At 37.7% G+C, this 72089-nt stretch overlaps 1 protein-coding gene across 1 annotated transcript; it reads left to right on the top strand.

The window, feature by feature from the left end:
- The first annotated feature begins 48152 nt into the window (after positions 1 to 48152).
- Positions 48153 to 52996, top strand: TMEM17 (transmembrane protein 17). Its single transcript, XM_087716797.1, has 4 exons — positions 48153 to 48363; positions 49321 to 49424; positions 49709 to 49822; positions 52127 to 52996. The coding sequence occupies exons 1-4, from the start codon at positions 48255 to 48257 to the stop codon at positions 52478 to 52480; spliced, it is 681 nt and encodes a 226-aa protein (XP_087572923.1). The 5' UTR covers positions 48153 to 48254; the 3' UTR covers positions 52481 to 52996.
- Positions 52997 to 72089: the final 19093 nt, after the last annotated feature.

Genomic DNA, 72089 nt, shown 5'->3' with positions numbered 1-72089 from the left:
TCCCCCCCAAAATTAAACCTTGTTTAACTTTCTTAGTATGTGGGTTGGTAGTCCATAGCGGTTATACCTGTGAAAGCTACAAATGGCATTAAAAAAAGAAAGAAATATAAAGGCTTTTTTGAATCTCTGTAATAAACAACTGGTTTATTTGTACTTGTGTTTGAAGTTGTTACTTCCTATTTTTTTTAAAAAGTCTCCCAAAATAGATTCTTATTTTTTCTGAAGTTTGGATGACAGCTAAGGATTGATATGGACTACCACCTTATTTATTTTAGTGGCTGTATGATTAAAAAAAAGCAAGGGAACATGAGCTTGTTTAAATTTCCCATTGTTCTCTACAGGAGGAATAGGAACTGCAACAAGGAATGCTATAGAATCTCTTGTATAGCAACTTCACCAGCACCCGCACCAGCAGTGAGTGCTTACTGCTTTACCTAGAAGTAATGCAGGCTGTCAGTGATGGTGGCTGCTCTTGTTCCAACTCCACCATCATTGACGGCCTGCATTACTTCTAGGGCTGGTTAATAAAAGCCTTAGACATATTTTCTATGTGGCCTTAGGCTTCGGTCTTTAAAGGATTATATGAAATATTTAGCCAAGACTTAGAACATTTAGCAGTACTGCATGGGAAAACACCAAATTGGGTTTGCTTTTGGGAGAAAACACTTGGAGATGGAACGAAGAGGCTATATTATTTAGTTTATATGCTTGGGAGGGGCTCAATTAAAATTATATGTAGAGAAAAGTGTAATAATGGGGGAGTAACCTGTCTGATAGGAAGAAGAGTGGTAAGATACTTGGAGCCCATCTCCCTGCCTGATTATTTCCTCACCCAAATAAATTATGGTAGTCTAACTGGCTTAGACATTAGCCTATGGGTTCTATTGCTAAATAACAATGAATAATAGAACAAGGAATAATAAGAACTCTCTCACACCAGATTTGACAGATTATTAAAAGATTGTGAGAATGCCATTGCTTGGTGCAAAAGGATGTCATCAAGTACTGTTCACTGGGAACAGCCTTCCAAAGTCACAGGGGCTGTCCCTGAATAACCACATCACTGAGGTGGGAGAACACCCAGAGCTCCAAAAATGCCTTTAGTGTTAGGATACTCCAAAGTGACAATTGTTTACTCAAACAGGCTTCCTGGCTGGGATTTAAGCATATTTCTTAGAAAATTCTAGTCAACAGTATTTTATCCAGAATGCCCTACATGTAATGATTCCAATAACCCTCCAATCCTTTGCCAACATCATTTTCATGTGGACATCTGCAGACATGTGTACAGCTGCATCAACATCAGCCTCCCTCCCACCAATTCTGATGAATGCAGGGCTGCCTGCAGGGAGCTCATGTCGTTGGAATGGTATCAGTGGGAGGTGGGATTTGACCAGAACACTCACAAGGTGAACATTCCATATTGAATCATACCCCACTTGCCTCTTTGCTCTACTGGTGTTCAGTAAACAACTCAAAAAAATTTACATCATATTTTTATATCAGCGCTATATGATGTAAAAGTGTAATAAAATTAAAAGAATATACTGTTTTAGTATACTGTTTTACCAGTCATCATTAATATATCTTTTGTATCTTCCTGGATGGATAAAGGAAGCTAGCTGGTATCTTTGGGCCAGTCACTCTCAGCCAAACCCACCTCTCAGGGTGGTTGTTGTGGAGAAAATAGGAGGAGGAAGGATATTACGTATATATGAATTGTTTATAAAATTAATAAATGTGGAATAAAAATGTAGATATGTTAATAAGGTACTGAATTGTCTATAATCTGGCTTCACTTTCTCTATTAACTATGGAAATCTTAATAGGACCAATTTAGCTATTGCTTCCCTGTTCAAACATGCCATCTTAAATTGTGCATTAGAAGTGCACATTTATTTATATTTGCTTTAAAAATAATTAAACTGTACAAATGGGGCTTCCACTGTAAAGTTTCAGCCAGCCATATGGGATAGGTCTTATGGGAAAAGCAATCTCTTTTTAATTTTGTTTGTTCTATTTTGTTTTGTAAAACAAACACCTCAGCAACCATTCTAGACCCATTTTTGTTCACTTCTGATTATGATAGTATCTACTTTTTTGAGGGGGAGTGTCAGTGAAGAAGTGGGATACGGTTCCACCACAAAAGCGCGTAGGACAAAATCGCGCTCGACAAAAGCGCGCTGTGACGTCATCACAGCGCGACGAAAAAGATCGAAAAAATGTAAAAATAAAGCTAAAACCTTCCCCTAACCCCCCCAAACCTAACCCTAAACCTAACCCTAACCCTAACTCTTAACCTAACCCTAAACCTAACCCTAAACCTAACCGTTAAAGTAACGAAAAACGTAACGCTAACCCTTATCCTAACGCTAACGCTAACGCTAACGCTCTAAAGCTAACCCTAACCCTTACCCTTACCCTTACCCTAACCCTAACCCTAACCCTTACCTTTATGTGAATCGGCTTGCTTTAATTTTTATTAATTTTTATTTGAATTTTTCGATCTTTTTCGTCGCGCTGTGATGACGTCAAAGGCGCGATTTTGTCGATCGCGCTTTTGCCGTCCGCGCTTTTGACGGGTCACGGTGGGATACTTCTGCCATTTTCAAGACTTCCCCAAATCTTGTGCTTAAATAGTAAATTTTGAATAATGAGTTTGCTATTAATAAGCACTTCAAAAAGAGAACAGGCTTTATCATCACGATTTATGTAAATGCCCACCATTTGCTTAGTTAAAAACCAGCTGGACCTTCAAATTGTTTTATTTGTTCAATATTCTCTTTCCTTGTTAATCTTTTTTTCCGCCCAGAAGAAAATAAATCTGCAGTTTTCCAATATTCTGGATATTGTATTTCAGAGCTTTTCCTGTGTGGTCTTACCAGACTTTTACTTTAGTACTATTATGGTCTCCTATTACAATCTGTAGCACAAATCAGTTTAAGAATTATGTTTTCCTTTAGTAAATAGTGAAATTAGTGGCAACTTGATTTTGACTGCCTTTCAAGAAGAAGGACTTCCTTGTTTGATTAAAGAAAAGGAAAACAAACAAACTAACTAAAACAACCAACCGCCAAAGCTGGCCTTTCCAACCTAGCAGTTTCAGGATGTTTTAGAACAGCAACTGGCACAATTTCCAGCATTTGAGGAGACAGCTTGGGAGAGACTAAGCCAAAGTTTCAAATTTCCAGGCTCTTTGTGCAGACTTCTGCCACTTTTTATGGAGAGATCTTACCTTTACAAAGATTTGATAAGTAAAAAAATATAGCCTTAAAAAGGAGGAGAATCAAGTACTCCCTTTTTCTTTCTCCTTTTCCTTCTTCCTGCCCTTTAGGAGGCATGCAGAAATCTAACAGTTAGGAAGAAAACATGGAATCCTCTTCAAATAGCAGCCATACATTTTATTGCACTTGTACTTAACCCCATAAACTCAGTCTCTGTAAGAATTGTGTCACTTACAGAATGGGAAAACTCTGCTCACATGATAACTTGTTGGGAGATGGCTCAAGGGCAAACTTATTCTCTCAACACTATAAAAAGGTAAAGGTTCCCTTCGCACATATGTGTTAGTCATTCCTGACTCTAGGGGGCGGTGCTCAACTCCATTTCAAAGCCAAAAAGCCAGCGCTGTCTGAAGACATCTCCGTGGTCATGTGGCCGGCATAATTAAATGCTGAAGGCACACAGAATGCTGTTACCTTCCCACTAAAGTGGTCCCTATTTTTCTACTTGCATTTTTACATGTTTTTGAACTGCTAGGTTGGCAGAAGCTGGGACAAGTAATGGGAGCTCACTCCGTTATGTGGCACTAGGGATTCGAACCGCCAAACTGCTGACCTTTCTGATTGACAAGCTCAGGATCTTAGCCAGTGAGCCACCGCATCCCTATACCTCAACACTCTATGATTCTGCTAATCCTGAAGCCTTTGTAAGCCATATTGAAGGGTTGGGAATAGTTGCATAGAATACTTTTGTCTGATGTGACATGATATCACTGCTGCCTTTGAGGACTCCAGAGATTCCACCTTATATTCATGCTGTTCAACATCCACCTCAAGCTACTAGAGGTTTGGCTATGCAAATGGATAATCCTCCATTTGGATCTTTTATTTTCACTTCAAATTAAGGATATGGTAAGTGTATCACTGCTAGCTGTCTGTTTGGTACCCATGAGAGACTGAATGGGTTAAACAAACTTTTAATCCTGATAAAATAGAGTTGTTCTTGAATAAATGTGCTAGAACAAATGTCTCAGGTTTAAGTGTGCTAACCTTCTTGGAGAGATTGCACTATTTTAAAACATCACACTCACGGTGTGGTGATTGTCTTTGCTGAGACCTGCTTACCAGATAATTGCAAATAATATTATTGAAAAAGAATGCTTTTATACTATGTGACTTGCCATCATTTTTGTCATATCCAATTGAGTTCTTGATACATTCAGATTGCATGATTATTATACACTCAGAAAGGGTTTTCCATTAAAATAACTACAGAAATTGCAATTGCTAGAAAATGGAATGGATACTATAGCGTTGGAACTGTTTAACTGTGTTGCTTCTAATTTGTTTTTGGATTGCATTCAAAGTACATCTGTTAACCTTTTAAAAAGGCTTGCATACTAGATAGCTTCCCCACCCCAATGATCCAGTCATGATCCATAAATCTTAGGATACTAGATAGAAGCCAGAATATTAGAGCCTTCTATTTGGATATACCCAAATTCTGAAATGTTCTGCCAAGAAAGATCCTCCAGTTCATTGAAGCCACACCAGAGGGTTCAGTACCTTGGTCCCCACCTAATGTTTTTCCTTCCATTCCATCAGCCAGAAATAAGGAATTTGAGGAGCTGGCCAATAAAAACCTGTTCTTTAAAAGTTTTAACAAACTGCAAACTTCATTTGAGCATCAATTATTTCTTATGTAATCCTATTGTTTATTACTAGAGTTACCATAGCTCAGCTGTAAGACTTATTTTCTTTAACTCTAGAGGCATATAAATTTTAGTTCTTTGCTATTAAGTAGTGGCCATCTATATTTTTGCAGTAAAGGTATGGTACCACTATAATTAATCTGGATTTTTAAGACTGATGCACAAGAAAGAGGTGAAAGTTACTGCTGATTTTCTTGTTTGTTTCCTTTTATGTAAGAAGGTGCAACTTTCAAAATAAATACAATACATTCTCAGTTTCATGGAAGTAGGCATCAGTATATTCACTGAAATTATACTCTAGTATGGTAAAATATATAGTACAGAGCTGGAGTAACATTGCTTTAGTTCATTCTTGAAAGGAAAAAAGGGGGCATTATGATTTGTACTCTCCAAAGGATTCATAAGCAAGTTGCTGAAAGAACAGATAAATAAGTCTTTGAAATCATAACAAATCTATTCAGGCAGAAAGAATATTTTATTGTTTCTACATAACAAATGTAGAACACTAAATAGGTGTTTGGTTGGTAGAAATCAAATTACTCATTCTAAAATTCAGTAGAATTAATTTAACCATCCCATATATTAATATAAGGAAGATTTTAAAAATGTTGAACAGTAAAATGCAAAGCAACTCTTAAAGGAGTGATGCTAATCCTTAATGTTTCTTATAATCAAAATTAATAAATATTAATGTAATTATGAGAAATGGCAAATGCCAATTGTCCTATTTTACCACGAGTTATTTACTTTTTTATGCATTTATCACTATGGCATAAAAGTACTTGCAATTTAAACATTACAGTGAATCATGATCATTGAGTTAGTATAAGTTTTATAGTCATTTGCTTAAAACCATTGAACATATTGCTATTATTCAATAAAAGTTGGAAGAATACAGTTGTTCTTCAGAGTTGATGAAACATAGCAAATGCACCAATTTTTGTTCGTAATATAACATGCTTTTGTTAAATAACACTTTGTAAACTTAGATAACATTTCCAAAAGATCAGATGCTGTTCAATTTTGCAAGCATTTCTAAAAATTTAATAATAAAGATGAAGTCTTGAAGTTATAGTGTTTATGGGTGAGGTAAACACAGTTCTGTGTTAATCCAATTTGACAATTGGAAGTTCAACTGAACCAAATACTCAAAGCATCCCTCAACATATAGGACTATCCAATTGATAAGCTAATAAACAGCACTATCTACTACTGGTACTCTGGCACAGTACATTGTGTACAGCTGGAGGAGAACAGTATTACAGTGATACTGTACCTGAAATGTCACAGAAGAAACTATTAAATGCAGTACATGCATAAGGAAGGCAATGTATTGTATCTCCCTATACAGAACAAAGTATTGCAAATTTACAACTATATGCTATTACAGTAAAGACACATATTTGTGTTACATCGTGTATATAAATAAGTTTAAATGGTTTTTATTTTTATAAAATTGTAATTTTACCAATACATCTCATGTAGATAGTTTTTAAATACATCTCATGTAGATAGTTTTTAAATTATCAACAATAAATGATCATTCATTTGCATATTGAAATAGTCTTTGTAAATTAGTGCTTCACATAATGGATTGGCATTTTAATTATTAGTGACCTAATGCACTGAATTATATCAATTATGAATAAAGCTTTTTGATAGTATTATAGATTGTATAAATAGACTGATATGCAGTAACATTTCGACTATGATTATTATGATTATTAAAACACTCTACAATATTTACTACTGCAAGACAACATTCCACAATTCTTTTTATCATGCTAAATACCTCAAACCATGTAAATTGCAATATGAGCCATTCTGAACTGTTGCCAATTGAGATAACACAGAAGCCTTAAAGCCTTAAATAGTAATAAACAAATGAATGTTAGTTAACGTTATACCAAAATCTATTTTGCAATTTCTGAAAGTTTGTCTTCTCCTATGAAAGAGATATGCAAATATTTAGCTCATTGTTATTGGATGAATTACAATTTAAGTCATGTGTCAGTCACTGTAATATCATGGCAGGTAGACATAGAGCTGACTACATACTGAGGCTTTTTTATTAATAAATAAAAATATGGAAAGATATGGAAAGAAAATATTAAATTTGAGTTATTTAACTCACTTTTCAGACATGAAGACAGCTGTAGAAGAACATTACATAAATAAAATTTGAGAAAGGAACAAAATGCAGCAGAAATTGAAAAGATTCTTAAGATTAACGAAGGACGGGATAACTTTAACAGAATCTTGGACTAGGTAAAGTAAAATTAAAAACTGTCTGTAGTGTTTTAAATATTAAATCTCTTTAATACTGTTTATAAAGGGCAAAGCATAAGCACTATTAGGATTTTATAAACAAATGAAAGAATAAAACCAAAGAATGCAGATGATATTTGCCAAACCTTCAAGTGTCAGTACTGTGACATTAACAGTGTATTTAATTTTGCTCTGGATTTACATGCAAAACCTGAAGAATATGATGTGCTTTTAGAGCTATGATATATAGGGAGTAACTTCTGGCATTTTTTTCTTATTCTAGGGTGTGTCTTCACCAACATGATCAGGTTCAACAGCTGCTTCAGACAGGCAATCATTTATTTGAATTCTGTTCAGACTTTATGTCAGGGCTAGGCAAGTAAACTTTTGTGTGTGGGTGGGGGCGGGGGAGAGAATTTGGAGAACATGTCAGAACTGGGCAGTGGTAGTGGTGGTATAGGGAAGATGATGAATTCACAATATTAGTCAGCACCAGTCACAAAATACCTTTTACTAAACAATCAATTGGTGAAAATGTTCTCTCCTTTTCAAGGTCCCCCAAATGCTCTTTACCACATTGCTGTTTCATGGGGTAAGTACAGTTTGCCAAAGCAAAGGCTACGATCATTTTTTTTCCTGAGAATGATGCCTATATATGGAGGTTAAATCATGAATAAAAATGATTTAGAGGGTGGGACTTTGCTTTGCAAAATACTAGTTTCTAATTTCTGTAAAATGTTAATTAGGTGAATCAGGAAGTCTTGATAATGCCAAGGGAGATATCCACAAACCCAAAGTTTGCCTACATCTGATAAATAAATATATTTGTAAATCAGTTCCCATGGATCTTTCCTTGTTTATTCTAATGAATAACTTTTTGCACTGATCCTGAATTTTATTTGGCCCTTGAAATTGGTTGCCTTTTGTCTTTGGTTCCCACAGCATGCAACAGCACCTACCTGCCTCAGCTGATTTCTGAAATGCTCAATAGGTTCAGGTATGTTTAATAAATAGATAGGAGGTCACCAGAAACACTCAAGGCTATAGACTAAAGCATGATTAAACCTCATCAAAGTCAATATGATTTTTTTCTGACTATACATGTATAGGATAGTTGTTGGAAATTTTCCCAATTCATTACTACCAGTATATAGCTGTAGAATGTACACCAAGATAGTATTGGAAGGTAAGTGTTTAACATCATGGGCCATGCAAGCCAAGATTGCTCCAATAATAGTAGGACTACAGCAGGGGAAAAAACCCAAATATGTCTGAAAGAACAGTGTTTGGAGATATTGATGCATTGCACAGATTCTAATGACATTCCAAAAAAAGGTTTAAAATATGATCTCAAACTTTAGGGAGATAAAATTATAATTTTCCCTGATACAAAAGATATTAACTGGAAAAAAAGAGAAAAATATGGGTATAAGATATGTTTACCAGCTTATTATTTGGAACATATATTATTTACAAGTATGGGAAAGATTGAAATTGTGTATCAGTTCCATTGAATCACATTAATTAGAACGGTCTTCAAATTTTACACCAGCACAACTACTGCTTTGAATTGTTGTAAATGCAGTGACTAAAATCTGTTATGGAAAAAAACAATTTGACAGATGGGGACATAGGTTAACATAAACTATAACATTAAACTATCCAATGTATTGAGAACAGATTAAGCATTATCAAAATTAGAAAAGAAGTACCGTGTTTCCCTGAAAATAAGAGTGTCTTATTTTTTTTTGACCCCGAAATAAACGCTTGTCCTTATTTTCGGGGAGGTCTTATTATTTTTGAAGTGAAGGAGACAGCGAGCATGGTCATCTCATGGCTGCTGCTATGTTGCAATATTTTTGGGGAGGGCTTATTTTCAGGGGAGGACTTATTTTAGTGCATGCGCTCAAAAGCCCAACTGGGCTTATTATCTGGGGAGGTCTTATTTTCAGGGAAACAGGGTAGGTTACTGGCCAAACTCATACAAAGTGGAAAATTAAACCAGCAATTTAGATTTGTCCATAAAACAAGATTTGCTAAACCCACTTTTTGTATCTTTTGCAAAGGTGGAATAATGTACAAAGATACCAATACCAGCAAACTAGATAGGAGTTTGACAGTGCCTCTCCTTAGATAGATCAAGATTGGTATATGTCTCGTCCTGAAATAGAGAAACACAGGCTGGGTTTACATATTACACTAAATCACATAGTGCAATTATGACATTTATTCAATAAACTAAGCCATGACTTAAGATGTTATGAGAACCAGATTACTGAAGCATTTTATTCAGTTATTATAAGGAGATCCTATTTGCATGTCAATTGCATAATGCCATGCATTGAACCTTGTAAAACACATGACCTATCCACATAAGTACAGGTAGTCCTCAACTACCTGTGTTTCCCCAAAAATAAGACAGGGTCCCTTGGCCTTATTTTTGGGGAGGTCTTATTATTTTTGAGGTGCAGGAAGAGGCGAGCGTGATCACCTCTTGGCTGCTGCTGTGTTGCAAAATTTTGGGGGAGGGCTTATTTTCAAGAGAGGGCTTATTTTAGCACATACGTTCAAAAGCCTGATTGGGCTTATTATCCGGGGATAATACTATATATCATTATATAAAATATAATTATTTTTGGGGAAACAGGGTTACAATAGTTTGTTTAGTGACTGATCAAAGTTAACAATGGCACTGAAAAAAGTGACATATGACTGTTTTTCACACTTACGACTGTTGAAGCCTCCCTATGGCTAGGTGTCCTGACCCCCTCTTCCATTCAGTAACGAAAGCCGAGACAAGCGTAAAATGGAATGTTCTTTAATTAGCAAGTCCAGACTCTCGGTGGCTGAAAGCCAAATAAACAAACCGATAAGGACTTTGGCAGCAAGTCCGAGAAACCTTGGCAGCAATGCAAACAAACTTTGGCAGCAATCCAGCCTGCCAAGTTCATTTCTCTTTAGTCCCAAACGTTGACTTCTGCAAGAAGGGCGTGGCACAAGCAGTCTCTTTTATAGTCTGGAGAGGAGCTTAATGACCATCAGCTGAAGGTAATTACCTCCTGTAATTACGTAGTTGTTCTTGACGCCGAGTAGCCCTTCGACGGCTTGCATCCCGGAACAACTCACAGTTGGTTTCTGGATCATCTCTCTCTTGTCTCCTCCCCACTGATTGAAGGCTCAGGCGCCACCTGGTGGCCAACCAGTCTCTCTGCACCCTGCTCGGAGTCGGAACCCTGTCCAGGGTCCTCCACATCCTCCAGGGCCGACTCATAGGGCCCCTCACTGTCGGAGTCTGGTGGCAGCTCCAACGGTTCCTGCCGGGCCACAACAGCCAGGTGATCAAAATTCAGACAATTAAAATGAGAGAACTAGCTGACATGCCTGGCAAGGCTATTATACAAAGTGTCTAATTGGTGCTTTCCCAATATGTTGTAAATATAATTCTTAAACTTCCCAAGTCAACATGAAGGCTGGGAAATGCAGACATTGTCCTGTCTATACATCTGGAAAGCATTGCATAGGAATGTCAATAGTAGGAGTTTATAGCACTACTGACTTTCTGCTCACAGAATAAGATGAGAGCATGGTTGCTATGCTCATAGTCTCAGGACTGCTAAATCCCAGCAAATTAATTATTGACCATATAGTACTGCTGAAAATCAGCAATGACAGTATTTGTAAAAATAAAGTCTCCAGAGTAAAAGCATGAAGAATGGCTGACTCGCTTCTCATAACATCTAGGCGGGATTAGAGAAAATCTGAGATCTTCTCTTTTTAATTTTCAGCATTATTATATTTGGTACAAATGAAATATAAGCCAGTGCTGTGTCCATAAGAATAAATTTGAAAAGGAATCTCACGAGACTAGACAAAGAGTTCTGCAGTGATTTTATGGTATTCTTATACTTTTGGTCTAATAATGTATTTACTGTGTATTCTATTTTAGCTGACACAGAAAAAGTAAGATATGAAATATAAGCTATCAATTTTCCAGGCCATAAAATGTGCAATAAGTAATTTATGGCATGTTGTTAATTAGGAGATGTAATGCCCTAATTTATATTTTGTTCCTGACTTTTAAAAATAGGCGGAACAATAGTTTTGTATAAAAACTGCCAGGAAAACATTATGCACATTTCAGTCAATGCATACACAGTAGCTCAAGAGCTAATGCGTATGAAAGCTGTTGGCTGCATTATTATTAACTTTAGAGTGATTAGCATGCATCATTTTATAAAAACAGAAGGGCCACTTCAGTCTGTTCCTTTTGCATAAGAACCATATCAGTTATGGCTTCCTGCTTGCAGACCACCTGGCATTATTATTGCCTTTTGGCGCCAAGCTGAAATTCTGTCCCTCCCCATGATATATCATATTTTAAGTGTGGCTAGATAATACATTGTATTTGGATGGTTGTTTTGAATCCCCACAACTTATGCTGTATTCTATTGTGTTCACAACAGAGAACACATTGCCGATTAATTTTCTAGCAGCATTTATATATCCTAAAATGTCTACTTCTTTAATAAACATTCTAAGAGTCACAGATTATTCCAGGGTTGGTAACCTAGATAGTCTTGATCTATCTGGAGAGCAATGCCAAATATAAAATGCTACATTACCAGCTTTCCTGCCATGAGGAGCATAGCTACTTTCAGCACTACTTTGACCTCTTATCAATTGACCCCCCAAATAATGTCATCCTAGAATTTTCTTGTATTTAGCATTCTATATATGCTGAGTACTTATTTTTTTAAAAAATAACTGAATAATTTGATAAAAAGGTTAACAAAGCAATAAGGAAGGAACAAGCTGACTTTATATAAGGTTACTCAACTTACTCAACTGCTATCTGGCCAGTTGCCCCTACACTGTTTGGCAGATAAATATTCCAGTTCCCTTCAAGATGATCTTGTCCTATCTTCATTGATCTTTTGATTCAATTCCCCATGAGGTTATGAAGGAAATTAGTAGCTTGCACAATAGTGTTATGCAATTGATAATGATGCTCCATGAGAATTATTCATGTATGTGAAATGCACTTGACATTCTCACTCCAAAGGGGTTAAGAGGGCTACATTCTGGCTTCTCTAATGTTTGTGTCAACAGCATTATTCTGGCAGTTGCAAAGTGTGAATTCCACTCTCCAATTCTGGCCCATAACAACAGTTTCTATTCTCTTATATGTTGATGACCACCATAATATTACGGGTAATCCAAATAAGACTTTGATGAAAGTGCTAGTAAGATGCCAATGGAAAATATTGAACATTGCATAATACATAACACACACACATATATATATATATAACAACAAGAGCAAAAGAAAAAAAAGCCATCAATTCCGTAATCAAATTGGCAGCTTATAAGAGCAATAACTATTTCTCTGCAGCAATCCAATTATTTAAAGTTGAAGTATTAACTCTTGTTCTATATTGAGCACACTTTTGCACTTATAAGAATTTAATTCTTTTGGAAGCAATCCAGTCTAAATTTATGAGAACCATGCTCCATGTTTCTCAATCAGTAGCAAATGTATTTATTTAACTAGAACTTAATTACTTGTTTGTTGAAGCACATATGACTCTCTATGTATGAATCAATGGATGAAGTAATTGTTTGAGGAACTCCTTGGCACAGCTTATCTTGCTTTATAGATACCATTTCTCTTCAAAGAAGTGCATGACCTCTGACTGTCCATTGACCATGAACTTTCAACTCATACTTTAGTTATCCTGGGCACAGATAAAGCTGTGGCAGAGATTAAGCAGACAGGACTTGATTAGATGTCTATGGAGATTCATATAGGTCATGGTATCCCAATTGTGAGAGAGTCAGAGCTGAAGAAGCTTTTTGGATGAGAAGCAAAACATCTTCAAAGAAAAACAAGAAAGTCCAGTTGCCTCTTGATTTGATCAACAAAAGGAAAGATTAAAATTATATATATGTATGTGTATGTGTATGTGTATGTGTATGTGTATGTGTATGTGTCTATGTCTATATGTCTATATGTCTATATGTCTATATGTCTATATGTCTATATGTCTATATGTCTATGTCTGTCTGTCTGTCTGTCTGTATGTATGTATGTATGTATGTATGTATGTATGTATGTTTTCGTAGATTTTCACAGATGGTCTTGTATTCGGGTCTTTTCCCGTGTAAGATTGAGATTGTCTTGGCAACGTTTCAGCGAGGTCTCACTTGCCATCTTCAGGCTGGGTTTTGGCTTAAAGTGGGATTGGAGCTGCCGTCTTTCTATAAATCTTGGTGGGTGGGTGTGGAGTGCTGGCTTTGTTTCAGTAAGTGAAATGATTGGTTGTGTGGTTGTATCATGATTGGTAGATTGGTGCTGATTGATGCTGGCTGTGTATCTATTGTTGTTTTGTGTTGTAACGGCCTGGGTGGTGGGTGGTGCTCGTTTGTTGACTAGGGCTGGTTTCCAGATGTCAGTTAGGCGGGAGGTATCGTCACATTTATTCATGTTGTGGGGGTATTTCTCTATTTCAATAGCTTCCATAATTATTCTCTTGTTGAAGTGTTCTGTTTTGGAGATTAACATGGTTCCTTCAAAATTAATTTCATGTCCTGTAGCTTTAGGGTTCGGGAAAAGGAAGGAAGTTTTTTCTTTTTTTCTTACTGCATTCTTGTATTCTGCAATGCGTGCATTTATTGTTCTGTTCATTTGTCCTATGTATGTTGCAGGGCAGATTTTGCATGGTATTTCATAGACTCCTTGGTTTTCTAGCTGGATTTTGTTTGTGGGGAATTTTGCTGATTTTATCTGTGGTGCTTTTGATGTAGAAGGAGGGAAAAAATAAGCAAAATCAGCAAAATTCTCCACAAATACAATATTAAGACAGCCTTCAACATTGATTAAAAAATAGCCAACATCTTAAGAAACCCCAAAGACAAAATCCAGCTAGAAAACCTAGGAGTCTACGAAATATATATGTGTGTGTGTGTGTGAGCCCCAATTATGGGAGGAAGCTAACAGCTTCCATTATCTGTCAATCAGCTCGTCACAAGAGTCCATCACGACAGAAACCCAATATTTTTACTGTTGCCTTTGTTACACATTTTGTGTTATATTTGTGCTGATAAATAAATAAAGGGAGACTAGTATATATCTATTTCAAGCTATTTAGCTCTCATCAGCACAAATATAACACTATATATATATATATATATATATATATATATATGTATATGTATATGTATATGTATATGTATATGTATATGTATATGTATATGTATATGTATATGTATATGTATATGTATATGTATATGTATATGTATATGTATATGTATATGTATATGTACATGTACATGTACATGTACATGTACATGTACATGTACATGTACATGTACATGTATATGTATTTAGAGTCACAACCCCTGGTATGCCCAAATATGGGAGGAAGTTTACTACTTCCATTCTCTGTCTATCGGCTCGTCACAAGAGACCATCCAGACAGAAACCCAATATTTTTACTGTTGCCTTTGTTACATTTGTGTTGTATTTGTGCTGATAAATAAATAAAGCAGTGACGTGCGGTGAGGGATACCGTTGGTGAGGCAAGAGCGCGGCAGCGGTGAGAAGCAACGTCCCCACCGCTGTGTCCAACAGGCGTCTCTCGTTTATGATGGACATAAACGCGAGATGCCTGTCGGACACAGCAGCGGGCGTGTTGCTTCTCGCCGCTGCCGTGCTTTGCCGCCTCGCCTCCCGTCTCCTCCGTCCCCGCTGACATTCTTGGGAGCAGGTTGGGTGGCTGGCTGGCTGGCTGGGAGGAGAAGAGCAGTTTGTCTTTGTGCCGGCTGGCCGGCCAGGCAGGGAGCAGGTCGGGTGGGGGTGGCTGGCTGGCTGGCTGGGAGGAGAAGAGCGGTGAGTCTTCCCCAGCCAGCCACAAGGGCTCACTGCTCTTCTCCTCCTCGTCCTCCCCGCTCGGTGCTGGGCTGGCTGCAGAAGAAATGGTGGCTGGTGAAAGAAAAACCTCTCCAGAATCACCCTTGCACTTGCGCAGTCGCTCAAGTGCAAGACATGATTCGCTGCTCCCAGATCAGGAGGCGGGAGAATCAGTGCCTCTTTTGCATATTAAATCTTTTGCTTTTTAACTCCGCCTTAACTTTTAAAAGGCGAAAAATTCCTTAAGCAAAACAGGCCCCGAATTCTCTGGCCTCCTCCTAGTTAACACTGAGAGCAGACACCAAGCCACTGTGACTTGAAATCTGGTAGCAACTATCCTGGCTTTAATTCATTAAAAAAATATATTTAAAACTCTTTCCTTTCTCTCAGGAGACTGGGGAGGCTCCGCCTCCCTTGCCTCTAGTGACTGCACATCCCTGAAATAAAGGGAGACTAGTATAGATCTATTTCAAGTTATTTAGCTCTCATCAGCTAGCCATACTCTTACTGGGATTAGAACCTGTGCTGTATTGCATCTTAGGCAGATGTGTTAACCACTAAGCCACAGGGTTCTTCTCCTTATCAGCTGAGCCAGGGAAATAGGTATGTATTTAGAGTCCCAACCCCTGGTATGCCCAAATATGGGAGGAAGTTTACTGCTTCCATTCTCTGTCTATCTTCAGGCTTGTTTGCTCAAACAAGCCTGAAAGTAACGAATGAGACTTCGTCGAAATGTCGCCAAGACACTTCCAATTTTACGCGGAAGAAAACCTGAATAACCAAAGACATACACACACACACACTTATACTTTTCTAAAAAAATTTATTAATAATTTTAGTAAGAAAAGAGCAAATAAGCAAAAGAAAAAAGAACCAGAAAAATCTAATTGGTATAGAAATGTATAATGGACAAAGGAATTACCAAGACTGTACACTTAGTGCTCAATATATTGTTGATTACAAATTATCCATCATAATAATATCATAATAAACATTAAATTGCACTTAAGTACATTAAATTATTTTACTAATGTAAGAATTATCTGAGCTAAGTGCCAAAATCTTCATTACTATTATTAGTTTGTCGTATAGTGAGTCTGATGCTCGGACTGGATGTGATATTTTTATCCATCTTTCAAATCCTTCCCAAGGATCCAAGATAGTCAGATCCAAATGTCTGATGGTGTTAAAGGTGGTGTTGCAGGATGCAAGCTGTGCCAAGTCAAGCTGCCTTTTGCAATTGACTGACAGTGAATGTGTGAGTACCAATGGTTTTCAAGTGGTGCTCCAGTTGTTTTGGGATCCACATCCATGTTTAAATTTTTTTGTGGTTTTAAAGGTGTCATCCCCTCTTTCTCCTGTAAAAGCCTCATCTTTGGAGGAAGAGAAATCACCTTCTACACAGTCAAATAGGGCATAGGATTTATTGGTGGAGATTGCAAAAAGGGAAGTGGGAGGAGATTTACATACTATGTCCTTGTGCTGGAATAAATCCTTCAGTTTCAATTATCTGGAGATCACTGCTGCCTTAGAATGTTCAGAATGCTTGGAATTTTCTCTTGACAACATCTTAGGCTTTTTGTCCCTTTAATCTTTTTCTTTGAGTTCTTTTTTGTTTCTATCTTGTAGCCATTGCTGCCTTGCATCATTGATGTTAGATTCCAGATTCTAAAATATTGACAAACTTTAATTCTAAAGTTCCAAAATTACTAAAACCTAATTCAGGACTGAGATTACTAAATAATTTTAAATAAAATTGTTAAAATGGTTTTAGTTCTAAATAAAAGAAAGGTTTAGATAAAAAAATAAGAGCTCACTGGGATGCTGTCACTTGGTGGCCCATGTTGCCCTGCCCCCACAGCCCCCTGTCTCTTTCAACTTCCCTGCTTTTAACCATTGCCAGATCTTATTATTATATGTTTTCCCTATTTTTTTAAATGTACTGGCCATGTAATGCTTTCTCTTCCTATGCCTCTTTTCTGTTCTACATTTGCTTTTAAAGATCATTTTGGTCATTTCAGTACTAAGTAGGTCTTCCTGGGATACTATCTTCAGTGCATCTTCTTCACTATCCTTCAGATATTCTTCTAATGCCCTTTTTCCTTCTTTAACCATCTGATGCTTTTTCAAATTCCATGCCCACATATTTCCCTTGGTAAGTAGAGTCTGTTAACATATGATTCATTGTCACTATTTTTCTGGTCTTCCTATCCAGGGCTTTTAGTTCCACTCAAGTCCACTATTCCAGTTGTGTATCTAATGACTGGAATCGCCGAGGTGGAATTGCCTTGATGGTATTTCTTCCACTTTGTTTGGATTGTAGGCTCTTCTTCATTCTCTTGATGTATTTATTTCCAACTTTTTTCTTGGACTTTAGTATGCTTGATGTTGTCAGATTGAAGGATGCTGAAGGACAATTTGTAATAATTGTCATCATCCAGATTCTTGATGTTATGTCCATAAGGCATCCTGATTCCTTCAGTTTTCACTATTTTTGCCCTTTTCATGGTGAGTGTGGCACATTTGTTCAGTCCAGATGCTACTGAAAGATCTTAGCTGTATATATGGACATGTTAATCAACAACTTTATTTCAGACAGTGATTTTCCATTCAGCTTCAAATTGTCCATGTAAAGGAGGTAGATGCCTGGCAGATGTTTTTGATGTTTGATAGCCACAGCCTGAGTTATCCAGTATTGTTGACAGAAGAATCAGTGCAATGATAACAGTAGTGGTGACTGTTAACTTTTGCCAGAGTATGCCATTTGCATACTCTGCAAATTTAAGTTCCTGCTCTGATATTTCTAATCACTTACTGTATTGCTTTTCCAGTGCTGTCCTTAATTTATCCTTATTGCCAAGGTGGCGCAGTGGTTAAATGCAGCACTGCAGGCTACTGCTAGATCAGCAGGTCAGCGGTTCAAATCTCACCGGCTCAGGGTTGACTCAGCCTTCCATCCTTCCGAGGTGGGTAAAATGAGGACCCAGATTGTTGGGGGCAATATGCTGACTCTCTGTAAACCGCTTAGAGAGGCCTGAAAGGCCTATGAAGCGGTATATAAGTCTACTGCTATTGCTATTGCCATAAACATGTGCCTGAATAAATTGTGATATTTATTGGAATTATGCTTAATAATTTTATTTCTAAAATTCTTTGAATAGTGCTATGATTTCATTCCTTTACTTTTGGGAATAAATTGTATAAATTTGTTCCATGGATCTTTCCATTCTTGTGTTCTAATTAGAGAACAGATGCCTAAATTCTCCATCTTCGTTCCTTATCACCACATCCGAATATTGCAAATTATGCAAAGCCTTGTTGATTTTGCGAAACAACTGTACATACTTTTGGTTCCATGCCAGTGTTAGCAGCCAATACTTGAGGTATTGAGGAGACAGAAGGTATTTGCATTGCATTTTCATCTGACCTGATGGTATTCAAGTGGTGCGCCAGATGTTTTGGGATTGTGCCCAAGGCATCTAGTACTATTGATACTATCTTTGCTTTCATTTGGCATATTCATTCTATATCTACTGGTATTTGCAGGTCTCTGTATTTGTGTTTTGTTTTCTTCTCCAGTTTTCTTATATTCTGCTATCCCCAAGTACTGCCACATTCTATTATCCAGACTTTTTTGTCTTTCTTATTGACAATTGTTATGTCCGGCATGTTATGTGGCAGATGTCTATCTATTTGAATTCTAAAGTCAGAGCACTTTAGCTTCTTCATTTTTTTACTACTTTCTATGTTTAAGTTCCTACCAATTCTTGTTTGCAGCCTATCCAATGCACTGTTGTTGTTACTTTGTCATGCTGATGTTGATAAGTCAGTCTGTGCAATCTTCTTAGAGCAGCTAACCAGGTGGCTCACTGTTTCATCAGTTTGCTTTGCAGAAGTGGCTCTTGCTATCTGTTGCTGTCTTCTCAATTCTGGCTTTTTATAAATGTGTTCTTAAGGCTTGGTCTTGTGCAATCAGAATTAACCCCTCTGTCTCTTTCTTCAACATTCTGCTTTATTTTTTTTTTAAAAATGTACTGGCCATATAATAGTTTATCATCCCATGCCTCTTTTCTGTTATTCATTATTATTATTATTATTATTATTATTATTATTATTATTATTATTATTATTATTATTATTTTTCTTGGCTCTATTTTCAAAGTACTCCTAGGAGACTCCTATTTAAAGAATACTAACTCCATCTAACTCCTCCTGAAATTTATGGGAGCTAAGATAGTCCTGACAAACCTATTTCCCCTCTTTCACTGTGACTACATCACAGCTATTTTTTTCTGGCTCTCTTCTGCTCTTTTTTATTGCTATTTTTATAACTGGTACATTTGTCTTTTTATTCAAAGGTCATCAGCAAAACTGACTTATTCTAATTTAAGATCAGACATTTGTGTGTGAAGCAGGCCTAAGTGATGCATTTATATCCTCATAGTATTCATTAGGCTGTGCATCACTGACTAATTTTCTCATCAGATTGTTTGGCCTGCAATTGGAAAGAGATGAGATAAATCTTCCAACCAGCACCACAACCTTGATTACACTATAAAAATAATAGCAATAATTATACTCCAGAATTTACACCTTTTAAAGGTTAAGTTCTCTTAACATAAACATTTCTGTCAACTCAAAATATGCCCCAGTATACTTATAAATCTTGTCCATAAATCACTTGATTAACTCATTTAAAATTAGGCCAATTAAGCAACTAGATCAGAATTAATCAGATGACAGTATGAGTAGTTTGGCTTCCAATATTTTAACAGGGTTATGTAAGAAAAAAGTTGAATACATCAATTGTATTGAATCCAATTTGATTTTACAGTTATGCAGACAGACATTATTTACCCTTAAGGAACAAAAAATAAAATAGATTGCAATTCTGACATATTTATGAAATAATTAATATGGCTATAATTGTAAGATTCAGCAGAATTGTTCTGAAATTGATGATCTAAGTACCTGATAAGAACTCATAAGCATCCTGAAAAAATAAGTTTCAATTAGTGTGATTTAGTGGACAGAAATTTAAATAAGGAATAAAATTGAGCATTCATCTTTCATCACTGTTGCCCAAATCAGAATGACAGATAGTCCTTGACTTATGAGCATAAGGAAACCTGTTCATTATGTTCTTATGTTGTGGCAGTCATTGAACAAGATGCCCAGGGATTGCCTTGCTTAATGAACACAATCCCTGCTCTCCTGTGGTCATTAAGCAGGTTATGAATATCCCTGTGTGGAGCATTAAATGGAGCATGGGTTCCCTAGGGGGTGGAGAAGGCCCTGGGAGGCCTACTATGGGCCTAGGCCCACACCTCAGCACTTCCAAAGCTCACACATGGTCTCCCAGGGCCTCCCCACACCCCATGAGGCATCCTATGCTCTGCTTCCCATCCTGTTGGGTCCCCACAGGTCTTGGGCCAGTTTCCCACCCTGCTCAGTCTCTGCAGACTCCAGGCCTGCTTCTCACCCCACTGGGTTCACAACTTCACCCACTTTCAAGAATGGTTCAGTCCACTTATCAGGCACCATTTGGAGAGTGGTCACAATGAAGTTTATTACTCCAAAATGGTGCCTCTTCCGGGATGGCATCACATGACCTCTCTATTACTTAGGGAGGCAGAGGAGCAAATCAGCCAGCACTCTTTCCTAAACATGATCTCCACATGGCGCCATCCTGGAAGCAGGCAGCAATTCATTGCAGCCGCTCCCAAAATGGCACCCATTTCTATGATGGTATTTATGATTCCCATGTAGGGAGACTGCATGGCAGATCGGCTGCTTCCCAATGGAACTCTATGAAAAACTAAATGAACAAACTGTGATGGGGGTGGACAGGAAGTGTGGGACCCAGTAGGCTGGAAAACAAGCTCAAGGCCTGCAGAGACCTCACTGGATGGGTTGTGGGGAAGATAGGGGAACACTGCCAAGAACCAATTTTTGCTCATGAAAACATAGGAGTGCTGCAGTGGCTGTAACTTTGGACATAGCTCCCTTCATTCAGCGCCATTATAATTTCAAACAATTGCTGAAGAAATGGTCATAAATCAAAGACTATATTCAAAGTTTCTGGGCTCATCACACCCTTCTTCCTCTGACTGTCACGTACAACAGACAGATACTTCAAGAACAATAAGTTAGCCAAATTCAATGTTTTTAAAATTGCATAGAAACATTGTCTAGCATAAAATACTATGTTTTAGTAGATAGACTAAGTAGTCTTATTCATAAATCTTGAATTTTAACTCCCATAATCTCAAGGAGCAAATCTGATGGTTGGACTATTGGATTATAAGTGTTATAATCATAATCATACCTTCTGGTAGACTGCAGGTTACATATCCACTGCTATGGACTTTTTGCTTGATTTCATTTTACATAATTCTAATATTTTAATAGCAATACACTCAATTTTTGATTCTGGCTGACTGGTAACAAAAATGTATTTTCTCAGTTGTTAACCAAATGTTTCTTACATAAAATACATTGTTTTAAAAATATGGTTCTCTGATGAGTTGAAAACATTTCCTGTTTTCTTAGAAAATAGTTACAGTGCTATGAAATTAGTTTGCTGAAAAAAAATTATTGAGAGCTGCTCTATAGAAGGGAATTCTATGGTGAATAGAATGCTCATTGTGTTTTTAAGGTCATTCTGCTTAGTTTTGAGGACCTAGCAATTTGAATTCCTAACCCAGATACAAAAATTAAAGTCAGCTAGAATTTATATTGTCTAACACGCACTGCTCTTTCTCCACACACTGTACATGAATATTATGTATCATACCAATATGTACTAATAGATGCATAATAATATACATACACAGCTGGGGATTGCTTCAAACCAAAAGCATATGTAAAGCATTCCTTTGCATATTATGTTTTGTTTTGAATAATAATATGTTCCTGTCTTTTAAAAGTTTATTAGAAAGTTTAATTATCTACCACAGAGCCCATGCTGAGTTTCATATTTCAGCCTCGTTTTCAGAATTTAATAAAAATTGTATTTTAATTTCAGGGGAGAAATCTGAAATGAAAATATAGTTCTTTATGGATAATAATTTAGGAATATTAAAATTCATGCACAGTAGGAAAAGAAGGAGGCTATATTTATTTTGTATATACAGTACCTCTGAACTCATGACTGCAAACATATAGGATATTCATTGCAGAATTAAAAGCTTGGAAAGTTTCTATTTTTATTTAAGCACGCAAAATACTAGCCTCTTCTTCTTGAGGGTGTAAACATTTCTATGTGGAACAGAAACTTTCAAAAGTGTAAGGAGAGCTGAATAGCATATTTAAGGGACAGGGACTTAAGATTTAAGTTCATTATCCTTTCCCTCATATACAAAACAAACAATGTCCTCCTATTTAATCTGCAAAGTTTGTGTACATAATAGTAAAGAGCTTTTCAGTTACTTTTGGGAAGGAACTTTCTTTATTTATATACTGAATAGACAGTATCTCTAGGCAGACATATTCATTCTAATAATTTGGAAGAGACATCTGCTTGAAAGACCTACAGCAGCTTCACTGTATTGTGTTAAGTCATTGAACACAATTAATATACTCAGTGGTTGATTGTATTCTGTGTCTCAGTTTGAATGAAGTTGTTCTTCATGTGCTGGCTTATACATAGATGTTTCTGTTATAAAGACAAGCCACAGTTCTGAAAGGCTTATTTATCAACAGATCAGTGCCGGAGTGATATCAGTTTCAACAAGAGTTTCAAGATATTTATTATCTGCCTGTCCATGTACTAATTCTAGTGGAAGGCAGAGTTTAATGGATGTTTTATCAATATTATTTGACTATATACATTCTCAAATTTAGTCATAGAGACATAGAGTCATTTGAGACACAGAGAACAGCAGGAGCAGAAAGAATTGGCACCATAATTGGCACCTTGTGTTCCTTAGAATAGAAAATTCAAAACAATTGTGGAGCTGAGCTGGGCGATGGCTCGCGTGCCTGCACAGAGGGCTCCACATGCCACCTGTGGCACGCGTGCCATAGGTTCGCCATCACGGCTCTGCTGTCTTACGGAATTATCACTTCAAAGAACCACAGACACGGCTCCAATCAGCTGCTGCTTCAGCACCATACTTTCCTATACATTAAATTGGCTTCCTAGGGATAATTATTTTGACATGCTGCTAAATATATTTGGTCCTGTTAAAAATAATCATCTAAGGACTGCCAGTAGCAAGAGGCTGCCCTATCATTAGCTAATGGAAGCTGGCTGTCTTACATAGAGATTACTATGGCCAAGTGTTGGTACAAAGAAATGTGTATGCAAGACAAAACTTTCCCTGTCACCCTACATTTGTTCTCCTCAAATGAAGTGGAGGTGGCTTCTCTATTGTCAGTAATACTGACTCAGTATCAGGAACAAGATTCCTTTATGGGTAGTCCTCAAGTTACAACAGTTCATTTAGTGACTGTTAGAAGTTATAACAGCACTGAAAAAGTGAGTTATGACTGTTTTTATACTTACAACTATTGTAGCATCTTTATGGTCATCCTGGTCTTCACGATCAAAATGTGTGCACTTGGTAACTGTTTTATATTTTTCTACTCCAATGTGCATTACACTGAACCAAGTCAGGGGTATATGGTGATTAATCCGTCATCGAAATAGCAAATTGGAGTCAAATGAGCCAGCTAGGTAGGTCTAAACATTCAATTAGAGCTGCAAAGAAAACAGGGTCTCTTTGGAATTATATTATGAATCAACCATAGCAGCCAAAATGTTGTCTGGAGTATTAGAGGGTCTTCACCCTTCAGCAAGAAAATTTCCACCTCACATGACCCAGGGCTGCACACACACACACACAGAGAGAGAGAGAGAGAGAGAGAGGGAGGGAGGGAGGGAGGGAAGGAGGGAGGGAGGGAGGGAGAGAGAGAGAGAGAGAGAGTTTGAGAGAGAGAGAGAGTTTGTTTCTTGGACTGTAAAGAAGACAGTGGGAGATCTGTACTTTCAGACTTGGAAGATTTTGTTAATGGAGCCTTACAATAAAGTAGAATTAGCTCATCTGGTCATGTTTACTGTCTGGTCTACTTGGGAAGGCTGACAATATCCAGAGAAAAATAAACACAGGGCACATTTTGCCAGTAATAATAAAAACTGTCAAAATCTTTTTATATTTTAGATTATGATATTTTATTTGGTTGATAACAAAAAACACGTGAGGAATGCTTCTGCTTTAGAAGAAAAAATAAATAAACCCAATGACACTCTCCTCTAAAATTCTTGATCTCTATTTCCATAAAGTTTATTGCTAATTTCTTGGAAAATTTAGTTGTATGTGAAGTATATAAAAAACTGAGGCTTATTAAATGCAGAAATTTAGTAAGGATCTTCCTATCATACATAAGAATCACTGGAACATAGTATTCTAGAAATGTGCAGCTCAATCTTATGTATTAAATTTATATGCATTATGTAATTTACTGTCTCTTACTGTCAGCAAATCACATAGATCTGGAATCCCCAACCCCCAGGCCGCTGCCCACTTCTGGGCCATGGCCTATTCAAAATTGGGCCATGTGAGTGGCTGGCTGTGCATTCAGCTCAACTTGTGCAAGTGGCGAGCTGGCAGGCACTCGTATGCATGCGTGCTAGCCCGCTGCTCACGGAGCCTAGTTCCCCTCTCCCCCTCCAGCCCGCCTGCCAAGCCACAAATGTTGGACACCTCTGCCATAGATGATGCAGTCTTAGTTATGGACACTCCCTGTTTATAGCTGTGGGAGCTGACTACCATGGGTTGAACTGTAGAGATTAGAGACACAGCTATCTTGGTGTGCTTACTTAGACATCAAATTGCTTGGTCACTTTAGTAAACGCCTTCATCTGTTTCATTCAATGATTACTTTCAACATTTGATTACAGTCAGGTCTGAAGTATGAGAACGTTTACATATGCCCTTGTGACCTCTAGACTGGACTACTGCAACGTGCTCTACATGGGGCAGCCCTTGAAGAGCATTTGGAGACTTCAGCTTGTCCAGAATGCAGCCGCGCGAGCGATCATGGGTGCACCTCGGTTCACCCACATAACACCTATCCTCCGCGAGCTGCATTGGCTGCCTATTGGTCTTCGGATACGTTTCAAGGCGCTAGTCGTCACTTATAAAGCCCTTCATGGTATTGGACCTGGGTACTTGAGAGACCGCCTGCTGCCAATTACCTCCAATAGACCGATCAGATCCCACAGATTAGAGCATCCCACAAATGCATTACCCGGGTTCTTCTGTAACAGGTGTTGAGAGGCCTACTATTTTCTCCATTCATAAGATATAACTGTTATATTTGGTGACCCTTTCTACCTTTTCCCCTGCCCATTACAGTGTTAAGTTGTGATAGTCATAAAAGGGATCATCAGGTGACCAACCTGATTTTATGACATTTTATGTGGTGGTCATTACGTGACTCATTGATCATTCCATTGTAATTAAGTGAATTCCACAGCTGTTAAGCAAACCCATTGTTCATTAGAAACATTTTGCTGAAATAAATATTACTTTTAGGCAAAAATCACAATCAAGTGATCAAAGGACATTGCAAACAGCCATAAATGTAGGTGGTTGCTGAGTGCCCAAAATGTCACATGACCACAAGTCCTCTCAGAACTGGGTCATAAGTACTTGGGGGGGGGGGGATCTGTTGTAACTTTGAATAGTTGCTTATCAACCAGTCATAAATTCAGGACTACCTTTACTGCATTTGTGTTTGCTTTAGCAGCAAGCAAAAGAAAAGAAAATTTAAAAAAGAGCTAGGAGAATATTATGGGCAACTGGGCATGTACATTTTCCTGCTAGAATGCCTAATTCTCCAGAGATCTGCTGGTATCTCAGACAAAGCATTTGCTAATAGAAATTCAATTTTCTAAGCTTTTTCTTGAAGTTGGAAACTGCGGGGGAACTCAGGAATTAATTTTTTTCTCCTAGAACAAGAATCTTGTCGAGAAAGACAAACAAACAAATGCCTTTTCAACAATTCAATTAATTTAACTTTGTTTTTTTTTAACGAACTAATCCTGTGGTAACCACAAAGGATAACAATTCATGGAGCAACATTGTTTCAATCTGTTTACTTTCAAACTGCAATAAACTGTGAGGATTATATAAGATTCCTATTCAAAACTATATGACATAGAAATATGTAAACATTTCCTGGTCTCATTTATTTTAAAATCTTTCCCATATATGAACATTTGGCTTTCTGTAATAAAGCTTCAGCCTAAAACAATTCTTTGCCGCTTTAACAGATTATTCTTCATTGTTCCGTTCAAGATTTTTTTTTTAAATGGTATGTGTCTGCATATGATATGATATGTATGTGAATATACATATAGATATGTAATGAATTTCTCCAAACTCTCATAATTTTTCATCATTTCAGCAATTACTATATTGATATGCAGTGCTATTCTAGCTCCATTTAACCACCCACAATCTTGTAGGGAACTCTAGATTAAACAAATGAACCAAATAATTGGCCAGCCATAGCCTTTAGTAGCATTTGATTCTGTATGGGCTTAATTAATCAACAAGACAGGCTTCCTCCTAAATAAGCATGTACAGTTTTGCAGTCTTTATAACAGAGCATGCCTAGGGAACCTCTAACCTGAATGTTGAATAAGAACCATAGGGAATTCTTGGTTGCTTGTTGCCAGTCTCATTTACACTAAATCCCTACACCAGGGCTGTCAAACTCCCAGCCTGCAGGCAGGATGCGTCATATGCTGGCCACGCCCACATCCGTTTTAGTGAAGGGGGGAAAGTCCTGATACGTCACGTGATGTTGCCGTGACAATGTGAGTTTGACACCCCTGCGCTGCACTGTCTCCCTCTTCTTGTTTACATACTATACCATTCCCAGTACCCCTGCTCAGGCATGTTCTGATGACATATAACTAGTAATAGTATATAATAACAGTTCAAAGATAGCTGAGACAATTATATCAGTTTAATGCCTCATATGGGGCATTCCCTTTTATTGGCTATAAATAAAAGGGAATGCCCCACATGAATTGCTTTGCTAATTTGCTCATTCAAATGTGTTCTATGCATTCTGTTGAATTTATGCACCCTGTGTGAGAGAATTCCTGTTTTAGACTGGCTTTACTCTCCGTCTGCCTTTGTATGTAAAAGACTCTTTTTTTAGAGTCTTTTTAGAGTCTTTCTGTAAAAGACTGCTTTTTTTATAACTTACAAACCCACAATAAATTTTAAATTTTATACCATGATTTCCAGTATGGAGACCACTGATGGTCTATAAAGGTATTGGTCTGTGTTCTCAGTTAAATAGCCAGCTTCTGCTCTAGATTCAAAGTATGCACCACAGTTCATCTGAAGATAACATAAATTTTCATCTGAAGATTGCATAAAGGCAATTGGACTGAGATGGGCGGATATAAAAATCGAATATAAATAAATAAAGTTAACAGCATAAAAAAGTAGGTATATATCTTTTTCTTAAAAAAAAAAAAAACCTGGAGAGACAAATCTCAAATTCAGCAAACATCCAAAAATAGCCAGTTTCCACTTCAAAAATTGTGGTAATCCAGAGAGTATAAAGTTAGTCAGAATTTGGAAAGTAGAATTTTATCTGCCATAAAGAGTTGATCAAACCTCAGTCTCTTTTTTTAAAGACCCAAGTACCAGCTTGTCTAATTTGCTGAGTAATTTTCCCCAAATAAACAATTTGAGTTTCTTTACTCATCCTTAATTTGTCATGCACCGTTGGATTCAGTACCTTTCCAAACCAACTGATCCTTATAAACACAACTATCAAGAACATAATTTTCCTGTATTTTGCTCATATAGTTTCAACTGTACTTTAACTATTAAATTTATTTTTACTACGACCAGCAAACCTTTAATTGATAGCCTCTCAAAGGAAGTCACTTAAATTGAAGAATTAGACTTAATTTACATCCAATTATTTAGAAAGTCACTTCTAAAAACTTGTCCCTAAATGGAATCCTTTAAGTCTTTGGAAAGGGAGGCACGTTATATATTCATGTTTCTTCCTTACATATCACTACAAATTCTAAATATCAATGTTGAAGAATAGTGAGTCATTAATTTGCAAATTATGCAAATATTGACACTTAGAGTAATGTTTGAGAAACTGAATCAGAAATTTAGAAATTAGAAATTTAATAAATTTGTATGCCGCCCAATCCCGTAGGACTCTGGGCGGCTTACAGAAACAAGATAATTTTTTTAAAAAATTAAGAATAAAAATGCAGTTATTAAAATTACACACCATCCATTCTGTCTAGGTGGGGCTGCACATTGATCAACAGCCCCAGGCCTGCTGGAACAGCCAGGTTTTGGTGGCTTTTCGGAAGGCTGAGAGAGTGGAAAGGGTCCGGATCTCAACGGTAGATCATTCCACAGGGCCGGCGCAGCTACAGAGAAGGCCCTCCCCTGAGGGGCCGCCAGCTGGCATTGTCCAGCTGACGGCACCCGGAGAAGGCCCAACCTGTGAGATCTTGTTGGTCATTGGGAGGTATGTGGCAGGAGGCGGTCTCTCAGGTAGCCAGGTCCTAAACCATGTAGGGCTTTAAAAGTAATGACTAGCACCTTGAAGCGCGTTCGGAGATCAATAGGGAGCCAGTGCAGCTTGCGGAGGATGGTGTAACATGGTGTATCTAGGTACACCCAGTATCGCTCGCGTGGCTGCATTCTGGACCAATTGTAGTCTTCGAACACTCTTCAGGGGCAGCCCCATGTAGAGCGCATTACAGTAATCTAGTCTTGAAGTGACGAGGGCATGAGTGACCATTCGAAGTGCCTCCCGGTCCAGGTAGGGCTGCAGCTGATGCACCAGGCGAACCTGGGCAAAAGCCCCCCTGGTCACAGCCGACAGATGGTGTTCTAACGTCAGCTGCGGGTCCAGGAGGACACCCAAATTGCGGACCCTCTCTGAGGGGTATATAATTTCACCCCCCAGGCTAAGAGATGGAATGTCTGGACTATCCTTGGGAGGCAACATCAATAGCCAGTCGGTCTTGTCTGGATTGAGTGCAAGCTTGAATAGGGAATAGGGAAACATGAGCTGTTTGTCTAACCATAGTTCATTATCATTGGCTTCCTGTGACCATGTTCCTGGAAAATAGTTTCCACTGAGGATCTTGTTGTCTTTTCACAAGTTCTGATCTTGCTAAACAAAAGAGGAATTTAAAATAACTCACAGTTTAGAAGAATGCCATGTTCTATGGTATTGAAAACTGCTAACCTAGGATGCAGAAATTACCTGTGTGAACAATGCCTTCTTGGTGTTATACCCTAACTGGAAATTAAATTGTAAAAGGTTTAATTCAGGGCTGTCAAACTCCCGGCCTGTGGGCCAAATGCATCACACATTGGCCACGCCCATGCCCAGTTTAGTGAAGGGGGGAAAGTCCCAATATGTCACATTACAATGCCATGACAATGTGAGTTTGACACCCCTGGTTTAGTTTATCCATTTCTTCCAAGGCCCTTAAAAGTACTATCACTTTATCAACAGACTTGCCTAAAACAGGAAGGATGAAAATCAAATGAAAATTGTCCACACAATTGGATGCCACAGTGGTATATTCAGGAGAGGATGAACCATTGCTTCCTTAAAGGCAGGCGACACTGTCCCTTCCTGCAAAAAAACCCTATCCATCATTGCTTAGATCTAACATGTCATTTCCCCTAAGTTGTAAACTAACTATGAGGGGCATGGATCTGAAGCACAGTTGGAAGAACTCACAGCTCCAAAGATCTAACATGTCATTCCCCCTAAGTTGTTAACTAACTATGAGGGGCATGGGTCTGAAGCACAGTTGGAAGAACTCACAGCCCCAAGAAACTTGTCCACTTACTTCTTCAGGACCAACAGGCTCAAACTCCTCTCAGATAATTAAGCGAGACTATGCCCCATTCAGTGCCACGGAACCTGCAACTCTGCAAATCTAACCAAATTTATCCAACAGATGCTAAGAATAATTTTTACAATGGCCCTGCAGAAGTCAGGACAAAGGAAGACAGATCCAAAACCATCAAACTATTTAAATCCATATAAAACAATTTAAAACATATTCCTTCTATTCCCCCTCCCCCCCCCCCCCGTGTGTGTCTATCTGTGTGTGTGTTCACCAATGTTTTCTTCACTCATTCTTGGCAGTGGAATTGGGAGCCAATTCAATAGACCTAAAGCAAGTCTCAGTCAACAGTGCTGAGTCTACAATTTCTCTGCTTTGCAACAGATGGTTTACAATCTGGTCCCTGGATGCACCTCTTACTTGAGGGAGCATTACAAGCTCCCCTCCCCCATTCTTTATTTATTTGCATCTTAGCACCATATGAGAGAACAAAATACAACCTCTCATCACTTGGAGATCTTCTCTCTTGTTAAAGCAGCAAGACAGAGGGTTATAGTTGGTTGCAGAGCATAATAGACCCTCTGTCTCACATAGACAGTTATCTGGTGAATCAGCATCTTGATACAATGATCTGATAGCACAGGGTGCAGAAGCTACTCAGCTGACAATATGTTTTGCTTCTGACTCCAACACAGCCAGTGACAGAAAAATGCTGGCACTGGCTAATGGATTTGATACATGCCATGTTTTGCTAGATAAATCCTGGCAAACACAACTATGTTCCTGGTGTCACATCCCCTTTGCTGACATGAGTTGGGCAGTTCATGGGACAGTATGCAGATAAATGCCTAACTTAAATTGCCCAATAATTGCCTTTACAACTTAGTGTAGTAATATTTTTGAATAAAACATTTTTCATTTAAGAATAGAACATACAATGGCAAGTTGTACAATTATTGCAGGAAGAATTGATACAAAATGGCTATAGTATATATTATATGATTATTACTTCTTTTGATACTAGTACCTTTGCAATCATTAGTTGATGATATAATAAACAATATTTTACCATTTAAAATTCCTTAAAACAACAAAGCCATCTTTTACAACACACCCATTACAAATTCCTCTCTGAATCCATTTATCTGCTAATTAGGTCAGTTTACCAATCAGAAAATTTAAATCAGTGACAGTAATAAGTGGTTAAAAGAAAAATGAGTCATAGAAAATGTAGGCTGTGCAACCAAATGCAAAATCTGCAGATTGTCCCCACTTAAGGGTTCTAACCAGAGAGCCAACACCTGCAATTTCCTATACCTAATCTGTTTAACCAGTACATCTATGTTTCCAGTCAACTTTGATTTTAATGAAGGACTCAGAAGAACATTGGAATTCATCCTTTTTACCCTCCAATCTCTTTGTCAATAAGTGATTAGTACTATTGCAAATATGTGACAGGAGGCATTTTTAGGCCAACCAGGAGTTGCTTTTTGTACTCCTCAGCTATTCTTAGCATTGTATGCACATTATGTATGCATATTTGTGTGTATTTGTGCAAATAAAATTATGTGCTGTATTAATATAATGCAAAGAAATTGCAAAATAACAGCCTTGAAAGGGGAGGGGGGCAACAGGAAGATAGGAGAAATTGCCATAATTACTCCAATGGCAAATGGATCCTTTTCAAAGGACACTAAGTTCATCCTCTTCCCTTGCTAACCTTCTTTAGAAATTGCCTACAGCATCAGTGATGGGATTCAAATAATTTAACAACCGGTTCTCTGCCCTAATGATTTCTTCCAACAACCAGTTCACCAAACTGCCCAGACAGTTAACAACCGGTTCCCCCGGAGTGGTGGGAACTGGCTGAATCCCACCACTGTACAGCATGAACTGCTTCAAAGAAGTTAGACACCTTCCAAATGACAAAGTTGGAAATACCTGGGGAGTGCCTTCAATTCTTAATGTAAGAACATGAAGATCTTTATGATCCTTAAGAATTTAAAATAAACAGCAAAAAACAAGAGAAGGTTTTCAGAAAACATTGGAATATTGGATTATGAATATTATGACCTTGCAACTACTTTTAAAGAATAGATGCCTGCTTGTGGGAAAGAAAAATGGTTTTTGATATTAGACACTTGATAAGACAAGTAATTTACAATGGCATTCAGAAATATCTTTGGGGAACTCCACCAGGACTGCAATCAGACTTAGAATCAATTATGTCAGCTATCGTGCTTTTTTGGAAACAGTCTGTTCCCAGAAAAAGATGTTACAGAACAAGATATGCAACAAAATTTACCTGAGAAAAATATGAACCTGACTTTAAATAAAAACTTGTCATAAAGAGAGAATTGGATGAGGCTTTTAAAATTAAGAAGGAAATAAAAATTTAACCCCAGAGGGCAATGGAATAATTCTGTTTTTATTGGATGAAAAAAAGAGACCATCTAAAATACTGAAGAAATTTAGAACAAGAATCAATAATTATCTAAATGAATAGAAAGAATTTTTCTATTATAGGAAAAAAATAATACAAAGTTGACCTATTTGATCAAATAGGATAAAATGGGCCATATTGTTATTTGGAGTGGCATATTTTGCCTAGTAAAATGTAGTATATTGGATTTGCTTACACTTAATACAGTAAGATATTTAAGTATTTTCCCTTATAGTTACTGTATGTCTCACTTTTCAAATAGACATCTATTTAAAGTTACAACTGCCAAAACATCTTAGGAAGATATTTACACGATTCAAACAGCTCGATACAATGGACATCTCTGCATTTACGGAAAAGCAGAGGTAGAAGACCTGGCTCACATCCTATTTGATTGTTGCCTTATAAGACGGTGAGAGACAGGTACCTTGGTCTATATACCAAACGAATGATTCATTGGGAACCCCATATCAAAACAACTTACCTTATGTGCGGCCAAAATCTGAAAATAACATTTAACACATCACAGTACTTAAGCAAAATGGTTCGGTTGAGATCTGCATATGTGGGACTGATTGGGGTAGATTGTAGGGTTGACACCGTAATATAATTTTATCATATTTTATCTATATCTTAAATTACTGCATTTTATTCCAATTTCATTTTAAACTGTATTTTATTCCAAATTCCATTTTAAATTGTTTTAATCAGATTTTAGTAATAATTTGTGTCTGGAACTGTGTACTTTGATATGGCTCAAGGGCTAATCAATACAATAAACTAACTACTGTATGTCTCCTAACTTTATAGTACTTAAACTAGCTTTGTATCTGACTTTTTAAAATGAATTTGTCTTTTTAAATGAGAAATTATCTCTTACATTAACTTCAAGTCTTTTATTGGTATTAGGATACTGGGATTGGTTTACATTCCAAACACATTGAAATGTGTATTTGTCTATTATTTAGAGTTGAAATATAGAATTTTTACGTATTTGAATGAGATAAGATACAATTTGGGGTGGTTTTCTCTGGAACTGCTGGCATTTGGTATTGGAAAAATGTTGTGCATTGGAACTTGCATTTGTAAAGGGGAAGTGGTCTCTGTTAACGTATGTTAAACTTTGCCTTTCTTTTATTTTGTTTACATTAGGATTTGGGGACCACTTTATGCCTTTTAAAAGGAATTTTGCTTATAGCTAAGAACTGAAATGTGGAATATTGAGCTTTGTATATATTAACTAACAGCTATTTGGTTTTGGGTTTTTTTTTTTTTTTACTAATAATTGGATTGGAGAGGATGCTATTTATTTGATTTGTATCTTGTTAGGAGACGAATTCTAGAATGAAGAGTTTTATGCTTTTTAATTAAGAGGAAATAAAGAGATTATGTAATTGATTATTCTTGTTATGATGAGGGTGGAAAATTACTTTCTTGGGAGTGAGTGAGGTTTTCTTTCAGATATAGATAGATAGAACCTTTCTCAACTTCCTTTTTATTTTTAGTTTGTATTATCTTTTTATTGTTTTCTTTGAAACTTTTAACATTTTAAAAAAATAAACCTTGATCAGTCTTTTAATTATGCTATTAGAGAGCTAATTCAAAAATAGAAAGTAAGCTTAATTTTTGAAATGTTGTCTTTCCATATTAAAATGTAATTATTTTTTCTGCCTCCCCATGCTTTGTAAATCAGTAATATTTCTATAGTGATGATTTCACATATTTGATATATAATTCAATAGTGCATTCACATCTTTAAATCATATTTTCTCTGGAATGCTATATAAAGAATTACATGTATTAAACCAAAATGGGAAAATGGTGGGATATGCTCTCATCATATATCTATCCCCTCAACCTATCTTATACTTCCATCATAATGACACTGATTGCCAACTCTTTTAAACATTCTCTTTGGTGTCCAAAATGTGAAAATAAGTGAATCAAATCTCATTTTAAGAATGGCAACTTGTCTTTATGCTAATAGTTTTTTGATCATAAAAATGCCATCTCAGAGGACAAAAAGATTGCAGATAAACTGCATAGTAAACTTGTGTTTGTAGTGCACAAGCTTCCCAAGATATTCCAATTGGATTTTAAGCATAAAAATACAGTTAGTACTTTTTATTTTGTACTACAACCAAATGCTATTTGAAATGCAGTCATAAAATGAAGTGGAAAAACTCAGGTCATAAGTGGTATGAAACAACAGAACAATACAACAGTGCATTTTGTGAGAACAAACAGAACAGCTCCATTCTGAATACAAATACATTATTCATTTCCAAAGTGGACAGAGAACATTACGCTATTGTTAATGGAGTTTGGAGCACTGGATTCCTAAAAATTCCAAGAAGTTTTAGGAGAATCTTAACATAATCACAAAGATGAACAACTGACCAAAACCATTAGAGAATATATTACTCTCTCAAGAGTTTAGGCCTAAGGTTATTAGAATTGGCTTTATTAATATGCTGATGATGACATTCCAGTGGAATGATTCAGTGGTGGGTTTCAAAAAATTTTGGAACCTCTTCGGTAGGTGTGGCCTGCTTTCCGGGTCCACTGGTGGAACCTCTTCTAACCAGTTTGGTAGATTTGACGAACCGGTTCTATCGAATAGGTGCAAACTGGTAGGAACCCACCTCTGAAATGATTCCACTGTTTACTGATCAAAATGGGCAACTAGGGAAGAACTAGTTGTTTGGTAAATGGAGAGCAAAAAATTTAAAGGGAATCCTAGAGATGATGATGTTAGTTAGAACTATCCAGACGAGTTGTAGATACAATCTGCGTTATCTTTATCTGATCAAGCAAGTAATTTAGAAATATTTCAGGATATAAATCTGTTGGTTGAGAAACAGGTTGGAAATACAGCACCATGGCTTTTTAAAAATCTTCATTTAGCAGAAAAATCTGTTTTCCTACCTACTTTTTCCTTTCCTACCTTGCTCTGTAGATCCATGTTTTGTAACTTCCGATTGTTTATTGTAATGTACTAGAGCTATCCTTAAGGACAATTCAGAACCTTCAGCAGATATAAAATACAGCCCTTTCTGGCTACAGGGAAGGATGTCCATATTCTGCAACTCATTTATCAAGCCAATTCCAGAAAATACTTTTAGCCTTTCAAACAACACGAGGGTCTGGTACAAAATGTTTTGTACTACTCTTGAGTCTATTCCACCACTCCTACCAAGTTAAGGGACACTGCTTGTTGCTTTGTCATTGCTGTAAGTGAAGCTCTTTTGCATCTTTATTAGGTTCCCATAAAAGTGATATATCCTTTTCAATCAGTATGTGGATGAATTGTTCCCATCTGTTATTTTGAAATGCATTTATTTTGACTGAATTGTTGTTTTATTTTAGAGGAGTCTTAGTGTAGGCTTATTCTAAAATGATGATTAACAACCACTTGAAGCTGCCAGGACAAACTGTCTAGAAATGGGTTAAACAAGCAAACAAATCTAAAGATTACTGAAGATTTCTACAAGGCAGTGCAAATGTCATTGGGCTCGTGCTGTTTTTAAATCTGCTTCTTTTTATTTGTTCTCACAATGTTTGCTAAATGATGGTGTCTTTAATTTATGCAGTAAGCCTGAGGAATAAAACATCACTTGGTGCCTCTTCCCTTTCATAATAAGACAGGGCAGTAGAAGCATCTCCTGCATCAAGCTTCTTTTGTTCTATTCTTGAGCTTCTATGACATGGGCTTGAGGCAGATGATCTTCCCTCTCACCCAATTGCAAGTTCTCTGCTCTTCTCAGAGAAGCCTAGGGGATGGAAAATTGTAGGTCTTAATATGAGTTAGGTATCCTGAAGGCATATCAGAAACACCTCTGAACTTCCCACCTTTACACAGTGAAACCAGGAATCATATTCTGTAAGACTATCCTTAGAAAAATATGCTGATTGTTTCTGGCTAGTATAATCTTATCTTCCTGGTCCTTTCCTCCATCGGGTAAATTGAAGCCTTCAGATTCATTATTTTATCAAAAATATAAGCTAAAATGCTTTGTTAGAAAGAGTAACAAGTTTATGCTTAGTAATATGACATTCTATAATTCAACAGCTATCGCCAACTCAGTAATTTGCCTCTACAAATGCATCAACACTGTTTTTCTCAACCACTGATTTGCCTACCAGAACACTTGTTTTTAGATTGCTTCTGAGAGGAAGAAGTTGCAAAGTATTGTGGTTGGTTGATTGTTTCCTGACAGCGAGCAGAGGCAGTGGTAGAAATTGTAGAAATAATATAAGGCAGCTCCAAGATGGGAGCTCCCTGAGCAAATCAGTATAAAGAAGTAACAGGAATTCGTAACAGTTCAGCAGGGGTAGTTCAAGATGGAGACCTCAAACAACGATTCTGTTAAGAAATAAAATGGGTTAGAATGCCCCTGTAGATTTTACAACTTTGAAATGAAGAGTGCTTTTCACTTTATACAGTATTTATATGGTTGTCCAAATAGAAAATACATTTTCTTGCTCCATAATGATTGCCTATTGGAATTGCTTATTTTTTTAACAAAATAACAAGAGCAAGGAACTATATACCTTGATTCAAATTCTATATTTTTGACTCTGAAAAACGTTGCCAAGAAAACTGCAGGGACTTGTCCAGGCAGTCTCTGAGAGACGGACATGATTGAACAGAATTTTTAAAAAATTACATATGCAGATTTCTCAGCGTGATAAGATACATGCATATTTTTCTATCTGAAGGCAAAATGTAAAGTAAATATAAACTGACTGTGGGGTCTTTGGTGCTTTCTGAGCTTGGGTGTTTCACCCCCCCCAAAAAATGTTTTGATTTCCGAAATAGGTGGCATCATCAAATATGAAGTGACTTTGCTAGCTCTTATCCTATTTAGAAGCAAAGCAAATCCTGTGGAGTTTAATGGCCTTTACTACTAAGTAAGTATGGGAGGACAATAATCTTAAAAAGAAAAACATCTGGCTATGTTGCAGCAATTGCATATGTAGAGGGACAAGAGAGTTTATTATATATTCTATATGCCTATGTCCAACAAATGATTTTATTAGTTACTATCTTGTAAAAGTCTGTAAATGATGTTTCCTGTCTCTGAAATAATTAATGCCCAAAGTGGAAATCATGCATTCTGCCCAAATAAACTTTTTAAGTGGAAAAATCATTTGATTTTGTTGAAGATTGTCACAAAAACTTTGATTTTTAGTCAGAAAAGTTCAACAATTGCTTTTTTGCAATTTCATTGTAAGACAAAGCTTTTAAAAATATATATTCCAGCTGGAAATCTGAAATTATTTCAGATTCACCAAAGATGAGAATACAAACCCAGTAATTTACATGCATATGAAGTGGCCCTGATAGCCATCATCAGCAAACAGCTCTGCGTTTTTATCTTGGAAAAAGACCAAATACATTGCCTGCAATATGGACTCTAAGGCTCATTTGAAAGCAATTTTAGAGATGTGCTTTGTTCAAATGAGGAAGCCTATTTGCTTCTGGCTAGCTACAATGTATTTGAAACAATTAAAGTACTGTACACTATTCTTTTTTAATGTGGATCTTGTGGACAGTTTATTTCCCATCTATAGAGTTGCTTGTCTTTTTGCCTACACAAATGTTTCAATGCAAACTTTAAGTTCCCTATTAGCTAAAGTTCTGCAGTTCCCCATCATAGGAAATGCTCAGATTATTTTAAATATGACCAGAAAGCTCTACAAAACATGAATATACACATGGATGTAAGCCATGTGTACATTTGCTGTTTGCTTGAATTGAGATGAGAGGGTATTTATTACTCTAGGACATGCAATAAATAAAGAAACAATATAATGAAGTTTTTTAAGGAGGGCAGAAATGAAGATTATGATCAATTTATTTTTGCAATATTTGGAAGGGCAAAATATGGTGATAGCCAAAGTCCTAAAAGAGCAGATAGTGCAAATTTATATCAAAATGGGAAAAATATTTTGGAGAAAATTAGATGAGTCAATGCTGCTTTCATGCTTAAGGAAAAATTAAATGGCACATTTGAGAATATTACCCAGACCAGAATAATTTCAAACTGATGAAATTGGAAGAGCAATGCAGTAATTCACTAGTATGGGGTTATATTTGTTAAAATAGGATAAAACAAGGTTCTTTAATTGGTTTTTCCTTTTCAGTTCCAGCATCCAGAGTTATTTTAGAAATAGAAAACCAATTTTTGCTGAGCTGAAAATAATGCTTCATTTATGTATATTAAGAAACTGTACATATTTGGGGGGGATTAACTTTTTTCCATAAAGAAGTCCTTTCCCAGAAATAGTCATCTTGTGGTTGCTACAAATAGGGATTGGTTTATACCCAACAGTGCATTCATTATTTCATTTTCAGAACACCTGATGCAATGTCTTTTCCTCCTGTTACTTTCTATGATTTTATGAGGTTTCTTTTGCACATTGCAATTTTCATATGCTGCATAGTACAATATGTGTTAGATTTAATATCTACCAGTTTTTCCTACAGGAAACTGTTGTGTGTGTGAATTATTACACTACTGCTAGGAAAACATGCCTAGCAATAATTGCAGCCTATAATAGCAGTATTGATCTATTTATCAAATTTATTTGGCTGCCTATGTAATGTAAAAGTGATTATTTGCAGTGTTCAAATGGGACTATAAAAATACTTAATATATAAAAACAATTCTCATTAAAATGTTTAAAAATCATTTTTTAAGTATAAAGCCTATGGGAGAACACAAATGTTAGTAACAAAAGTATTTATATTGTTTAATTGCCAAAACATATTTTAACTTAAAATATACTGTTTTTTTGCAACCTGCAACGAATTGTGGAAAAAAGTAGTTTGTCACTGAGAATCCCTTTAAAAAAAACTTTAAAGCCCTAACATTTCCTGGTTGTTTCTTGTCCAAGTGCTATCCAGGGCCAATCCTGCTTAGCCATTGTTTTTAGATTAAGAGTGTCAAACTCACTTCATCAGGGTGGCATCACATTTCCTCCTTTCGCTACACTGGGCGTGGGCATTGCCAGTGTGTGATACATCTGGCCCATGGGCCGGGAGTTTGACAGCCCTGTTTTAGATCAACCAAATTGCCTGGATATTGCAAAATACATCTGCCAATTCCCCAAGGTTATAAAATCTTATTATTGTGTTATGAATGTTTTAAGAACTTTGAGCTAATTGTTGGTTATATGCCTATGGAATAGGAATTGGTTTTGGAAGACACTTAACGTCACCTCTGCCATTATGTCATGGAATGACTGACAGGATGAAAATTAGACAGGATAAAAAGTATATCCTATTAGCTACTGAAAACGGGACTTTCTAACATTCCTGGGCTGTAGATTTTGGGGATGAAACTTAAATTTAATTTTTGAAGTCTAGTAATATCAAGTATTTCATCTTTGATAGATCTTGCTTATAGCCAACAAGCTAGTAGAAAAAAAAAGAGTTAGAATTAGATTCACATCTGGGAATTCAAAATTGGACTTTTAAAGAATTTTAGCCCTGTTACCTCTAAAGTAATGACAGATTTGTATTCCCTAAATTAGATGGGCCAGGCATCTGGGCTTTGCCAGAATAGGCTCATTGCCAGTGTGGGTGGTAAAATAGTGTGGTTTCATCATACAACAAGCAGGCACCCAGACACTCAGGTCTATAATTAGATTCCAAGATGATCAAGTTTGTTGAATTGTGGTTTTATCCATTTTATATGGATACTGAAATATAGGACCTTTTGAAAATACTATTATATTGGCGCTTTTTTTTTTACTGCTGACGTTAAGTTTGCCCTCTTTAAAACATGATAAAAAGATCTCAAAGGAAATGCATGCCAGCTTGAGGACAGAAAAAAATGGCAATATCATCCACATCTAGAAGGATTGAAGCACATCTTTTAGCCAATGTAAGTGGATGGTTTCTTCCTTTGGCATAACAATTGCCATAACAATTTAAATAAATAAAAAGTTTAATAAACAAACAAATAATATAAAAGTTTAATAAATTCTGAGTCACGATATAATACTGTTTCATCCCCCCTGGGTTGGTACTGGGGGATATATATATATGTATATATAACATATATATATATGACTTTAAGTATATATATATATATATATATATATATATATATATATATATATATATATATATATATATATATATATATATATATATATACACACACACACACACACACACACAATGTGATCTCAGAGGCCCATACTGAATATGTATGACATTAGTAAATTTGCATTTTTATGGTAAATTTGCATCTTTTCCCAATAATAAAAATCACACTTGCATCTTATTACTTAAAGTAATGTTCACTGGGAGACAGTGGAAAAGGGGGCCTGAAGTCAGTCCATCCAATAGAATGGAATTAATATAGTTTGATTAGTCTTCCGATCATATCAAAAATATAAAAGAAAAATAAATTTCAGGATAGAAGTCCAGAGTAAAATAAATAAAAGGAAAATAAAGCAATGACAAAGATATATGATAAATACGAAGAATCAACATTCAGGTAAACACACTGCTTTTACCCCAATCTGTTTGATATAATGGATTCTTAGATCAACTGCCTTAGCTATAAACTTAGCAGTTCTGTTTCCAATGTAAAATTAGAATCCAGGAGGAAATGGAACAATTAAGGATTTGGATCCCAATGGGCTGTTCTTTCATGCAAGCCGAAAGGCTTTGCCCTGTGATCTCAGGGAGGTAGAAACAATAGAACATGTCCTTCTTGTTGCTCCTTTTATGGAGACATGTGAAACAGATGCATACTTCCTCTGATTAGCAGATAGCCTAGTCACCAAAGATTTGGCCTATGTCAAAGTTTGTTTGTTCTAATTTTAGATGTTATTATTTTTAAAGTAATGTTGGTGTTTACAATATAATTTAACATAGTGTCAGGGTTCCAAATAGCATCCAAAATTAAATCAGAGTCCGAGGCAAAAGATTCCTCAAAGTTCCAATTTATTAAGAGAGCCATGTTGGCACATCTGGGAATACCCGAATCTGAAAGCTTCCAGATTTTCCCACCCAATTGAAAGTTTAAGATCCTGCCCCCACACCCACAAGTCCATCACACGATCCAATCTTCCACTGTCACGCTGGCAGCTTCCACCCATCCAGGTGCAGAGACAAAGGATGACCTTGGCTTTCTAGAAAGAATGTTATTATGGCTACATATCACCCAACTCTGCATAATCCCCCCTCCTATTTTCCCTCAATAGAAAATGAATAGTAGAAAGTGTGGCAGGCCTGAAGTCCCCACCCACCCCCAAAAAATGGTTTGCAGGCCTGATGCATAGGCTGCATTCTGGATTTCACTTATTAGGTATTAGTTAGGTTCTTTTACAAATGTATTTTAATTCTGTCTTAAATTTTGTTTGTTTTTTATCTGTACTGGTCTTTGGCTGCAATAGATTGAATAGAAATTGAATCAAGTAGGGATGTTAAGAATTAAAGTCTAAAATAGAATGGAGATACATGCCATTTACCGAATTAATCCAAGCCAAAACACAAAAAGTAAAAATTATGAACTGTGATTCTTGGACATATAGGAAATGAATTTTAATCTTAATTTTACAATTGTATCCTAAAATAAATAAAATATTATTTTTGTCACATTATCTGCTATCTAGTGAGGCTGACAACAGTGCCCACTCAACTGCAAAAGTTCTGGAGGAAGCAGTTTATCTTAATCCTGTTTCAAACTTTGTTCAGGACAGGTATGGATTCAGGCTGCCTTGGCTGGTCTGATGGATGATCTTTATCTAGAAACTGAGAATGTGATTCTATGGGTTTCTTTTGATACCTCAGCACTTTTTGATATCCTGTTGCATCATTTGAAAGATTGGAAACAAGAGCCACTGCTCTTCTTATCTTTGAGGAAGATTTCAGATGAAAGTGCTTGGAAAAAGCTGCACAATACAGGAATTATATGATGTCCCTCAAGGCTCCATCAATATTTTCTCAATATTTTCCTTGATGTTTTCAATATTTACATGAAATCACTGTGGAAGATTTGGAGTTGATTGATATAAATATGCTGATGACACCTCTTAAGAAATGAAGTAGCAATGCAAATGCCTGCCCGCAATTAGTAATGGGCTGGATAAGGGATAGTAAAACAAAACTAATCAAGAGACAGAAGTGCAGAGAAGTAATAGCGTTGCTTGTTCTAAATGGGACCATACCTTTCAAAAAACAAATTAGCATATTGAAAATATTTCTGGACCCAAATATGTCTTTGGTTTCCCAGAATGAGAAAATGACCAGGAACACTTTTAGTAGCTTTATTTGATATCAAAACTACATCTCTTTCTGGAACATAACGATCTTAAATTGATGCATTTGCTGGTAAACTCCAGGTCTCATTGTAACAATAATCTCTAAGTGGAATTGTTATTGTGTCCAGTCTGGAAACTCCAGAAGGTACAAAAATTAGCAGTCAGTTTTGCCTCGGGAAGAATATAAAGACACCATATAATATCTGTGCTTAAAGCACTGCACTGACTGCCAATTCATTTCTCGGTAAAGTACAAAGTGCTCTGCTTAAAGCTTTATATGGCTTAGATCCAGTCAGTTTAAGAAAATGCCTTCTTCCATATGAATTGTCACACTTTTTGATACCATCAGGGGAAGTTGGTACACACTTTTTTGGCAGTCTTTCAGGACCCCTGTTATATCCCTGGCTCTTTGAAAGGCACTTCAGACAGAATTCAGGAGTTAAAAAAAAACAAAAAACAAGTTAATACATCCTTTTAAATCTGCTTTTAACAGTTTTAGGTGTTAATTTCAATTATTAATTCTGCTTGTTTTATTCTTTAATTATTTTTAACACCTCAACATTATTATTATCTTTTGTTGGAGAACTTTAGAAGTCAGTGGTGACTCAAATTAATAAAATAAAACTAAAGGTTTTTAAAGGCAATGCGTGTTACTAGAAAACCTTGAGATAAATGAGTTAAATTCAGTAACCGAAATTTAGCTTCTAAACCAGGGGTGTCAAACTCACATCATCACGGCAGCGTCACGTGACATATTGGGATTTCCCCCCTCCCCTTTGTTAAACCGGGCATGGGCATGGCCAGCACATGATGCATCTGGCCTGCAGGCCGGGAGTTTGACAGCCCTGTTTTAACATGTGTGGACTTCAACTCTCAGCACTCATGATGCCTGGGGAATTCTGGGAACTGAAATCTGGACATTTATATCTATACATAGTTGCTGAGATTAAGTAACACTGTTCAACATAATTCATAGTATGGAATTACATCTGAAATTCTGGAAAATCTGTTTAGAAAATCCAGTCAAAACAGCTCATGTATCTTTCACTCTTCCAGAGATAAATTAGAATGATAAAAACAGAGCTTCTCATTAACAGGACTCTTTATTTTGTAGATGAATGTTTCCAGTTTTCGTAAATGGCTATCTTGACTAGACTTGAGATGTTTGCAGCAATCTGTTTAAAAATGCCTTTCTTTATAAACCATAGCAATATAATCAAATACTTAGATTGACATCTAAATTGGCAGTGAATCCTTAAAATTTTACTTGTGACACTATAATATTTAAATTAATAAGCTTTAGATAAGCTTTCAATTGACGTTTTGGTATCTGCACTCAATAGAGTTAAGAAAGTTACTAACATTATGGGTAAGTAGTACATATTGTATAACCCCTATATATTATGTGCATCAAATCAGAGTATATATGGAAGAATTTCTTCAGATCGTTCTAATAAGACACATTATGGTATATTTTCTGAGCCAGACAAAATATGCAGTGGCTGTTAAAATGTGACTGACAAGAACGATTGTCTAACAACGTATGCTTTTGGCATGAAAATCTGTTGGCCTGCTATGCCATTTCCCTCCTAATGCTCAATAGTGATGAAGTGCTTTGAAGATTATGCTATCATGAAATCCTGTGAACTAGCAAAATGACCTTAATGTTGCTCTGGCAGTAGGATGGTAAATTGATTGACCATCTTTTAAAAAATACACACAAATCACTATGATCATTGCCATTTCCTCCCCCCTCCCCCGTAACTAAAAAACAGTATGATCAAAAGTCCTTGAGTCATGTACTTGAATATCTGTACAGAAAGAAAAATTTTAATAGCTACAGAGAACCACTATTAAGCACTGATTCAGATGCAGTGATTTTTTTCTCTTTGTAAGAAGTAGCACTCACATTCATTCATAGTTATATTACAGCAATTTATAAGCCACTCAGTTCTGAAAATGTTCTAAGTAGCCTTCTCTGTAACAAAATGTTATATTAGTACTAAAGATCATTATATTCCTGCATTGATTCAGAAGATCCTCTTTTATTTAGCTTAGATTGAAAATAAAAAAACTTTCTTTTCATAAATTACTATCTTAGAAATGTGTAACATTACAGCTTACTATCTGTCTATCTGATACAAGAATGCACCAGGTAATCCTGTTTAGTGAGTGTTTCATTTAGCAACAGTTCAAATTTATGATAGTGATGAAAAAGTAACTTTACGGCTAATCCTCACATTCATGACCTATGCAAATTTGTAAAACAAAGGAAAGCTGAAGTAAGATCATTAGCAGAGTTACATTTCACTTAGCAACCACTTTGCTTAATATCTCAGTTGCCAGTCCCAGCTATGGTGCTAAACATGGACTATCAGTATAATTTACTCACACAAGCTACATCCTTTGATGAATTAAATCCAGAACCTGCCTCAACAAAGCAGGTTGCAGCACTAGCCATTGGTTATGAATCCCTTTAGAATCAGAAAACTACGGTAAACAGAATTATCAGCTGCCCAATGGTAATGCTGATTCTCTTCTAAACAAAAAATTAAATCACATTGTGGAAAATTCTGGTGAAACATTCAACCATTGACTTGTCTATATTTAAGTAGATGCTTGTGTTTCTAGATTGGCAAATATAAGAACTGCAGAAAGATTTGTATGTGATTTAGTTACAATGCAATCTACATTTAGCCATGTGCTACTGCCAAACATCCCCAGGATCTAAATCTGGGAGCACAGCCAGTGACCAACTTATGCATTTTTTTAAAAAACAATATTTTTTTTATAAAAATAAAAGATACATCTTTGTTCTATTTACAGAATGTATACATGACAAAAACAATAGCAATTCAATGGACATGTGCCTTCCTCATCTTAAAGCCAAAATAGCAGCAGATATGGAAATTTTAATTTTATTGGCCTGTAACCCTAACATTCAAAAATAAACTACTGATACACTATATTGCCAAAAATATTCGCTCACCCATCCCCGTAATCAGTAGTAGTTGTGAGCGAATACTTTTGGCAATATAGTGTAAGTTTGAGAGTAAAGCTCATTCATCAAAAATTGTAGAATGTATTGGACTCCCCAAAGAATGTATTGGCAAGGATGCCACCAGACATTTCCCCCTTTGTTACAGAAAATTAGAAGGATTGCGGATTATTTGGTTCTTTGGTATCTTTTTGGAAAAGTATTTCAATATAATGTACGCAAGCAGATTTATGGGGAAGTTTAATATTATATTGAATTTTATACTAAATCTCTAGAATATGTCTGTTTATGTTTTATGGTTAAATTAAGGCTATATCATGCACAAGGGTTAGCAAAATGAATTATGCTGAAACACAGGAAAAGTGTTATTATTCCACACTAAAGGAGTGACTTTTGGAAATTTGCAATTTATCCATTTTGGAAATGGCTATATTTTCTACTGATCAAAGAATAAACCAATATTTTTAGCGTTTATTTTATATTCTATAATAGATAATAGAGTGGTATCATTATGCAATTTTCCATTTTTACCCAATTATAATATAGTACTATGAGTTATAATATAGATTTTTTTTGTAAGCCAATGGCTACCTATAGGCTTAACATATTTGTTAGATCTTTAGTTTCAGTCTAACTCTGATCTCTTTGTTTTTAATTTGATGTACTTTATTAGGGATTTTTGAGGGGAGTGTCTTTTAATTCTTTAATTTTCATTTTTTAAATTTTTATTTATTTTTTAATAATCACCGCCAAAGATTTCTTAGATTTTATTACTTTGATTTTGCTACTGTTACAATCTGCATTTTGGTAGTCTGTTTACATTTTATAAATTTCTAAAATAAAGAATAAAATTTAAAAATAATCAGTGTATTATAAAAACAGGAAGCTTTCTTATCTATATCAAAATTGACAGATGCATTTATTTATTTTTAAATTTCCCTACAGCATATTTGATGTTTACATTGCTAAATATGAACCCAAGGAATGCATACTGCCAAATTGGAAAGTATTTCAAATAAATATTCAGTTTTTCACACTGCATGGATATTGAAAAGTCAAGAAACTAAACAACCCTGAAACAGTCCCTGCCTCTGCTTGATAGCTTTTGCGCATTCTATAGCAGAGGTAGTTTGCTCTGCAATGTCCTTGCCTTGCAAAGCCTGCTTTAGTTAGCATTTTAAGCATTATTATGCTTTTGTTTATTTTAATGTGTATTTATTTAGTTAACTGGGGGAAGTTCAAGGATTGTAGCAAAGCAAAGGAAATAATACTCACAATCATATAGTATAACACTATAAAGGGCTATTAATTATGGCTACATATTATTTCCAGTAGCAGAGCTATTTAGACTTGCTGCTAGCAAAGTGAGTTTCATCAAGCTGCTAGGTATTAGATGTTATAGACACAGAAGGTGCATTAACAACACCAATGGCATGAATGCAAACAACTCAAAAAGAATGCTGCTTCTATTCCTTTCTGACAAATGCATTAACTGGCAATATACCAAACCATTAGGCTTAATTGCACACACAGGAGCTGCACCCACGCTAGAAAAATTCATTCCGTTTATCCCTTGGGTCCAAAGGGAGCAAAGTACTGTCTCTATCTGATATGCCACTGAGTCGTGTTTTTACAGTATTTTGTATCTAGTCAAACTTCCCGGAAGAAGGCAAATGGCAAATCACTTCTATTTCATTGCCAAGAAAAACAGACGGGCAATCCACGAAGTCACCAGAATCAAGCTCAACTCAAAGCGGATTTGTTAAGTACAGGAATGACTGAAGGCTGTGTTCCTACGTCGGCAGGATGCTCACAGCAGTTCTCTGGTTTTAAAAGTATTGGTGAACAATTCCGAGGTAATTCACTGTACATTGCCTTAAAATGCTTGAGCCAATGCAAACCGTTTAAAAAACACATTGCCCTGCTAAAACTCAGGTATCAAACGCGACTGGTTGCAATTCCTCTAATGCGGTCCCTCAGTAGTAAAAATTCAGTGAACTTTTAACTACAAACGGTGCCGTTTCCAATGCCTTGTTTATGAGCACCTTTCTTCTTTGGCTTCACTAAGGAGAATTGCAACTTCTCCTTAGCGTTTCACAGAACCACACTGTCGCTCAGCGCAGTCAGCATCTTTACACAGCACCGACGCTTATTCTTCATAACGTTTCTTTGCAAATGAAGCGAACCAAACGAATTGCTTGCCAGACTTCGATTTCCTCCTTCCGTTCCTACTCCCGATTATTTTTTTTGGCAAGCAAAACCAAGGAGGGAGTCGCCTCACCTATGAAACATATCAGGCAGAACCTTTCTTTCTTTCTCTGCGAAACAAACAAAAAAACCCTAAGACAGCCCCGAATGGAACGCCGAGGGTTGACCCTGCCTCTTGCCCGGTGTCGGGCAAAGCATCGGAACCGGAAGCTATCCCCACGCGGCAATTCCCCCAGGCGACGGGGCTTGCACTGATACTGCGTCAAGAAGTTCAGTCGGGCCCCGTTGCCCTAGCAACGGCTCTCGAGCGGCCGTTGTTCTCCTTGCTCCATGTCGTTGCCGGAGCCGGTGAGAAGGCGGCTGAGTTCCTTCAGCCGAACTGTTTTTACGGACAACAACCGCACGGTACCCGAAAGCAGAGGCGACGCCAACCACATTGGTGAGGGAGTGTCCCCGGCTTTGTGCCAGCTACAAAGATGGCGGTGTCTGCACTGTCGCTATTATTGCGGTGGTCGCTGCGAAGCTACTGCCAGGCTTCCTGGTAGAGCCTGGACCGCGATAGAGTGATTGGAGCGTCTTCCCGGAGCGTCTGGGCTCTGGAGAGCCATTTAAAATTTAAGTCAAGGATATTCCTTGTTTAAAATGACACCACCCTCCAAAACCAGTCTTTTAAAGTATATAAACTATTCAAACGCTGCTTTCGTTTTGTTAATATGACACTGTTGCCAAAAAGACCAGCTGCAGCACCCAAAACAGATAATCTCTCTACTGCAGCCCAAGATGTGAACTAAAGATAATGCCCATATTATTCTAATCTACTATTTAGACTAGAAGAGGTACATCATACCTCTTCCCTACCATTGGGAAGGAGATATAGAAGCATAGCGAGCATACAAACAGGCTGAAGAACAGTGTTTAATCTGTGGGCTGTCAGACTCCTGAATATGAAATAACATAAGTATGATGGACATGCAGGGCAGCATAATGTGTAACATATTCACACTGGTGCAATAGGACTGGGTGTTTGTTAATATGATTTATTGGGTTACGGACTTTTTGTCTTAATTTTGAGTTGTATTGTGTTGGGGAGGTGCACTGAGGGAGCTCAACCAAGTTCATTGTACATATGTTGTGCACTGATAATAAAGTATTATTATATACAGAAAATCATCACCATTTGGGGCACAGTGCGAAACCAGATTCTCTCAACTCAAAAGGCTGACTAACACAGGTTCAAAGATATGTCTGTATGACATATGGAATGGCAGTCCTTAGAAGCCACTGTATCAGCACAAACATAGACACATTTAGGTCAGAAGAGAATAAGGGACCCTGCCAGCAGAATATACTGTACCTCACAGGTTCCTCATGACTGTTTTCCTCTCTGTCTCTTCAGATAATGAAATCGTCTCCAGTTTGCCATTACAGATGTCCCTGTATTTTAACTTCTGGTTCTTCCCTTTTTGGTGGGCAAGCAGTGTTGCCATGTTGCAGCTGAAGGTAAGATCTAGAAGGCAATAGACACACTTCTATTTTGAGATTTGTTATTCTTGTTAGGGTATTTGGTTATTGCTTTTTACCATACCCCTGTAATAATGCAAAAAAGATTTCCACTGATCTTATTTTGAGTGGTATGTTTGATGCAGAAGGACTGAGAAGTAGGTAGGTTTGTAGAGAATATGTAGAAAATCTCAGTGAGATATGATTTACAAAAAGACAACTAAATACATCCAAATAATTCGTTCAAGCGCAGTATTTATATTCCATTCTCTTCTCATTTCTAGTACTCAGTCTTACCAGATTACTACAAATTCATCCTTGTGACAAGTATTATATTAACATCTTTAATTGAGGTTATACGTCTGTACCTTGGATACATGGGAAATTTGCAGGAGAAGGTAGGTGTCCTTCACATACCTAAGATCCACCTTTCTAAACAAATGGATACAGTTCTTTGAAAAAGACAAAACATTGGAAAATTTATAGTTTGAATTCAGGACCGTCTTTGAGTCTTAATTTGTTCTTAATTTAGTCAGGTGCAGAGTCATGGGCAGTTATGTGCATTCCCAGGGCAGCAAATGTTAGATCTTTGCTCTGTGTACTACATTGGTTGCCAGTTTGCTTTTGGGTCCAAATTGAAGATGTGGTTTTAACCTTTAAACCCTTCATGGCAGGGGCCTGGGTTACCTAAGGGACCATCTCTCCCCAATTACATCAGCCTACCCCATTAGATCTCACACAAAAGATATGCTGCGGGTACCATAGAATAGTGACCTACATCTTGTGGGTCACAGGAGACATGTCTTCTCTTATGGAACATCCTTCCTCCTGAAATTAGATTGGCCCAATCCCTTTTGATTTTCTGTAAGAACCTCTAGACCTGCAAAGCCTGGAGCTACAAGGGAAATGGAGATTTGTCCCAGTGGCTCAATTGCTGAAGAGTCATTTTTATCCTTCCTTCACCCAAGGTTAGTATTTTTGTTTTTATTTTATTTATTGCTTTGGCTTTCAGGTTTTAATCTATTTTATATTGCTTTTTTATTTATTGTTCTTTGCTGCCATAGTCTCCTTTGGGGAGTATGGGGAATTGTATGAATTTGATAATAAATAAATAAATAAATATTCTTTTTGATGCCCTTAAAATGTTTATTTATTAAATTTATGTACCACCCGGCTTCCAACAATATGAATTCTATGATCAGGAGACCTTCATCTCTTCTTGATCCTTTTTTAAAACATGGAAATCATGCTGATTTCCTTGAGAACAGCAATATCAAACATAAAAAGATGTATATTTCCCATGTCTATTTCATATTTTTTCTCTTGCAATAGACTCAAAGTTTGACAAGTTCTGTTGGCTCTTTCAATATATGGGTTTACTATTGTTCAAAATTTCACAACTGTGGTGGGGCTTATTTAAATACGATCAAAGTCCTCTGAATTCCTGAAATACACTAAGAGTTAATAATATACCAAAACACTATTTGTAATGTAAAAGTGTAATGTTTAAAAATTAACATGGAACTGACCTGAAAATTATCAAGTTTGTGTGTGTGTGTGTGTGTGTATAATATCTGTAAATAAAATGAAGCATTTGGGCAAGTAAGGACCACAGTTGGTGTTTTGGTGTTTGCGGGGCTTTCTGAGAATCATGGAATTTGATTTAATTTTCATTTAACATTAATTAAAATTAACTTTCATTTATAAAGTGTCCTCTATTTAATTTTTCCCTCAGCCACATTAAAAATCACAACTTCTTAACAACTTTGAGGTTACTCCCAGACTTTCCAGGGACTATATACAATGCTGGACTTGTCCTCATAGAACATAGATTAAGATGAAGAGCTACACTGAACTCAGTGTGATTTAGTTCTGATCAGACATTTGTAAGAATGCACGTTGATCTTCTATTAGTCTAGCATTCTGCCTACAGTTTCAATAGCAGTTTAAAATTGTCCTGTGCTGCATAAGGTTTAATTAAATAAACTCTTAATTTTAATTATGCTATCCATATGCAGAATGTACAGTATTTTCTGGTAAATGAAAAGAATTGTGCTAGGTTTTACAAGTTACATAGAATGTAATTAAGTATATTGATTTCAAGGGCTTATGGTTTGGATTCAATTCTGGCCTTTTTGTGTAAGATTGATGTTGAACTACTTATTAACTCTGCCTCTTGTAAGTCTCTTTGTCTAGCTTTTGCTAAATTCTGCATCTTCCCAGTTCCCAAGATTCTACATGATCAGAGCCTGTTATTTGAAATCAGAGCCCCTGAAATGGAGCAAGGTCTTAAAGAAAGTGATTGATAGCTAAGATGCTATATTTCCTCTTGAAATGAAATAAACAAGCATCTTGTATCTCTTATTAACCCTCTCACTGGCTCTCAGTTCTGTGTTTTCTTCTGTCATTGAAACAATGTAGAGAATGATAGTTGGCTGTGATGTCTACCTGAAAAGTCTAAAAAGTATGCTTCATTTCACTAACAGAATTGTCTTTAAAGTCATAACCACAACAGTTGAAAAGGACCTTTTCCGCAGAGAAAAAAAATACATAAGTGGATTCTTGTACTATAACTCTGAATTTGTAGCCTTCTATGTTTATATCTTGGATACTGGTAAAGTTCAATTTTCTGTACCACTCTGCTCTTTGAATTATCTTGATTGAGTTGTATAATATTTTTATTCCTTTTTTCTCCTTTATAGGTTCCTGAACTAGCTGGGTTTTGGCTCCTGAGTCTCCTTTTGCAAGTGCCCCTAATTCTTTTCCTACTTTTAAATGAAGGGCTAAGGATTCAACCTTTGGAACGAGCAGTCAATATCATTTTTGTAGTATTTCTTGTCTTCCAAGTTGTTACTGCATTCCTTGCTCTCAAAAGAATGGTGAACCAACTGGCAACTCGTTTCCATCTTCATGAGTTTGACCGGTTAGATGTTCATCTTCCCTCTGATAACTTAGCTTGCCAGGCAAGGAGACTGGAAGCTGCAGGGATTATGGAACAACAAGTGGGAGAACTTCATTCAACAAGTGGTGTTTGGAAATCTGCAGTGAGAACCTGATGGTAAGAAGAGCAACCCCACCAGTGAAGCTCCTCTGCTTGTTGCCTTAACTATAGGAGTTTTAGAGGATTTGATTTAGAAATTCACTTAGTTCTGGGTAGCACAAACATAGTGGAGTGATATCAACGAGATATTCACTGTGGACTGATTCAGATGCCGTCGAAAGTGTTAGAAAATATTGTCATTGGGTAGTACAGTGGTTCGGGGGAGGGCCTTCTCTGTGGCTGTTCCGGCCCTCTGGAACGATCTCCCCGTGGAGATCCGGACCCTCACCACCCTTCCAGCTTTCTGCAAAGCCACTAAGACCTGGCTGTTCCGGCAGGCCTGGGGCTGATGAGTTTCCAGCCCCACTTGAATTGTTGCGACTGTTGCTGTTTTTTACTTTGTTTGTCTTTGTCCTATTTGTATCCCCTTCCCCCCCATGGTTGTTAGCCACCCTGAGTCCCTCGGGAGTAGGGCGGCATACAAATTAAATAAACATTCCAAACAAACATTCCAAACATTCATCTTTTGCAAGTGTGATTCTTGAGGGGATTAGTCTTCTACTCATTTCTGCATATATTATTTATGAAATCTGTATTGTAATGATCTTCATCTGTTGTTTTTCAACATGTATGTTTTGACCTAGGCTTCTTGATACAGTATAAAGCACACACTTGGTCCCCAAAACACTTTATTTCAAAGGCTGTAAATTATGTTCATTCACAGACCATAATGAGTCTCAAATAGTTGTAAAGAGTCCTACAGTAGGCTGCCAAAGTCCCCCGGGATAAGGCTGATAAGCACCCACCTTTATCTTCCTTGAAAATGCTGCCAAAGACTTAATTGGCAATTAGCTTGGCCAGGCCACACGGAGCAAAGAGTCAAAATGGAGCTTCAGAAGGTAAACTGACCAGCATGAACGATGTTGCTTCCTGCAAAGGGTAGCTTGCCTTTGGTTTAGTTGGTTTGGTTTGGTTTGGTTTGGTTTATTGGATTTATATGCTGCCCTTCTCCCAAGGACTCAGGGCGGCGTACAACATTAAAAAAAAACACATATTACAAAAGTTAAAAACAAATTAGATAGAGTATCCAAAAAACAAACCCAATTAAGATTAACAATAACATTTTTAAAAAATTCGATTAAAATTAACAAACTCATCCCAGATGGTCTCCACAAGATTCATCCCCGTCGACTCGCCCGAATCTACCCAGTCAGAGTCCAAGCCTGTCTGGATCTGAGCGATTTTATCCTGCAGATACTGAACAAATTCTTCAGCTCTATCCTGCAAGGGGTCTTTCCCAGTTCCTTGGTTGAGTAAGGAGCGGGTCACCCTAAACAGGGGGGCTGGGCAGTTATCTGTGGACGCGATAAGAACGGAAAAATGTTGCCGTTTTGCCGCTTTTGCTCCTCCTTTATGTCCTATGGGAAGGGCCAATCACCTCCAAGCCTTATTCCTGAGTCGTTCCTTCTGTCTTAACTGTTCTTGCCTTCTGGCAGCTCTGTGCATTCACGCACTGGGAACCAACTCTGGAGGCTCTGGAGGCAGCACATAACTCCCAGATGGCCCTGGCCCCCTCTCTGCCTTTGACGCAAAGCCCTCATCCAAGCCTTCTCCTGACTCCAGGACTGGTCCATGTTCCTCCCCAACCTCCTTGCTGTCTGACTCTGCTGCTAGCTCCACAGGCCGCCAGCAGACCACAACAATGTATTCATATCCAGACATTTTTCAGTTTGGATAAGCTTTCAGATTTCACAATCCTTTATGGACACCTGAAAAATAATTAATAGTGTGAGGATTTCTATAACCTAAAACTGTTAAAAATATGAAAGCCTTTATGACCTTAAAATAATTTAAATAGGAACAAATAAACCAAAAATATGGCTTAAAGCAAAAATATGTTTTTACATTTTTTCTGAAATTAGCACCCTCTTTTAAAAAATAAACACACATCTCCCTGACTCGCGGAGGGAATAAGAAAAAGAAAAAAAAAAACCAGGCAAATTCTCACTTTCTTTCTGACTCAAACTTGCTAGCTTATCAGGAGGGTTGCCAACGATGAAAATATGATATTTGTTACAAAATTTAGCAGAAATACGATAATAACACTTTTAACATGTCAAAATATGACCATTCAGGCAAAATAAAAAGCATCTAATTATCTAACCAGATTACTCTAAAACTTAAAACATGTTTTATTTATAAATTCAAATAAAGGTTCCAGGGAAAAATCTGACATGTTATAGAAATCCTAGCCCTAGTGGCTAAAGTTTTTTAAACAAAATTGTTTTTATTTTGAGATATGTTTTTAAAAGATTCTATGGTATTCTTTTGTAAACAATAAACTTTTAAAAAACATTCTTTTAGTATATTCTAGTTTTAACCTTTTAAAAACACACTAGCATCACTGAAAGATGCTACAAAAATTAAAACAAAATATCTCCCAGTGTTTATTTTCCAGAAAGGGGGAAAGTATCATCCCTTCCGTATAATTTAAAATAGACTAGTTTTAAGCAATTTATATAAAGTGAAGCCAAGATCTATTGATATACTGTACATAGTGTTATGATCCATATACAAGGAATAATAGCTCTACTATTTTCTAATAGAGTGCAAAGTATTTAAAAGAAATGTTTTGCAAAATGAACATAATAACTACTTTAAAAGTTAAAAACATTCACATTCCACTTTGTTACAAAAATCAGAATGCTGGGAGAAGCAGATGAGGTAGAATGCCCAAAATTTGACCCTATGAAAATAGTGGCTAAGCAAGCAAATTAGCTAAGATAAAGATGTTAACTTTGAAATCAGACAAGAACCGGATGACAGCAACCAGAGATAAAAAAAGTTAGCTGCCATGCAGCAAGTCATGTTTGACTTACTAACCTATTGCCAAGAAAAGAACAGCTGAGGTGACATATGATGAAATGCTGGCAAAGGATAAAAGGCACAGCTATAGGGGTTTCTGTGAGAAAATCTTTATTTGGGCATGTTGCCATCAATGTATGCCAAGCACTCCTGTCTTCCACAACCCTATGCATTACCTGGCCAGTTCTGTAACAGCCAGGGACGTGCAGTCAGGGGAGGCGGGGGAGGTGGGGCCTCACCAGTGTCATGAGGAAAAGAAAAGAATAATTAAAAGTAAAAAGGCTAAGGTAGTTGCTGCCAGACTCCAGAGTCACAGTGGATGACTCTGAGTCTGCTTAGTGCTAACTGCAAGGGGAGGCGAGAGAACTACGGGCCTCCTTTGCATAAGGAATTTTCGCCTTTTAACCCTTGCTCAGAGTTAAGCAAGGGTTAAAAGATGAAAAATTCCTTATGCAAAGGAGGCACGTGGTTCTCTGCCTCCTGACCTGGGAGCAGCAAATTGTGCCTAAGTTGCCTTTTTATTTAATTTTTTACATTTTCATCATGGCGGGCGGACAAGAGGAGAGTTGAAATCCACAGCTGGAAAATGTATGTGGATCGGACGGACGGAGGGAGGGGGGGGAATTCAAAATTATTGTAATTTAATTTGTAATTTTTTATTGTGAGGAATTTGTGTGTGTGTGTCTGTGTGCCTGTGTTTCTTTCTTGACTTCACTCAAACAAACTCTCAGTTTGAGAGTTTGTTTGAGAGGAGAGGGGCAGTTCTCTCCCTCCCACTGGGAGCCCCATCCTGCTCCCCTCTCCCTTTCCTCCTCCTCCTCTCCCCTTTCTTTGCTGGCTGCCGCCTCACCCCCCTCCCGCTATGTCCAACAGGCCAGGTGTCTCACGTTTATGTCTGCCATAAACGCAAGATACCTGGCCTGTTGGACAGAGCGGTGGGGTCGGAGGAGGTGGGGGCGAGGCAGCGGAGCGCGGCAGTGGCAGGGACATTCTCGCCGCTGTGTCCAACAGGCCAGGCATCTCGCATTTAGGTCCACCATAAATGTGAGTCGCCTGGCCTGTTGGATACAGCGGTGGGGTCGGAGGAGGCGGGGGGGCAAGGCAGCGGAGCACGGCAGCAGCAGGGACGTTCTTGCTGCTGTCTCCAACAGGCCAGGCATCTTGCGTTTATGTCCACCATAAACATGAGACGCCTGACCTGTTGGACACAGCGGTGGGGATGTTGCTTCTTGCTGCTGCCGCACTCTTGCCTCACCAACCATAATCCTCACTGCACATCACTGGTAATAGCAACTGAGTATATGCTCAGGTGTGGGTGTATGTGTGCATGTATGTGTAATGCTTAAGGAATTGTAATAAAGCTTTTATAGGTTAAGAGAGACTGCACTCTCTAGAGCAGGAGTGTCAAACTCGATTTCATTGAGGGCCACATTAGGATTGTGTTTGACCTTGGGGGGATGTGGTGGGTGTGGCCAGAATAGGTGTGGTCAGCTCCATGTCACTCACTTTGGGGGCTCCTGTGGTGGCCTGTTCTTTGCCAGTGAAACAAGCTCCCGAGCTTTGTTTTCGGCTGAGACAGCTTCCTGCAACCCTCTGCCAGCAAAAATGGAGCTCGAAAGGGCTGCATGAATGCAACCCTCCTGAGCTCAGTTTTTGTTGCAACAATGGGAAAATTTTGAAGTAGGCACATGAAACAGTAGTTCAAGAATTTACCAAATCAAAAGTCAAAGTTTTAAATGCCGAAGGACACTACAAAAGCTTATTAGAATGGGCAGGTATGATAGATACAAATATTTTTTTTACTGCATAATTTGCTGGTTGTTCAAAAAGTGCAATTATAGTTGTAATTGCTGTTATAAAATTAAATACCACCAAATCAAAACTCTTCAGTTGACACTAGTGAAATATATATCATTCAAAAATCAAATTCCAATAAAATACATTTTTCTATTAAAAAAACAAAATTAAAAACCATTCTCCATTAGGATAACCACTTAAGATGTGCAGATTCTAGTTGATGGTGTTTTGACACACTTTTGTTTCAGTGTGTCAAAAACTTGAAAAATGCCTAACTTGACTCTGCTGGTGTACACACGCGCGCGCACACACGGAACAAAAGAGAAACAATCTTCCATCTCCTCTCCCTCCAATCTAAGTCACCTTGAATAGTAGCACTCAATGGCAGCAGTGAAGCTGGGACTGAAGTAGACAGGTAGGCCTGAAATAGAAGCTGGGCCTCAACTTCAAAGCTGTCACCAGTGCTGCTGCTCAAAAGGCCACCTCGCATCATTTCCCAAAGGATTGCTCCCATAATGCTGTGTCCTCCAGGTTCTGCTGCATGCTGTGTGCCCAAAGCTGCTCCAGGTCACACAAGGTCTTTATTCTTGAAGTGGTGTCAGAGAATTCTCTGAATGCTCAGAGAAAACTATACAAAAGCATGCTCCATCTCATCCTTGCTCAGCCTCTATAGCAGTAGAGAGATTCAAATAATTTAACAACCGGTTCTCTGCCCTAATGATTTTTTCCAACAACCAGTTCACCAAACTGCTCAGAAAGTTAACTGGTTCTCCTGAAGTGATGCAAACTGGCTGAATTCCACCACTGCTATAACCTCCCAAAATCATGCTTTTGAGGAAGATATGCTGCATCATTACCTTAGATCAGTGGTCTCCAACCTTGTCAACTTTAAGACGTGTGGACTTCAACTCCCAGAGTTCCTCAGCCAGCAAAGCTGGCTGAGGAACTCTGGGACTTGAAGTCCACACGTCTTAAAGTTGACAAGGTTGGAGACCACTGCCTTAGATTCTCAACCTTAAGTTGAATCGGCTTGCTTTCAAGGCGCTATTTAAAGCGCCCTTCTTTCTCCGCGCTGGCTGTTGTCGCCCTGTTGATGACATCAGCGACGCGGTTTAATCGGGCGCGGCTTAGTCAAGCGCGGTTTTGACAGGTCAAGAATTCTACTATCTAAGCATTGTTTTAAGTTAATTTACAAATTCAGTAAAGCAAAGCTGTCATCTATTTTGAATCTGTTTTCCCAAGGAACATTTACAGGTGAAACTGGAAAAATTAGAATATTGTGCAAAAGTTCATTTATTTCAGTAATGCAACTTAAAAGGTAAAACTAATATATGAGACAGACTCATTACATGCAAGGCAAGATAGTTCAAGCTGTGATTTGTCATAATTGTGATGATTATGGCTTACAGCTCATGAAAACCCCAAATCCACAATCTCAGAAAATTAGAATATTATGAAAAGGTGCAATATTCTAGGCTCAAAGTGTCCCACTCTAATCAGCTAATTAAGCCATAGCACCCGCAAAGGGTTCCTGAGCCTTTAATTGGTCTCTCAGTCTGATTCAGTAGGAATCACAATCATGGGAAAGACTGCTGACCTGACAGTTGCGCAGAGAACCATCATTGACACCCTCCATAAGGAGGGACAGCCTCAAAAGGTAATTGCAAAAGAAGTTGGATGTTCCCAAAGTGCTGTATCAAAGCACATTAATAGAAAGTTATGTGGAAGGGAAAAGTGTGGAAGAAAAAGGTGCACAAGCAGCAGGGATGATCGCAGCCTGGAGAAGATTGTCAGGAAAAGGCCATTCCAAAGTGTTGGGGACTTTCATAGGGAGTGGACTGAGGCTGGAGTCAGTGTATCAAGAGCCACCACACACAGGCAGATTCTGGACATAGGCTTCAAATGTCGTATTCCTCTTGTCAAGCTGCTCCTGAACAACAAACAACGTCAGAAGCGTCTTACCTGGGCTAAAGAAAAACAGATCTGGTCTGTTGCTCAATGGTTCAAAGTCCTCTTTTCTGATGAGAGCAACTTTTGCATCTCATTTGGAAACCAAGGACCCAGAGTATGGAGGAAGAATGGAGCGGCACACACTGCAAGATGCTTGAAGTCCAGTGCGAAGTTTCCACAGTCTGTGCTGATTTGGGGAGCCATGTCATCCACTGTGCTTCATTAAGTCCAGGGTCAATGCAGCCGTCTACAAGGAGATTTTGGAGCACTTCATGCTTCCTTCCGCAGACGAGTTTATGGGGATGCTGACTTCATTTTCCAGCAGGACTTGGCACCTGCCCACACTGCCAACAGCACCAAAACCTGGTTCAATGACCATGGGATTACTGTGCTTGATTGGCCAGCAAACTCACCTGACCTGAACCCCATAGAGAATCTATGGGGCATTGCCAAGAGATAACACCTCAGCAGTGCCACAGGCTGATAGCTTCCATGCCACGCCGCATTGAGGCAGTAATTGCTGCAAAAGGGGCCCAAACCAAGTACTGAGTACATATGCATGCTTATACTTTTCAGAGGTCCAATATTGTTCTATGTACAATCCTTGTTTTATTGATTGCATGTAATATTCTAATTTTTTGAGATTGCGGATTTGGGGTTTTCATGAGCTGTAAGCCATAATCATCACAATTATGACAAATCACGGCTTGAACTATCTTGCTTTGCATGTAATGAGTCTTATCTCATATATTAGTTTCACCTTTTAAGTTGCATTACTGAAATAAATGCACTTTTGCACAATATTCTAATTTTTTGAGTTTCACCTGTACATAATGAGAATCCACTGATTTTATGCAATCAGCATACCTATGATAGATTTGCATTGCATTGCCATATTTCAGCTTCCTGAGAGTGTTGTATTTCAAACATTACTACATTTCATGCAAGGATGCCAACAATGCTCTTTCAGTTCTTCTATTATCTTAAATAGATAATGTTGTGGTTAGTTCTTTCCCCCCTGGGGAATTTATTCATTTTGTTCTACACTGTTCTTATGAGATTCAAGTCAGTTTAACTCAGGAGATTAACATGGGGAATGGGGATGGAAGGGGGTGAGATTAGCATTATGGAAGAAAAGTTTCAGAAGATAGTGATTCATTCAGTATGACCAATTTAGAGGTTCATTTTCTAGTCTGCCTTATCAATAATGGCAATCTTCAAGGGGCATAGCCTTTTATTGGAAAATGGTGATTTTCTCTCTTGTTGATGAGAAAAATGCAATGCTAACTGTCAAGATGTGATGCTAACCTCTGGTCATGTCTTTGTGTTTCTGACCAGAAACCTGAATGAACAACCGTGAAGGAAAGCATCAAGCCTCTTAAAGGAGGCAAAAATACACACTAGTAACTTGTGAAGGCAAAACGGACAAAATTAAAGCAGGTGGGGGAGGGAGGCCAAGAATAAGTGATAAGGAGCCACAAAAAGGATTAGACAGGCTGGTAGCAACTAGCAATTGCCAAATGCAACACAATCGAAACCAGCCATTCAGATGGGACAGCCCTAGGATATAAAGGACAGAAATGAAGGAAAGCCCTGGATTACTCTGTTCTTCGATATTGAATTTTCCCTCCAGATGCATCAGGCATGAAATATGATAGTGATAAGCCAAGATTGAAAACAGAGCCAGGGAAAGAAGAAGAAAAAGGAGGGAGGGGGAAGGGAAGGAAAGGGGTAAGAGAAGGAGAAAATTGTAAAGGGATTCTGTGAAATTTGCTGGAGGAATAATTTAATTTGATAGTTATTGGAACTCATCACCCAAAGTAAATCAATACAGGAATTGTAAAATGAAATATTTAAACAAGGCTGTCCCACTGAATTCACCAAGATTTCCTTCAGAGTAAATCACGTCTAGGATTATTTTATATACTATAACCAAATAGAATTGACCTGCCCTATTATCTCTTTGTAAATAGTTGTGGAAATAACGTATAATTAATAACCATTACTCAAGGCACTGACCTGGTTCGCACTGCCAACTCATGATTCATTTGCACATGGCTTATTGATAGAAAATAAAAGGCAGGCTTCATACCTGAAAAATATCCTCATTGCTGGAGGCTTTTAAGAAGAGACTGGACAACTGGGCAGATACTTGTCTGGAATGTATAGGGTCTCCTGCTTGAGCAGGCGGTTGGACTAGAAGACCTCCAAGGTCCCTCCCAACTCTGTTATTCTGCTACACAATACAGTAAGCAATAATGTAGGGGTAGGCAATCATTCTGAGTGAAGGAAACTTTCAGAATTTTGAGAGCACTTTTATAAATCGACTACTATGTGATACTTGCCTGTTCAAAAAGGACTGTCATGCTGGCCCTGGTCAGTCACAAAGTAAACATTTACAAGAGAGAGTGAGCTAGTTCCTGGGATGTTCTCTATCATTTTAGAGCAGGGGTGTCAAACTCGATTTCATTGAGGGCTGCATTGGGGTTGTATTTGACCTTGGGGGGCCAGGGGTGTGTGTTAGAGGGGTGTGGCTAGGGTAGGCATGGCCATCCCGATGTCTCTAATATCTGGGGAACCTGTGGTGGTCCAGGTGCCCCCCCCAGGCTTTGTTTTCGGCTGGGATGGCCCCCTGCAGTGCTCTGCCAGTGAAAACGGGTGTGCCCCCCCTCTGAGCTCCATTTTTGCTGGCAGAAGCACCAAGGCCTGGTCCTTTGTTGTTTCCAGAGTGGCCCTGCAGGCCAGATCTAAGCCCCCACCCACTCTACTGAAGGAGTTATGATGCCATAAAGTATGCTTTGCTGAGTGAGATCACATAACAGCCATTGTTAAACTAAATCAAATAAATCACATTCTCCTTTAGTGCAATGTTTGAACACACAGAGGCTTTAAAAGCATAGGGTGGAGTGGATTGGATTGGATCGTTTATTTATATGCCGCCCTTTTCCCTGGGGGGACTCAGGGCGGCTCACAATCAAAAGGAAGGGGGGGACAGACTTTTACATATAAGACAGTACATGATTAAAACGCAACATTCATACCATTCGGGCGGGTTACAATCTTTAGCCCCAGGCCCGATGGGATAGCCAGATTCTAAGGGCTGTGCGGAAGGTCTGGAGGGTGGTGAGGGTACGAAGCTCCACGGGGAGATCGTTCCATTGGGTCGGGGCTACCACCGAGAAGGCTCTCCTCCGCGTGGTGGCCAGTCGGCATTGGCCAGCGGATGGAACTCGGAGGAGGCGTAAACGATGAGATCTAATGGGTCGTGTGGAGGTGATCGGCAGCAGGCGGTCTCTCAAGTACCCAGATCCACTACCATGAAGGGCTTTAACCTGGGCAAATGCCCCCCTGGTCACAGCTGACAAATGGTGTTCGAAAGTCAGCTGTGGGTCCAGGAGGACTCCCAAGTTGCGGACCCTGTCTGAGGGATATAATGTTTGACCCCCCAGCCTGAGAGATGGAATATTTGCCAAATTGGCGGGAGGGAAACACAACAGCCACTCGGTCTTATCCGGGTTGAGCACAAGTTTGTTAGCCCTCATCCAGTCCCTAACAGCTTCAAGTCCCTGGCTCATCACGTCCACCGCTTCATTGAGTTGGCACGGGGCGGACAGATACAGCTGGGTATCGTCCGCATATTGGTGGTATTTTATCCCGTGCCGCCGAATGATCTCGCCCAGCGGTTTCATGTAGATGTTGAAAAGTAGGGGAGACAGGACCGAACCCTGCGGCACCCCATATGTTAGGGGCCTAGGGTTCGATCTCTGCCCCCCAACTAACACCGACTGCGACCTGTCCGAGAGGTAAGAGGAGAACCACTGCAAAACAGTGCCTCCCACCCCCACCTCTTGCAGTCGTCGCAGAAGGATACCATGGTCGATGGTATCGAAAGCCGCTGAGAGGTCAAGGAGAACCAGGATGGAGGCGTGGCCTTGATCCCTGGCTCTCCAGAGGTCATCGGTCAATGCGACCAAAGCGGTTTCTGTGCTGTAGCCAGGTCTGAAGCCGGACTGGAATGGGTCAAGATAGCTGATCCTATTGAAAGAAATTAAACCTGATCTGTCCAGAATCTAGGAGCAATCCACTGAGGAACGTCCTGAATATTGCTTTAAGTGTCATACTAGATTAAAAAAATGTATGTTTGTATTTGTGGCAGAGATGTTGCAGTCAGTGTGAACTAAACATTCAGGTGGGGAACTTATGCTGCTGCAATAATCCAAATAAAGACATGGATAACTGGTCTCTGAAAACTAATTAGGAACATAATGAATCACAATTATCAGGGGAATTATGCACCTAAGGATTTCTTTGTATAGAGACTACTTGAGTCAGGAGTCAACAGCAGGCAACAAGGTAACCGATTGAAGAAATTTTGATTGTTTTTTTTTTATGAATACATGCATGCATTTAAAAAACAACTGTGACTCTAATAGGCATGTAGGCTGCTTTTTAATTTTACCATATCATTATGGTGCCAATATGCTGAGGCTGTTTTTCATTACTGATACTGATGCTATTGTTGGTTAATAGAAGGCTGGTAGTGGACTTGAGATTCCTAGTTTGAATCTAGGGCATAATTTAACAAAGAAAAATGCAAGAGAGGTAAGACTTCTTAAGAAATCACACCTTGAATCAATCAGTAGAAATGTTACTCATTCCTCCTATATGACCTCAGAAGCCTCAGTTTATAAATGCAATGATCTGATTATTTATATCCTACCTAGACTTAACATTAAATAGCTTACAAAAAAACCCAGCTAATCTAGCATGAATGTTTTATATAATGTTTTATGAAATTGTACTATAATCTGCCCAGAATCATTTGACATTGATAACATATGCATTTAATAAATAAATAAATGAAACCACCTCTCTCTAAGCCACTGGTAGGTTTAAAATAAGTGTGAATGGACTCTCCAAAAGTCTGGGTCCTACTCCAAAAGCCAAACTATAATCTACATAGATGTAGTTAACACTGAATAGAAGAAGAATTAGTATACAGCATGAACTGATTAATTCTTTAATCAGACTGATTAAACAATCCACAATCCAGGAGGAAGTTTAGTCTTCCTCCTGAAAAAGCTTAAAATGTGCTATAAAGGTTACAACTCTAACATTCTAAACTGGAATGAAATACAAATGAGTTACCAATGTAACTCGAATGCAGTTGGAACAAATAGCTTTGTCTTCCTCTTACATTTCTGCTGCCCTATGTGTAGAATGCTGCAGTAGTCTTTTAAAAAGATTGTAAGTATTTCAATCCCTAGATCTGCTTTCTCCAGACAGCATCTCACAAGACTAACCATTCAGAGGAGATAAAAGATGTTCATGTCCATAGATTTCCCTAGGCATAGTGGGGTTATCTGAGACCCTCTTTATCCATTCTTTGTACTTTGGGAGAAACCAACTTCACATCTGTTTGTTGGATGTCAACATAGGATTAGGGATTGTGCTATCTGTTTTGCATGGGATTTGCACACCAATGGCTACATTACCTTGGGTAACAGGTACCCTGTTTCCCTGAAAATAAGACCTCCCTGGATAATAAGCCCAATCAGGCTTTTGAGTGCATGTGCTAAAATAAGCCCTCCCGAAAAAATAAACCCTCCCCAAAAATATTGCAATGCAGCAGCGGCAATGAGGTGACCATGCTTGCCTCCTCCTGCACCTCAAAAGTAATAATACCTCCCCGAAAATAAGGCGAAGCGCTTATTTCAGGGGATCAAAAGAAAATAAGACTCTGTCTTATTTTCGGAGAAACATGGTAGCATATAGTCCAAAGCCTCTTAATGGCACAAAGCTGAGAAAAGATAAATTGTGATTTAGAATCCATCATGCCTCCTTCCAAAAACAGATTCAGTGACTCTCTCGTACTTCCCCATAAACTTAATCTGCTTTTCTGGCAAATTTCCCAAGAAGAAAGAAACAGCCCCAAAGATTTTGGTATTTTCTAGTTGGTTAGTAATCCAAATGGAAGACACATCCGAGTCAGCATGAACTTTTATCGCAACTGCTTTGTTTAGACAGTGATCATATCTGTTTCCTCCTCATCCTTACCTACTTTTGGAGCACAATGGTACATGTTGTGAACTGCATGGAAACAGCTCTGAGCAGTTGAGGCATGATCTGAATGTTTCTGCTTAAGGCAGTATTATCCAGTCATGCATAAATATTACCCAGGTTATGTGGGTCAACAAAAGAACTGTCAGTCATGCAGATACAGGGTGGGGCATCTCCACTCATGACAAAAAACTTTTTTAAAGAACTAAGAAGGTTTTTTTAAAAGTATAACATACTTAGTAAGTGTTTTGGGCTCCCCCAACGGCATGCCATACCAGAAAATATCATTTCCACAAGAATGTAGTATGAAAAAGGATTTAGGGACCTGGTATAAAAATGCTGTTTCTAAAGATGTGGAATTACTATCATGCTTATTGAGAAAAGCAAATGCCAACGGCAACATCTTCAGTTGAAATCTTTCTGGCATTCAAAGAGAAATAATTGATGAGTGACTGGACTCTTTTTTTATGTTGAAGAGACAAGGGCATTTTTAGTGCTGAACTTCTGCAAAGAAATATTGGGGCTGAGTTGAGTGTGGCTTAACTTACACTCACTCAGCTTATGACTATGTGTCTCAGACAATGGGCAATTCTGGACTGTCCAAGTTGTTTCTCTGTCTCTCATTCCATCCCAGCCATTTCTGAAATCAATTTCAGAAATTCCAGTCCAGTGTGTTGTGCGTTGGCAATAGGACTAGGACAATGTTCAATCTGAACTATAAAACAAGTTCTTACTGGTCGCTTTCCTGCATCCTGCCCTTCTTATCCATGCAAAGAATGTAAACCTTGTTGGCTAGCTCCTTGTGGACTGGCTGACTACAATAATGTCTAACATCTCCTTTAGGGACTGGCTGCTTTCCACCAGAATTTATGTTTTTTCTTTTCTTTCTGAGATAGTTGCACATATGAATGTCTTCACCACTCCTTCTTACGTACGGAAACTGCTTTGACACTAATGCAAACTCTTTCTTTTTTTCTGCCATGGTTCCATAATTGCTTTGCTACTACAATAACCAAAGTAAAAAGGGCAGGTCATTCTTTTGCTCCTATGTTCCGCAGTAGATCCATGAAAACTTTATAGAAAGGAAAAATTAATAGTTCAGCTTCATAGAAATAAAGCAGCAATGTTCTTATGCTGCAGCATAACGATGTGAAAAAAAAATTAAAGGAATTTTTGTAGTACTATGGGTAGGAGAAGGAAGGGGAGAGGTCCAAGGAACATTCTAGGGTTTTATTCATTGTTTTAACAAACCATTGCTAGAACAACCACGAAATGGTATAAAAAATAGCAATTGCCAATCAGCAAGGAAGAGAATAGCTCGGCAGCCCAAGATGGGGTGTTTTGCAAGGCAGCAACCAGCCATTGGAGAAGAGGGGGCAATTAAGAACTACTATAATTTTAAAAAATGCTGGACACAGTTTGCTTTGAAGATCTTAAGGAGTTCAAGCTGGTGGGAAAAAAGCAGTTTTGAAGCAAAGCTGGAAAACACAGGTAATGGGTGCATTCACAATAAGCTGAGATTGGGAAAAAGACAATATCATCTGTTTCTGCCCTTGGGAGCAATGAAAGGGCCATACCAATGACCAGCCAGGCACAAAATGTGATTTGGCCCAATGTAAAATTTAACTGGGCAAAAGATGGCATTAAAACTCACCCCCAGTACCAACTCCCATTCAAGTAAATGAAAATGTCCTCATTATTCTTTAATATCTCTACCAGCCCATCCAGATTCATTTGCGAGTAGATTTCTGATTCAGGATCTAAAAGCAACATAGTGAGAATGATATCAACCCTAATAGAGAAACACTAATTACCCCAATATAGCAGTGAAGCTATATACGTTAATATATGCAACAACACAACTTTCTTGGGAGGGAGTCACAGTGTTGTAAGATTGTATGGTTCAAAAACGGAGCTCTCATCTCTCACATGCACACCACAATATGTAGCTAAATACCCACAGTGAGGGAGTGCTACTTCTATCTACTTGCATCAGAAATAAACATTGCAGCCAGTGGTGGGTTGCCAAATTTTTTACTACTAGTTTGGTCACACTCCCGTGCGTGCGCATGCGCAGAAGCATCCAGGTGGTTGGGTGGAGCCTCCCACCACCACTACTACCACCTGATCCGAGCTGAACCGGGAGCAACCCACCTCTGATTGCAGCCTCTCCAAAGGATTGGAGGAGTCAAAATTCAACATTTCTGAAACACTTCAAAGGGAAAGATTCTCCTATTGGCTTTAACTCATCTAACCGATGAAATAGTAACTAAAGAATGTCTTTATGAAGTAACTGATAAATTCCTGGATAAGAACTTGTGAGAATTTTATCAGTGAGTGGATTTTCTCTTTCAGGAGATAATGTTCAGATTTTGACCTCACAGGTCAAATAGAAGAGTAGGCAGGACAGCAAAGGCACAGGAGAAATTTTGAAGTAATAATATCCTTTCTCAAAGATGACAACTCTGTGGCTACAGAATTTCAACATTGCATTAAGTCAAAATGTTATATATTTTATTATTGTGCTTTGTAATTTATGACTTAGCACAATTTGTCACCCTAGTCAGTCATTAATTATTAATCCAACAAATCTGGTTAAAACCAACTGGCTTATTGCAGATGGATTCAAGTACATCTTCCTTTTATTGATATAATTTTGCTTGCAATTTTCTCTCTAGTTGATAGAAATAGGACTGTGCTTTGTCACTGCAATGCCCCCCCCCCCAGGGTGATAGTAAGATTTCAAATCAATCAATCAATCAACAGTATTATTGTCACTATAATTGCCTGCAAAATCCGACTGTTGGATTGATTATGCAATTTAATTTGGCTCTGGAATTTACCACAAAGTTTAAGTTACGGCTTTGTCAGAAACAATGCAATATTCATAATGGAATTTCACGTGTTATTACATCATTGTTCAAAATAACAAGATTATATAATTTGCAACATTTGCATAATTTGCACAATGATGTTATGACATGTATGACATCACTTAGGTCCTCCCAGCAGATGACTGCATAGGCAGCCAGCCTATACGCAGCACTTTAATCCTGAGACTGGATAAGGCTCTGGACATTTGCTTTTAAGAGATGAAGGGGATGGCAACTTTTTCCAAACTGGTATCTCATTCATTTCAAAGCCAAATTTCAAAGTTGCACCCAGAAAACAATTTTAAAAGGATGGCATGTTGTTCCTGAGTTTTAAAAGTAAGGCCAGTGATATCTGACAGGAAGATCTGCTTTGGACAATATAATAAAGTGTATGCCAAGAGGAAAATATTTTTAAGAATGTATGTAAGAAACATCAGCTCTCCTTGTTCCAAACTAAAATCAAGGCTGGGTCAGTGGAAAATCTTTTTCGAACACAGTCAAAAGAAAAACACTCTCTTCCTTTCCTATTTTAACTACTTGAATAAAGACAATGTTTCCTGTTCTCTGTTTCAGAACAGTTTGATAACAAGAGTATATAAAATGGAAGATAAATCCCAGCGTTTCAGGAGAAATTTAAAAGAGCATATAGATATATTGGGGAGAAGTTAAGTATCCAATGTAATCGTTTTTTTAAAAAAAGAATTATACAAATTAGATGTTGCCTTTAATACAGTTTTCTTTACTGATCAACAACATTGTTCCTCATGTGAATCTTTTTCCAAATAAAACAAAATGAAATAAAACTATCAGAAAAAACCTACTTAAATATTGCAATTGTAAAAACATTCTTAAAAGTAGGACGTAAAATGAAATGAATTTTCCCCTTATTTGTATGCTTCTGTCAGATGCAATATCTTTACTTTGGGAATCCATATCAGAAAAACAGTTTAGAAATTTATAAACAAACACAATAAAACCAATGGAGTCTCACGTGTCATTTGATGCAATCCTACATTATCAACTCTCATTTTTTGTTTACAATAATTTTTGAATTGTTTGTTTTTGTTTTTTAAACATGCAGATTCAGACTGTGGCCAGTTCTGCACTAATCTGGTGTGACAGGAACTGGTGTAAACTTCCAGCCAAAGATTTTTCCTCAGTTCCCCTTACCTGAGACCAGGGGTGAAATTCAGCAGGTTCTGACAGGTTCTGGAGAACCAGTAGTGGAAATTTTGAGTCGTTTGGGGAACCGGCAAATACCATCTCTGACTGGTCCCAGAGTGGGGTGGGAATGGAGATTTTGCAGTATCCTTCCCCTGCCACACCCATCAAGCCACACCAACAGAACCAGTAGTAAAAAACATTGAATTTCACCACTGCCAGAGACTTTTTTTCTTGCTGGGTTACAAGTCCTAGGCACCGGGCCTTAAATTCTCTTGCATTTTGTTCTGCTAAAGTACTCGCTAAAGTATCAGGACTGATCTTTGCATGTCTCTTCAGTTTAATTTGCATTGTGTAAATGTTATCACAAAAACCATACCGAATATTCCAGAACTTTCCTGTCCCTTCAAGCAGAATTTGTTTCACTGGAATCCAGGCTATCACTGGCACAGAATTTGGGAGTGGCCGTGGCTCATATAAACCAGAGGATGTGCGTGATTCAGCCTTAGCTTTACAAACCTCTTCCTTTGCTGACCTCTTGGCACAATCACAAGGAACAGCAGAGCATAGAGAAAGTTTATTTTCTCACCAATTATATTCAAGGGTGGGTGGGAGAATGTTTGGTTTACTGATTGCTCAGAAATTAGGACCTCAGAGATGCTGCACAAGAGCTGCTCCCAGGTTTCCTCCTGAATTCTTTCACTTGTGTTTTGAATATCATCATTTCTTATTTCTTTATTTGGTGTTCAGTGCTATCCAAATTCTATCAGATGCTCTGTTTCCTATCCGGCTGCACTTTGCAACCTTTTAAGGTTTGGTCTGGGGGATGCCAAATGAAGTCAGTGAAACAGGCAACATTGTTATGTTCTTTTTTTAAAAAAAATACGCTTTAGTTAGCGAGCATCTGTGGATAGTGCTACATTTTACAGAGAAACCTACTGGAGTCATGAATGATACCATGAGGGATGAGGTGAAGATGCCCCAGAACAATTACATAGCAAGACTGCCAATTAACATGGACCAACTAGCTCATGTTAAAATCATGCTTGACATTGCAGAAGACCATTATATTTCAAGGCAGGTAGAAGCATCTTTTCCTTCATATTAAGAAGAGGTCTAGAGTTCTCTGAGTTATGATAGTGTATAAATTTATTTATTTCTCACTCCTGTTGACAGATAATGATAAGGAATTTTTTTAAACACAGCTGTAGTATGTTAGGGAGGAACCCAAGAATATTTAAGGTGGTGTACCTGCTTATCTGAACAGTTACCAGAGTCTCTGTCTACATTCTAGGTGCAGTCAGTTTGCATGATGAACAGGTATATATCACCTTGCTAAGATCAGGTCATGCAATCATCATCTCGCTTAGTATAGTATACTTTTGTTTTTCTCTTTAAACCTGCCTGCCTAACAAAAACACTTACTCATTGGTGTGTTTATTGCCTCTGGGTCCTAAAAAAGAATCCTTTTTTAGCTTGGACTTTAGCTAACACTAAAAAATAGTACCATGATTGCTCCCATGAATTTCTTCAGAAGTGAAAAAGCTTAAGATTTCCTCAAATCAGGCTTGACTCCTGGTGACCACATAGGTATGTCTATGTTATATTCTTGTCAACAATGCAGCAGCATTTTGCTGTTCCCTGGTGCTGGGATTAATTTTTAACTTCCATGTTTAGCCAGCAGTCCTGGGACTTTTTTGAAGGTTTCCCATCAAAGCATGTCTGATCCTATTAAGCTTTTCAAACCCAGCCAACGTGCTATAAATGGGGCTTTGCCAAAACACGCACTACAGCTTCCTGCTGTTGAGAGATCCAGTCCCTCTTCAAATTACTCCATCCTTCCCTATTCCTTCCCTTCACTGACAGCTGGCATCTTTTCCAGCATGCTCTGTTTTCATTGGACTGTTTGCATTTTTCATCATGAGAAAGGAAAATTTGAAGAATGTTCTTGTACACGTCCCCTGATTCCATTGATATCCTATGCAGGACAATCCACTTATGACAAATAAGCATCTTGTGTAACTCTTAGAATGAGGCTGAGGGATATTATTTCCAACTATGCTTACTAACTAGAGGCAACTGAGTTCTGTCAAAGTTTTCTTGTTTTCTGAACATGTATTTAATGGTGAAGTTTCTACTCATAATCAATATTAGCAGGTCAGGATAAACCAAGCTTAGCTTGTTTGACCAGCCGAGATTAGTTTGGTGATATGAATATTTGGATGAGTTGTATGATTTTTTTAAAAATGTATTTTTTAAAAAAAAGTTATTTCCCTCTTTTTTGGGGAGAAAATGGGCATTTTATTATACTTTTAAACTAAGAGTCAAAAGTAAGCATTATATTAATGGAAGAAGTCGAAAGGAATTCTTTGTAAATATTTGTGTTTTCCTTTCTTTTTGTTTATACTTTTTCATGCTTTCTTCCTTATTCTCTTTTTTCCTCTTTATTATTTCTCTTGATTGTTCATTTATGTTGGGTTTTTGCTCTATAAGATGTAATAAAATAGTGGAGAAAAAAAATGTAAATAAAAACTATTTATTTTTGTAATAATGTAAATTAATCGTTCAAGAAGGATCTATTTCTTAATAGATAATTACAGAACAGATGAGGGGGAGGAGGAACATTGTCTGCATTTTAATGCATTTAATGCTTTTCAATATTTCCATGAGCTTTTACAGTTTTTTATGTGTACCATTTAAAATAAAGTTCAGATAGTGAGAATTGAAAGTCTCTGAATTGAACCTCATCTATTTGCCTTCCTAAATCATTATTCTCTTAATAGACATTTAAAGTGCTGTGAGCATCCTATGCATGCCAAAAATGCTGGCTCAAAGAAGATCATAAGCGTTTGCTGTTCCTGAATCAAAGGACCTGTAAAGACAAATGCTGCTACATGATCAGTTTGACAACGCTGCCAC

Source organism: Thamnophis sirtalis, unplaced genomic scaffold (genome assembly GCF_051295495.1).
Source record: "Thamnophis sirtalis isolate CommonGarterSnake01/CBP01778 unplaced genomic scaffold, rThaSir2_p1.2 scaffold_5, whole genome shotgun sequence".
NCBI lineage: Eukaryota > Metazoa > Chordata > Lepidosauria > Squamata > Natricidae > Thamnophis > Thamnophis sirtalis.
This window is presented reverse-complemented; position numbering and strand designations above follow the sequence as displayed.

Coding starts and splice junctions, on each gene's coding strand:
- TMEM17 (XM_087716797.1), top strand. CDS start 48,255: ATGTCGTTGCCGGAGCCGGTGAGAAGGCGGCTGAGTTCCTTCAGCCGA. Junction 49,425..49,708: donor TTGCCATGTTGCAGCTGAAG/GTAAGATCTAGA, acceptor TCTCATTTCTAG/TACTCAGTCTTACCAGATTA. Junction 49,823..52,126: donor TGGGAAATTTGCAGGAGAAG/GTAGGTGTCCTT, acceptor TCTCCTTTATAG/GTTCCTGAACTAGCTGGGTT.